The sequence below is a fragment of the Lycium ferocissimum genome, chromosome 11, assembly GCF_029784015.1.
Source record: "Lycium ferocissimum isolate CSIRO_LF1 chromosome 11, AGI_CSIRO_Lferr_CH_V1, whole genome shotgun sequence".
Classification (NCBI taxonomy): Eukaryota; Viridiplantae; Streptophyta; class Magnoliopsida; order Solanales; family Solanaceae; genus Lycium; species Lycium ferocissimum.
Window position 1 is genome coordinate 22,205,242 of NC_081352.1, and position 72,089 is coordinate 22,277,330.

Here is a 72,089-nt window from a genome sequence, read left to right on the forward strand (position 1 = left end):
AACAATCTATGTAAATCAACATAACGGGGTGGCTAGCCCCCAAACCATACAACAAGGCCTAACCTAAGACAATATCCAACCCAACTTCGCACACAAGGTTTACATGTTTTCTTCATTTCATCTACACTCGTATATGAAAGTCTAACCGGAGTTTATCAAGAGAAGGAAGTTGTAACCTAGCTCGAGGTCGAGCGGGTGCCATGAACATTTGTTGATCTTTAACCCCGTACTTCACGTCATACTCCGCAGCGAAGGGCCTTAGAACGTCAAGAGAAGGAGATAAGAATCACTATTTAAGGTTGGTCGTATAAGATTTTAGATTTAACAAGAATGAATTGTAAATAAGATTTCAACTAGATTTCCTAGACATTTAATGCTAAGTGATTCCTTTTCCTTAAAACCATAATTAATACTAAACACTAGTTGTTACTAGCTTATTCAAGTCACCATTTTTAGTCCATTTTTTAGAAATTCCAATTTCAAGATTAAAGGAGGAAACCCATTTACAATTGAGAAAATATATGAGAATCTAGGTTATTAGTCCTTCTAGACTCATAAGCATGAGAGCTATCATCAATGATATAGATATTATAGTATAGGCTATCTATTTATTCACCTAAGTTCATGTATTGGCATCCTTCATTTTTATTAGCTTCTAGATAGGGACTTAAAACAAATCAACAATGTGAAGAGAAATGAATAGGGGAGTTAGGAGGGTTACCTTTCCCAAGAACATACAGGTTTATGCTCCAAATAGACTACGAGGCAGCTGAACTTTAGGGTTTAGAGAAAAATAGGGTCAAATCCCGTAATGAGCTTGTAAATAGTAAAATAATTGCTCGTCGCCGTATTTGCGGTCTGGGAGCCTCTTCAGTGGTACCGCTCCAGCGGTAACAGCACCGCTGGGGCGGTCCTTCAGTAACTTCATGCCTCCGTCATTCCGGAGCATCAAAACGCTGGAGCGTAAGCGTCAAAGCGGCGATATGGTCATTATAATGGTGCGACTGCTCCCAGTGGTCCAAGTCCGATATTTATGGACGACCCGCATGACTGGTCCGAATTAGTTAGCGATTTTTAAAAGCGTAAAGGGTAAGAAGGTGTTTTAAGGGGCCAAGCTCGCGGATTTTTGAGAAATCACATTAACGACAAAATGGGTCGTTACACATATCATATAACAGCAAGGTGATGTTTACTGCCTAACATCTTTGTGTTTCCTTATTTTGAAATTTACATTAGTTACTTTACAGACTGTTAGCTCCTTCGTAAAACTAATTAATAGTTTGGTTTTCTCTTTACGTGGAGTGAGCTTGAAAAGAATATTGTTGTGAGTTAAATTCTTCCTTTGAATGTTTCATTATTAAATTTTAGGGAATAATGACCCCTCGATTGACATATAAATGTAGATCATGCATTAATTATTTCACCTATGCAAATTCAAGATTTGATGTTCAAGTAGTTAGATTCTGTTGCTAAAAAAATTGTGTGGCCTTTTGTACAATTTGATAGAGAGTTGGTCATTTTTTCTTCTGAGTAGATTTTTTAGAGATTGAGCTCCTTAAACATGAGTTCCTATGAGGCGATCTTTAGAGCTAACAATAGGGTTTAAAATCAATCTTAGCTTTTACTTTGATATAGGAGCTTGATACAGCTTAATGAGTCAGAGAGATACGTGCTTAATTAGAGCTAAATATTGATTCCAAATGCTGTGACATATAAGTTTGCCAATATGATGGAATCATAGAAGAGTCTATTAATGTCTAGAGCTCTGTATTGCATTGTTAAAACTATTGAGGGACTTTATTCATGTAAACTAGATACATTACTTCATTCGTGAAATAAGTCAATAGATGTTTGTAGTGGAAACTAAGTAAAGATGGACATGACAAAAAATTACAGAGGATAAATAGGAGGTAGTTTTTCACTTTTAACCACTCAGAGAAAGAAAAGTGAATTAGGAAAAGAAAAGTGAATTAGGAAGTTCATTTAACATTTATGTGATTTCTGGCACATTAAACTTTTTAACATCGTTTTTCCCATTTTAGAGTGCTATGTTTAATTTCATTTTACCGGTGCAAGTGGACTCCTACATCTTCTAGAAGGAACAGAGAGTTTGTGTAGAGTGTGGAAAACTTGACAAGCCTATGGAACTCAACATGAAATGTGACAGGTTGTTAGACTACTCTGTTCATTGTTTTACTATATAAGAAAAGAGTCATTATGTGTTGACACTATATTTCAAAGAACAAAATCTCAGATGCTTGTCCCTTTGGACTATTGCAGATGTTTTAATGGCTGAACAGCTCAAATTTAGTTATTTAGGGTGAGCAAGGAGTGCTCACTTGGCTTCCAAATGCAACATATCGATCCTGTGTATGTTAGCACAAGCACCAAGTCTCAATGTGGCAATAGGGCAATAAAGTTCACTGTTGGTGGCTTTGGCGAATAGTTCACTGGTGGAACCATTGTTAAAGGGTTCACGGAGAGTTCTTCTACTAAGGGTTTGGCTTGGGTATTGATTCACATGGAACACAAAGAGAGTGCCAGTTAAACGTAAGATATTAAAATTTATGCAACGCATGAATTAGATGCTTATGCTTTATCTACATATATGTATTGGCTAGCTCCTTTACGGGAATTTCATCAACAAAAGGAAGAATGACGCATGTAACGGTTGAAATGATTCAGAAACTCAAGATTGAGTTCTGTACTTTACACTCAAGAAGTAGAAGATGAGAAAGAAAGAAGGAAGAAGAAGAAGAAGAAGAAGAAGCATAGTTATCATAGAAGGAGAAAAGAGCATTATTCAATGTGTTGAATTATAATCATCAAGATTACAATGTTGTGACACACACATATAAATACACGGATAAATCTAAGCTCAAATCACTAACCAACTGACTAACTCAATCAGTGAAATGGTTAGTTCATAACTAACTATCTAACTAACTCCTAATCTCATTTGACTAATAAATGGAAACTGTACAATTACAAAATTACCCTTTAGTACTTAAACTCATTTTCTTCAACACTCCCTCTCAAGTTAGGTGCTCTAAATATGTTTAACACACCTAACTTGGAATTAAGAAGTTGATGCTGAACTTTGCAAGTCCCTTAGTTAGAATATTTGTAGGTTGTTGTCTAGTTGAGATGCATTGAGGTAAAACCTTTCCTTGTTGAATTTTTTCCCTAATGAAGTGGCATCCTATCTCAATATGTTTAGTTCTCTCATGATAGACTGGGTTTGCAGCAATTTGTATTGCTGATTTGCTATCACTATGTATATTAACAGGTAGTTGAATATCTACTTCCAGTTCCTTGAGTAATCTAAATGGCCATGTAAGTTCTCAAATTGTTGATGTCATGCTCCTATACTCAGCTTCTGCTGAACTTCTGGAACTTTTGGAGATAGTTATTTATTTCTTGGACTTCCATGACATCAATGAATCCCTCAATTTGATCAAAAAAACTGACATTAATCTTCTAGTATCAGGGCAGGCTGCCCAGTCAGCATCACAAAATGCTGTAACTATCTTAATAGGCTTGTTTGCTATCAAAATGCCTTGGCCTGGCTGAGTTTTAATATACCTGACCACTCTTATAGCTGCTTCCATGTGAGACTTCTTGGGTTGCTGAAGGTATTAGCTTAGTGTTTGTAGGTAATATCAGGCCTTGTGACTATTAAGTATAACAGTTTACCTATTAGTCTTTGGTATGAGCTTTTGTCTGATAACAAAGGATCTTCTGCAATGTTATTTTTCAAATGACTGTCATCACTGTTTTTCTTCAAATGATCATCATATTCTCTTGTAGTCAACTTCACATATATGTCTATTGGTGTACACATTGGTTTAGTAGCTGCCAGTCCTAATTCTGGTATAAGTTCCAGAGAATACTCTCTCTGATGCATCAGTTTAATACTTTCTCTAATGCATCAGTTTACCTTCTTTGGAACTAGCAAACTCTATTCCTAGGAAATATTTTAGTTCCTCTAAGTGCTTCATCTTGAATATCTGCTAAAGTGCCTTCTTTGTTGTTTCAATTAACTCTAAATCATCACCAGTTACTAACATATCATCTACATGTACTAAGATTATCACTGTTGCTTTGTCTGCGTTTCTTACAAAGAGAGAATGATCATGTTGACTCTGCATGGACTTCAATCTTAACAAAACATCTTTCAATTTTGCATTTCATTCTCTATGAGCCTGTTTCAGTCCATAAAGTGATTTGATGAGTCTGCATACTTTGTACTCCGCCTGACTCGTAAATCCTTGAGGCAGTTTCATATAGACCTCATCATGCAAGTCTTCTTGGAGAAATGCATTGTATACATCCATTTGATGGATATGACATTGTCTAGAAGCTGCAATTTCCAACACTGTTCTGACAGTAACCATCTAAACAACTGGTGAGAAGGTTTCTTGGTAGTCAATCCCTTCTTGTTGGCTATATCCTTTAACAACTAGTCTTATTTTAAATCTTTCTATTTCTCCTGATGCTTTGTATTTGATCTTGTAGATCCACTTGCATCCAATATGTTGTTTTCCTTCTGGTAAGCTTTACAATTTCCTAGGTGTTGTTGCTTTTTAATGCATCAATATCTTCTTGCATTGCTTTCACCCATTTAGGATCCTTTGTAGCTTTCTTATAGTTTTTTTTTTTTTATTCTGAAATAGTAGAGAAAGCAGTTAAGTAATTTTAATAGTTAGTTAACACTCTGTCATATGAAACATAGTTTGAGATGGCTTATGGTGTATCCTGTTTGACTGAAGTCAAGGATTACAAAATCCTTCATCCATATAAGAGGTCGTTTGCCTCTTGTTAATGTTCGTGTCTGCACTCTAGGTTTTGTCTGAGTTTGTCTTTGGACATGTTGACTAGGTATGACTGCATTTGGCACTGCATCTTAGTAGCTTCTGTAGTTACTCCAGTGTCTACAGTTTGTTCTAATGAACGATGCTCAACAAGATCATGCTCAACAGGATTGTTAATTGTGATTATACGATCAATCTAATCAGGGCAAATATCTGATAGTGTGAATATTGGTGGATTGATAGTATTAAGTTTGAAAGGAAACTCAAATTCCTTAAACACCACATCTCTGTTAACAAAAAAGGATTTAGTATTGAGGTCATACAGAATATATCCCTTTTGCACTTCTGAGTATCCCATAAACACAACAATTCTTATTCTTGGCTGTAATTTATCAGTTAGTTGAATGATTTTATCATAGCATAGGCATCCAAATACTTTTAAATGATTTGATGATGGTTTTCGATTGTGCAGTTTTCCATATGGTGACATACCAATCACATAAGACGGTAGCCTATTGATAATGTAAACTGCAGTAAGCACACAATGACTCCAGAATTGAATAGGAGCATTAGCCTGAAATCTAATTGCCCTAGTGATTTCTAAAATATGCGTATGCTTCCTCTCAGCTACACCATTGTGCTGAGGGGAATAGGCACAAGTTCTTTGGTGAATAATACCGGCAGTTTTAAACAAATGCAAATGTCATTTACAAATTCAGCACCATTTTCAGTTCTACAAACTTTTACCATTTTTCCAAACTAGGTTTTGACATAGGTCAGAAAATACTATAAAGTAATGCACACACCAGATTTGAGTCTTAACAAGTAAATCCAAGTCATTCTACTGTAACCATCCACTATTGTCCTTAAGTATTTGTAACCAACAATAGTAGGAATTTTATAAGGACCCCAAACATCCATGTGTACAATATCAAAGCAATCAATTATAACAACCTATATCTTAAAATAAAGGTTAGACTCGTATCATTAGAGTTTCAGAGGAAATTTGAAGGTTTGAACGTTTTACGAAAGTGGCTGAGGGGCCTACTTAGGGCAACCATAACACCTTGATTCGTTGGGAATTTGGAAAATATTCCTTAATGAAAGTTTTAATACATAGAAATGCCTTTCCAGGCATATATGGATCAAGCCAATCAGAGTCCGGATCAAGGAGATATGATCGTCTCAAAATGGCTAATACAGGGGTGCCCAGATTCGATAGCATCGGCTAAGTTGTCGGTAGGTCTGCCTTCCATCCCTATGTATTGAAACTCTGTTAAGAGTTTGACCAAACACAAACATAAAAGTTGTAGCCTTTTGAAATACCTTTTCAACGATATATTATGGAGGTCAACCAGACATCTCTACAAAAATGGTCGTTTTACTGAGAGCAATCCGGGCTCGCCAAAATCGTCGCAAGGCGAGTAAGGCAGACGAGGCAAGAAAGTTAGGCTCGCTAAATCCTCGCCTTTGGCCTCACTTTACTGGTTTGTGCCCTCCCCCCCCCCCCCCAGATGGCCTAGCGCATCTAAATTCTCATGAAGTAAGGCCTGGGGACGAGCCAGGAATTGTATAAATACAACACTTAGCTTCTAAAATAAGTTTTTCACATTCTTCAAGCCCTAGTACGAAGTTTTCTCTCCCTACCATTAGAATACACCAAGGTAAGTTTCTTCTAATCATTCTAAGTGAATTCCAATATATATTCATGAATATTAAATGAGAAATAATTGTTCTTAACCTAAGGTTTTCAAGAAAACCCATATTTATGGTTTGAGACACAAGCTTTTGGGATTCTTCTTAAAGTTCCAGACTTTTATTGTGGATTGTGAAGCAGTTAACGTATGTGAGGCTAACTATCTACGCTAGGGAACGTTTATGATTCTCAGTACGCCTTATTCTACATGCTTATCAGTAATTTGACTCAGAATACAGTTTAGCCCTAGTTTCTTGAATAGTTGTAGGATTGTTATCTTCTAGGGTTATAGTTTCATAATTCGTTCATGGTGATCATTTTGAATATCATGATCCCAGTAAGTAATCATTATAGACTTTTATATTGACATCACATGAGTCTCAGTCAGTGTACAATCAGTTATTTACTTAAGTTCCATAATCGAAAGCTTGATTACCATGCTATCGAGCATAGCCAGATCTCGGTTTGTAAATTGTTTAATGTTGAACACTTGTATCTGTATTTTTTGGCCCTAGACCACAGTTTATGCATACGTATTGCTTGGGCCTGAGGCCACACTTTTTGTGCACATTATTTGGGCCCTACGCCACAGTTTATATTTACATCATATAAGTGATTCTTCATTCAGAACAGGGAGTAGTTCAGATCCTTGCCTTCCTGTTTAGTTCAGTTTCAGTACTTATATTTCTTCTTTCACTTGCTTTACATACCAATACAATTCAAATGTGTTGATGTCCCTTTTTATTGCTTGATGCAGGTAATGATATACAGGTTGACGATCCAGCTAGCTAGGACCACTCGTATCAGCTGATTGGTGAGCCCCAGTTCCTCCGAGGCGTTATCCTGCTTTCAGTCTGTCTAGTTTTAAACAGTTATCTTTTTTCAGTATTGGTAGAGGCTTCAAAGACACAGTTCAATTAGTCAGATATTAGCAGTCTTTTATGCATTAGCCTTGTTGGCTATTTATTCAAATGTTTAAGCTTTAACTAGTATTTCCGCATTTAATATATTTTCAGTCAGGCTTTTAGTAGATCAGTATGTGTTGGTCTTATTTCCTTATTATTGCATGTTTTGATATCACATGTTGCTTCAGTCAGCCTATCGGTTCGCGCGGCCATATGTAGTTAGGCACCGAGTGTCGTATTACGCCTAGGCCATAATTCGAGGCGTGACAAAGGTTGGTATCAGAGTGCTAAGTTCAAGTGTCTTAGGGAGTCTATGAAGCCGTGTCCAGTGGGGTCTCTTTTATATGTGTGAAGGCCCTACACATATAAACAGTTGACCACCAAGACATTCAGGATTGTCTCATTTCTTACTACTCTAGATTATTCCATGAAGCCTAGAGTAATAAGTAACCTTCTCTTCCTATCGAATTACGTACGTTTCGAATGCGCAGGCAACGAACAGGTAATTCAAGGCCCAATTGAGTTTGATTACCCATAGGGGAACAATTGTGAAGTACTTACTAGTAACGAATGAGACTTGAGGTGCTATTGAAAGTGGAATAAAGTGTAAGTTGCCCGAGAAAGGGTGTTGTATAATGAATGGGATGTTGAGTGATAATGATGTTCTTGAGAAAGGAGAATGGGAGATAACAGGGAGAGAATATCAGAGAAATTAGAAAAGGAGCTAAGTCCGCAGGAAACGTAAATCACGGAGGATCTCAAGGAGGGGGGGGGGGGGGGGCGGACGGTTTTCTACGGAGATTATCGGGACCCGGGACCATCTGTGGCTAGTGCACTAGTCTCAAGGTCTAGATATGATCAAAAAGGTCAGTTCAGCTAGAAACAGAGTTTAAGAGCACCAGCCTCTCAGTGACATACCAGTGTGAGCCACAGAAGTTTTCAGAATCTTATGTGCAACAAGTGTGATAAGAGACACCAAGGGGTGTATTGTTTGGGCCTTGATGTGTGTTTTGGTGGCTCCTCTTAATTCTCAAGCCCAGTCAGATTGTAATACAGCTAAGCCTGGTATTTCAGTTCTCAGTGAAGACTACTTGGATGCTTCAGCAGGTCGTCAGGCCAAAGAGGCATCCCCAGTTATCACCATAGATGAAATTTTCATACGGACTATACCCGTTAATAAAAGAGATATGTATGAAATAAGAACCAAGAGCAGACGATATTAAATTTTTGGGAATGATTTGAATTTGTTTAAGTTTAGTTAGATCAGAGTTAGAGAGTACGACGGTAGTAAGTTACTATAAGAAGTAATTATTATTAAGAGATAAGGAGATGTGATGTGTGGTTGTTCAAAAATTTATCATCTTACAGATTTAAAACAATGATTTTAATGGCCAATACATGAACTTGAACAACCACACATTAAGTAAATAGTAAAAAATCTTTTTTCAAGTTCATGTATTGGCCATTAAAATCATTGTTTTAAATCTGATTTAATGTTGGTATAATATGCAAAAACATTTTTAGACTTTATTCCATTGTAATTGCTATTTATTATATCAGTTACATGCTTTAAAGTTGGTGTTTATATTCATTATTAATGAACCCATTGATTGAAACCATTTCAGATTCAAAATACATTCCCTTTAGTTAATTTTTTGTAATAAATGGGTTTAAAGTGTATTTTAATGATTTGACTTGACCAATATTAATAAAATTGAAAGAACTTGAATTTGGGTTTGAATGGGTCAAAGAAAAATCATTTTTTTGGTTTTGACCCTGGTGGGGTAGAAGAAGGGTTCATCCCCATTCTTCTTAGAAAATCCCACTCTCGCCCACAGGAGAGTGAGATACACACTACATTTTCCCGAGGTCATTTTAGGCTGAATTTTTGTGCACAGAATCGTCCAAATTTTTTGGATTTTCCCATAATTTTTCATAATTTTTTGAGCTCTGGAAGTATTTATTTCGAATTTATTACTTCTGAAACTTTGGAAAATCACATAAACTAGTTTATATCAGCCATTCTAAATATATGGGAGGTTTTACATGCCTAAAACGGACTCTGAATAATTATTCTCTAATTTTAGAGTATATTAAGGTTCGTTTACGTTGAAATTAGAGGGAAAAAAAACTATTTCATAATTAAATTGTTGTTCAAATTGCGACTTGTGTGGTACATTTGAGATGTGTACATGAAAGGTAATAATTTTTTAAATAATATTATTTAATTAATTTATGAAGTTATCTACCCAAAGGGGGTAATTTTGTGAGTTAATTAATTCATCATGGAGTAATTTTGGCTGAGATTTGATTGGAAAAAAAAAATCTACCCAAAGGGGATTATTTTGTTTATATCATTATGTCTCGTGGGAGGTGTGTGACTTAGAAAAGTTTATTTACCCAAAGGAGATAAATTTTTCAAAGGCTACTATATCTCAATTTTCTTATATAAATCTCCATGAAAGGGTGTGTGATCAGTTGTGTCTTTGTTTTCTCTACCCAAAGGGGAGTTAATAATTATACAACTACTTGCACATATTTTGGTGAAAATATATTGCCTAAATTAATCAAGTTGCATTTATTTCAGTCTCCTTTACAAAGAACAACAATGTTGCTGAAATTGAAATCCTGACTGGATCCAATTACAAAAAGTGGAAACATGATGTGGACTTTGCTTTTGAATTGGTTGAGATGGATATGATTATTATAAAAGATGCACCGACAGAACCAACAGAGGAAAGTAATGACGAAGAGAAAAATGAATATGCTAAATGGGAAAGATTGAACAGGTTGTGCTTAAAGGCCTTAAAGAGGTCCATTGCTGAGCATTTACTGGGGTCTCTACTAGAAACAGATGGCGCCAAGGAATTTTTTGAGACTGTGGGTGAGGATTTTCAAGTTTCTGATAATGCTGAAGCCTCAAGATTGATGGGTGAGCTAAGGAATTTAAAGTATGATGAAACAGTAGGAGTCCGTCAGTTTATTTTGAGAATGGTCTGCATGCAGAATAAGTTGAAGAACTTAGATGTGACTCTTCCTGAGAGTTTCATTGTTCATGAAGCTCTTTTACAGCTTCCGTCACAATTTAGTCAGATGAGGACAGCTTATAATACAAGTAGCCAGCCATGGACTATTAATGAGCTTATTACTAAATGTGATGCCGAGGAAGCAAAAGTGAAAAGAGAAAAAGTGGCATCTACGAATGAAAAGGTAGAATCTGCTAAAATGGTTTCTCAGGAAAAATCTTCTGGTAACAAGTTCAAAGGAAAGAAAAAGTGGCAAGGTCATAAAAGGACTCAGGCTTTCAAAGGAAATAGTAAAAGTGGAACCTAGCAACAATGGCAATCAAAAAGGCTGATCAAGGTGAGTTTGCTTATGTTTGTTTGGAAGCTAATTTAGCTGATGCACCAAAAGATTCTTGGTGGTTAGATAGTGGTGGTACTATTCATATAAAAACCACTTTGTTTTGCGAGGGGGCTAAGAGAACGAGAGGCTCCAACTCTAAAGGAAGCAAAAGGAAACATAGTTGCTATTCAGTTGTTGGAGAAGGCTGGTTATGTTATGACTTTTGGTAATAATAAAGCTGAAATATTCTATGACTACAAATGTGTTGGTATTTGTCCTTTAGTTGATGATTTATATAAATTGCCTTTGACTCTTAACTCCTCGTTTCATGTTGAGACCGGAAATTTTAAGCGGTCTTTAATTAAAGAGAAGTCTCAAATACTTTGGCATAAACGGTTGGGTCATATTTCTAAGGAACGTATTGATAGATTGGTGAAAACCGATATTCTTCCACCTATAAGTCATGATGATGCTGGGTTATGTGTTGATTGTGTTCGTGGTAAGTTGATTAAGACCAGGACAAAGGGTGCAACTCGAAGTCAAGGTCTTTTAGAGATTGTTCATACAGATATCAGCGGGCCTTATTCTACTACTCTGTGTGGCAACAGATACTTCATCACCTTCATTGATTACTATTCTCGCTATTTTTATATTTATTTGATTAAGGAGAAGTCTGATTCTCTTGATGTTTTCAAGAGTTTTCGGGCTAAAGTTGAGAAGCAATTGGGAAAAGTTATCAAAATTGTGAGATCTGACCGTGGAGGTGAATATTATGGGAGACATACTGAAACTGGTCAACACTTGGGGCTTTTTGCTAAATATCTTCAAGAAAATGGAATCATTGGTCAAGTTGCTATGCACGATCCTGAGTAGAATGGTGTGGCGGAAAGACCTAATCACACTTTGATGGACATGAAAAGAAGTATGATGAGTCAGACCAATATGCCCTATTTTCTTTGGGGTGAAGCCATAAAAAATGCTGCTTATATTCTAAATCGGGTTCCTAGTAAGGCTGTTCCTAAAACACCATTTGAATTATGGACTGACAGGGAACCAAGTCTGAATCATTTTCGAGTTTGGGGTTGTCCTGCAGAAGTTAAAATCTTTGATCCACGCGCAGAAGAAGATTTGATCCAGAATGTTTTCGTTGTCATTTCATGGGATATCCAGACCATTCAAAAGGCTATAGGTTCTATTTCCCCTCTCGGGGAACTATAATTGTTAAATCTCGCACGGCTAAGTTTCTGGAGTTAGACTTTGCTGAAGGAAGTAATTCTCGGTCTAATGAGCCAGGGGGAGCTGTAGCAGTGCACATGATATTGCTTCCATGGCGGTAGAAAATGAGAATGTTCAAGAAAATGAGAATGTTCCAGCCGATGAACCACTTTCTGAAGTTTCAGAGATTTCACTCCGAAGATCACAAAGAAATAGGAGGTCCGCTATTTCTAATGATTATCAAGTATATCTTGGTGATGTTGATTATGATATTGGTCAAGTTGAGGATCCCGTGACTTTTAAACAAGTTGTTAACAGTCATGAATCAGATAAAGGGCTAGATGCCATGAATGATGAAATGAAATCCATGCATGATAATGGTGCTTGGGAAATTGTTGAGTTGCCTCAAGGTAACAAACCCATCTGTTGTAAATGGGTTTATAAAACAAAGAAAGACAGTCACGGAAATATTGAAAGATTTAAGGCCCGTTTGGTAGCAAAGGGCTTTACTCAGAAAGAAGGCATTGATTACAATGAGACTTTTTCCCTCGTGTCTACTAAAGATGCTTTCAGAATTATCATGGGATTGGTGGCTCATTTTGACCTCGAGCTCCACCAGATGGATGTCAAGACAACTTTTCTCAATGGAAACTTGTCTGAGGAGATTTACATGAAACAGCCTAAAGGTTTCGTTAAAAGTGGAAAGGAGTATCTAGCGTGCAATTTGAAGAAGTCTATTTATGGATCGAAGAAAGCTTCTCGTCAGTGGTATCTCAAGTTTGATAGTGTTGTGTCTTCGTTTGGTTTCGTGGAAAATAAATTTGATGAATGCATCTATCTGAAAATCAGTGGGAGCAGATTCATTTTTCTTGTACTCTACGTGGATGACATTCTGCTCGCTAGTAGTGATCATGGATTGCTATATGAAACCAAACAATTTTTATCAAGAAACTTTGAGATGAAAGATCTTCGGAAGCTTCTTTTGTACTCGGCATAGTGATTCATCGTGATAGATCTCGCAACATTCTTGGGTTGTCTCAGAAGTCCTATATTGATCGGATTCTTTCTAGATTTAATATGCAATATTACAAGGTTGGAGATGTACCAGTAGCCAAAGGAGACAAATTAAGCAAGGCGCAATGTCCCAAGAATGATTTGGAGAGAAAAACTAAGGCAAACATTCCTTATGCTAGTGCAGTAGGCAGTTTGATGTATGCATAAGTGTGTAGGAGACCTGACATAGCTTTTGCTGTGAATGTCCTTGGCAGATACTTATCTGATCATGGTCATGACCACTAGGTTGCATCCAAGAAGGTCATGAGATATCTTCAGAAGACTAAACACCATATGCTGATATATCGAAAGGTTGACAGGCTTGAAGTTGTTGGTTATTCAGACGCTGATTTTGGCGGGTGCACAGATGACTATAAATCCACTTCTGGTTACATTTTTGCACTTGCTGGTGGTGCTATATCTTGGAAAAGCATTAAGCAGACGTTGGTCACATCTTCTACTATGTATGCTGAGTTCGTAGCTTGTTATAGTGTGTCTACGGAAGTTATTTGGCTTTGAAATTTTATTGGAGAACTCAGAGTTGTTGACTCGATTCACAGACCTATTGTGATGTATTGTGACAACAATGCAGTACGTATTCTTTTCCAAAAATAATAAGCTGAGTAGTGGCACCAAACACATGCAGATTAAGTTCTTAACGATCGGGGAGTTTGGTAAGACAAGGAGACATTGTTATACGGAATATTAGGACAAACGCATGCTGATCCGCTAACTAAGGGTCTCGAACCCATTGACTTTAAATGTCATGTAACTAATATGGGTGTTTTAGAGTCTTTTGATTCTTTGAGTTAGTGGAGTACAATATCATTTATCATGAACTTTTATTATATGAAATAAAATGTGCATTACTTTCATATATTGTGTTATGATTAGCATCATTATTGTTCACATTATTAGTTAGTCACATCATGGTATCTTGAGGTGGAATTTGGTTCACCTAAGAGGTAATTCAGATGTGCAATGATTTGCAACGTTAGTTGCTCTATATTTTGGATGTATTTCGGTAATAGGGTATCTTGAGATGAAATTTGGTTCGTCCCGAAGGCATCCATTTACGGTATATGATGCATTCGGTAATACGGTATCTTGAGGTGGCGGGTTCGCCAAAAGATTAAATCATTCGTATGCTTTTATGACATATGGAGGACCGATAAGGTAATAGTGCTTGAGTAGATATTCTTGTATGTATATATATATATATATATATATCACACGTGACACTATTCCTTACTACACTGCTAGACCATGATCTTGTTGGCTTAATTGAAAGTATTGAGATTACGCAAGGTCTCGTGTTCCAAAGAATACAAAGACCGCCATAGTCCAGTATTTAAGATTGAGACTACAAAGGTCAATTAATGTTTATGGACTGTTTTCTAAAATGTGGCCACAAATATTTTCTTTCATCAACCCGGAAAAATCTCTTTTCAAGAGAGTCATTTTTTTTTTCCTTTTCTAAAATAAAGTCTTTTTGCTAATGTAGCCTAAGTGGGAGAATGTTAGAAAAATGGGCTTACATTATTTAAAATATTTTCTTTATATTTTAACTATTCCGGGTTGTATGGTAGTCCATAAACGTGTGCCCAATTATAGTGTGATAATTGGTATTGGTAAAAGATGCACTTTATGTCCGGTGGGTCTAGTATAGCCGATGAGTGTGAGGCTTAATCCAATGAGGCCCATAAGGGTGGGCTACTTTAATTTCAATATGCAGTGGGTCCCTCATACAACCCTATATAAGGCACCTCTTGGCTCTTACAATGTCATCACTTTGAATACAATAAAATAGGTGTGAGGTTCTTTGTCCATTGACGCCGCTTTAACGAGAAGGTAATAGGGAGGAAGACCTAGTCCATTCCGTTGTCAATTATGGGCAAACCGGGTGCCGGTTTCTATCTACTAATCTCTTATAATTTTGTGTCCCATTATCATGTTTGATCTTGGAATTGTCAGGTTAAATATCTTACATTAGTAACTTTCCAGTAGATCAATAAGTGGTATGATGGAGACAAGGGAATAATTTAGTGTTCTCCCTGTCCCAATTTATGTGATACACTTTTCTTTTTAGTATATCTAAAAAAGAATGGTATATTTTCTTATTTGTCAATAATTTAACTTTAAACTTTACTTTTTACGCTTAACGAGATGATTTATAATCACATAAACAAATATCTTTGATTTATTTTAGATCACAAAATTCAAAACTCTTCATTTATTTCTTAAACTCAAAATTCAAACATTTTCAGGGGAAAACCTCTTTTCCCTAATGGTCATTGATCAATACAGGGATGGACACTCCTTGTAGGACCAAACTGTTTATGCTGAAACCGTGAAAATCAATTTTTAATATATAATAAAATCAAACACATCCGAAGATCAAAAAGGGAAATAATCGAAATTCCATATGAATTTTGTGTTATCAATAAATTTTGGATCTACTACCTACACCTATTACATACAAGGGCCAATAAATACACAACTCAGGGTCAAGCATTGTTTGTGTTACTGTTCTTCTCTTTGAGATGAGCATTACGAATGGCTTTGGTATTGTGGGCCCCAACCATAAGCTATTCCACATGTCAAGTTAATGGGAAGAAAAAAACAATAATTCAAACACACAGCTCAAGCAGTCATGTTGACCCTGAGCTGTGTGCTTATTATCCCTGGGGCAATAAGCACTACAAATGGCTTTGGTATTGTGGGCCCGACCATAAGCTATTCCACATGTCAAGTTAATGGGCAACCTTGGTATTTTCAACTATAGCATTAGATAGAGTTAGAAAAAAAAAGGCTCAATACGAAGTACTTAAACTTGTCATGATTTTCCCCGTTGGCTCCTAAGCTAATCTTTTTTTTCATTGAACACCTATATTACTAAAGAAGTGTATCTATTTAACACTTTTTTATGACATAATCTCCCATAAGAGAGTGAAAAGTCTTGACTTTTTTTCATTTTAATTTTTTACTTCTATCTTCTTTATCTCTAATGTGCCGCCAGAACCGCCACCGTCTCCACCATCATAACATGACAAATGATAAAAACACATCAACACTAATAAAATTGAACACGCTAATTGCCAAAAAACAAACAAAATGAATACGCTGGAAAAAGAGCCTAATTACACAGACTCAATCAACAGCAGAATCAAATTCAAAGAAATGAACGAGTGTTCATGTCGTTAAAGTTCTTGTGTTCAGAGACTTTATTTTCGGTATTTTACTATATTTCTTACCCGTTTGGTTATTATTAGCAATGCCAACAGCTTGTGAAGGTCCAGGGAATTGAAGAATTGACTAATAACAATTATATAGGGAATATATCAGGTGGTATTTAGCCGGAAAACCCCATCGTCTGGGGGAGTTTAATATCTGTTTTTTTTTTTTCCACTTCTGTCCGTTTTTCTCCTTCTTGATTTTTCTGGGTTGAAGTACTATTCCGATGAAATTTTCTCGAGAGACAAGAGTTTTACCGGCAAGACGATATTTGACAGAGAAAGAAAAAATATAAGAAGAGATCTAAGAAGAATCGTACACGTGCAAACGGAACTTTCGACCCATTTATTTTTTAAATTCGATTCGCCGGAAAACTAAGCTCGCCGACGTTAATATGGTGGCTGTCCGTTCCTTGTTTTGAGGGTGAAGTGGAACGAAGATGACGGAGACTGGTTATTATTTCTTATGTGTTTGTTTTTTGAAATTTCCACAGATTTTGCTGATATGGATTCTTTCTATTGGTTTCATTTGCCACGTTGGAAGAGAGTGCAATTCACCCAATTGTGATGGATTGAGATTCTGAAATTTGTGGCTAATTGGTACACATTCAAGTAGTACAAGTGGTCAATTAGACCACCTCTGACGGCTCTGAGTCTAGGTGTTTATATGGAATTTTATGCCAAGTTCAGGTACCTCTCTATGTATTTGGCCAAAAAAAAAAAAAAAAAAAAAATTCAAGCACACATTCCAAATGATCGTGTTAGCACTTTTTTTGTGTGTCTTTAGATGTGAAAGTCTATAAATTTTACTTTTTCTATTTTAATTTATGTGAATCTATTTAACTGAATATAATATTTAAAAAATAATGAAATTTTTTAAAATTTGTGATTCAAAATAAGTGTTGAATATTTGTGTGGCTGTAAATTATTTCATAAAGTGAATTTATTTTCAAATTAAGAAAGAGGTCATTTATTTTGACACGAATTAAAAAAAAAAAAATTACATAAATTGAAACAGAAGGAATAGTAATTATCAGTGCCCTTCCGGTTTTCCTTTTCTTTCATCGCTATTTATTACTAGTTGGCTCCTATCTCAAGAAAATAAATAAATAACTTAAATTCTCAATAAGTAATTTTAAGTATAATTCCTTTGATCCTTCTTCAAATTAATAAAAGAAGAAATCAAACTCTATTAAGCACCTAGATCACCAGTATAATTTTAAAAACTTTTAGGATAATCCAATAAGTTTTCTCATAAACTGCCATGTTACGTTAACTGCATAGAAATACAAATTTTTGAACGTTTAATCATTGCAATGGTCCAGTGACTCGCGTGCAAATTGAGTGGATACTTGTGCTATTATTAGGGGTATACAACCAAAACCGACAAACCGCACTAAATCGATAATTCGATCCAAAATAATATAAAACATGACTAGTGATATAGTTTGTTATTGGAAAAAAAAATCCGGCTATGATTAGTTTGGTTTGGTTTTAACTGAAAAAAGTCAAACCGAATCCAACCGATTTTTAAAAATATTTTGAACATAAAATATTATTTAGTAATATAATTTACAGATATTTCTTACACCTTTCCATTGCTTCAGTCTTTTAACTTATTATTTCAAGCTCGAAATTAGAATTTTAAATGATCTAATAAGTTTAATAGCCTAGAGATGTACTTAGTAACTCAAATAAAATTTAAATCAAAACCAAGTTAATACTAATGCTAACACAAGATCCACCTTTTGTCGTTTGACTAAACTTCTCATTCATAATCACACAAAAATCCATTCAATCTTTCAATCTATTTTGAGACTTTCTTTACAATCATATTTTTCTAATGACATGTCGAAAAGGGAAAAATCTAAACCTCATTGGCCATATGCAGACTACATCAGGCCTTGACCTTTCAAAATAAAAAAGATATCAAAGTGTAAACTGGAACAATTACATTAGTTACTCCAAATTTTGCATTTAGCCTTTCAAAATAAAAATATTGAACTAATGCGAGCACCCCAGGGTCACCTAACTCACCTCTTATGCAACTTCATTATTTTTGTTGTTGAATATTTTAGTATAATATCATCACTCATATCACATTTTAGGTTATTTTCTTAAAAAACACCTTAATTAGATAGTTGTATCTTACTAGGACTAAAGAAATATTTGAAGCATAAATTAGATGTTTTGTATGAAGACAGTACCAAAAAAAACCCTGAAAAAACCTAGAAAACCAAAAATCCCGATGTTGAAAAACTCGACTTTTATTGATTTGGTTTGGTTTATAAATATAAAAACCCGAGCCAATTGGTTTGATTTGGTATTTGAAAAATTCGAACCAACCCAGCCCATGTACACCCTTACTATTTACATTTTCTCCAGTATTTTCCTTAATTTATTGCCTCTATTTGTCATGTAATTTTAACCAAAAAAGATAGTTGGAACTTAATATTTAAATCTCTAAATATGGTGTATATAGGTGACACATTTGTTATCTATAAGTGTTCAAACCAGTATTTTAGTAAAACTAATTTTTGTTTTAAACAACAAAAAAGCTAGAAACAGCATTAAGAACAGAAAGTAGATGAAACAGAAATTTCCGAGCTCATAAGTTTCTTGTGTGCCCTTAAGAAATCTAATCCCCTCACAGTTGCCAAGGTTAATGGATTAATTCCTCCCAGGTAGAATGAAAAACTATTCTGCATTAGCGACAATGCAAATTGTAGAACTTCAGCGAACTCAAATGGTGAACGTAAATCACACTAGACACTTACGTTTTGCTTTTGAAAAATGATGCAGAATGCGAGAGAGAGAGAGAGAGAAGATATAAAAATTCGTAATTTTTCAGTGGTTGAAAACTAAGGCAAATCCTAGGAAACGGTCCGTGAATTTCATTTAAAATCCTGTGTGGAAATATTAAAAATTGGAAAATAAATAATGGATCATTTGACTAAATTCAAATCCAAAGCCAAGCGGAACGACGACTACGGCGCGAGGAGACACTCTCTTCTCAACTCTTTAAGAGCTAGAAGAAGTGATGCTATATATAAGCACATAAGAGGTGCTTTCCCTCACCAATGTGATACAAAGTACCTTTGCACATATAAAATCTATTTGAATTTCATTTCCCTCTATTTTCAATTCACACTGCACTCAACTTTAAAGCTCACGTCATTAAAACTCAACATATATTCTTAAAAAATGACTTAGGACAAAATTGTCATTGAAGGCAAAAGCAGAACATTTAATCAAACTCAACTAGTTTATTATTCAAGGATGATCCTTTTATTCTTATTGGATATGCTATCTTATCCTATAGGTTCTTGATTCAATATTTCAATTTGAATATTTCTGAGAATGTGTTGACGTGGATCCACATTGTCATAAGTTGGCCAACTTATATCCAAGCCATGCCAATAACAGATCACATTGTCATGTAGCATGCATTTTGCTTTTTGGTAATATTTTATTTCTAGAAAAACGTATAGAAGAAAAAAGAATATGAAATCTAGCAAGAGGACTTTAAACGGGTGTTTGTCTGCTTGCACTAAAATAAAGAAATAATTCAGATTGTTACCGTCCCGGAAAAGACAAGACTTTTCCAAAAGTGTGCATATTCATGACTTCGAGTAAAAGGAAATCTGGGTCATTATATTTAAATATGACTACTTCGAATATTAAATTTAATGTTTATAATGTTTTAAATTTAGCCGAGGGTCTATCGGATATAACTTCTCTACCTCACAAAAATAAGGATAAGACCTGCGTATATCTTACCCTCCTCAGGCCCCATTTGTGGAATTACACTGGATATGTTATAGTTGTTGAGACTTTTCTTGCAAATAAAATAGATATAATATTTAGGATAAACAATTAGATCATGAGCAAGTATTTGAAACATTGACAAATATGACTCCCTTCGGACATCAAATTTAATATAATGTATTATATCAATTTTCTTCTTGCGAACAAGGGCGGAGGGAGGAAGGGTCAATTTTCTTTAGTGGAAAATTACACTTTTTATACATAATTAAAATTATTTTTTTATGTATATATAGTAGACGTTGAACCCTCTTTGGCTTCTTCATGTGTTTACTTATTTAAAATTTGAACCCCCTTAGTGAAAATTCTAGCTCCGTCACTGCTTGCGAACAAAAAGTAATGTAACAAAATAATTAGAACAAACAATTAAATCAGAAGCAAGTCTCCGAACAATTTTAATTACATATGAAACAACAAGATTCATCATATTCCCAACAAAGAAAAATTGTTCCATAATGGAGCCTATAGAAATAAACTAAGATTAGCATTAAAAAAAAAAAGGTGTTGGAACTTTGGAAGGCAAATTTTATTAGACTGCATTATCCATTGCGCAACTTTTAACCCATTGCAACGACTTTTAGATTCCTTTCCCTTGTGACATGAACCACACCCGTTGCAACGGACTTTAGATTCCTTGCCGTTGTGACATGCAACACACCAGTTGCAACTGTTAACTTGACCGGTTGACCTATTTTGGAGCACGTGGCAAGAGAAGATATAACTATGCAAGTCGTCTCATTTAATTCGGACAAAGAGCTTCAGTGGTGTCAGAAGCTAATCCGCCAAAAGCAGTGACACCAGGTCATAATGGAAGAATAACGTTAAATGACCAGCCATAAACGGTGCAGACGTTACGATGCATCATTAAAACAATATTTATTTTCCATTATTGTTATTTATTAAAATGTAATCATAGCCTAAGAGGAGGGTTACTTGTATTATAAAAAGAAGCTGAAGGGCCCTTAGGGCGATCATCAAATACTACAAACTACACTTTATTCTTACAAGCTTTTGCTATTTAAATTCAGTCTCTTAAGTTGATCTCTTGCTCCGGATTATTACTATAGTTTGAGTAATGTCCCACTGGATAAAGCTCATGAAAGGATTTGCTCCAAGGATTAATTAAGCCCAGTGTTTCATTCTTATTTATCTTAATCATTTTATTTGTCTATTATCACGATAATCTCCGTTAATCATTTTATATCTTTACTTATAACGAAATAAATCACGTATCTTTTAAACCCCTAAATAAATTTAACTGTTCCCTCATTTTTTAGGTTAAACAGTTTGGCGTCTACCATAGGGATAAGGATAATAGTGATATTGTTTTGTTGCTCTAACCTTTAAACTTACAATTCTTATTTTTCTGTCACCAGATAAGTCTTGAAAGATGACGAATGCTTGAAACCAAGCAGATGGAGTGTTGAACAATGCAAAGACTCAGGAAAGGACCCAAACCATAGAAGACGACCTGACAAGAAACGAACAGATGCAGGAATCACCTCGTGGATCCAAGCACACTGGTGATGATTTCATTCCAAATGATGATCATGAAGAAGAGGTGATTGCAACAGCAAATCCGTCCATAGCTAAGATATTGGAGTTACTGAAAAAGCAACAGAAAGTCATTACGGACTTGCAAGCAGGAAGAAACAATGCTGGAGGTGATCTACCCAATACGGAGGTGCGGCAAGAAGAAGGTAATGGTGTAGCCCGCGACAATAGGGGAGCACTCGAAGTAATGTAGTACCTGGAAGCTCTTTCCAACCGGTTACAGCAAAATGAGAAAAAATTGAATAACCGGTTGGATAAAAGAGAAAAGGAATTCAAAGCGTTCAACTCCCAAATAGATCAGATTCCGAGAGCCCCACCAGTATTAAAGGGACCAGACTCAAAAAGATACATGCAGCTGCCATACTCACCGAGTGCGGTACCTAAACTTATTTCAAAAAGATTTATGATGCCGGATTTGCCCAAATACGATGGGACTATAGATCCTCAGGAGCACGTTACTTCATACACGTGTGCTGTTAAGGGAAATGATATGCAACCGGATGAAATTGAATTTGTGCTGCTCAAGAAATTTGGTGAGACTTTATCCAAATGAGCAATGACCTAGTACTCATTGCTTCCGGATCATTCCATTCATTCTTTCGAAATGCTTGCGGATGCCTTCATCAAGGCACATGCCGAAGTGAAAAAGGTGTCAGCAAGGAAGGTGGATATATTTAACATCGCCCAGGGAGATGACGAGTTGCTCAGAGAATTCATTATCCTGTTTCAAAAGGAGCAATTGCTGCTTTCAGCTATTCTGGACGAATGGGCATTTGCAAAAGGATTAAACCCAAGGAGTTCAAGTGCTTCGCTGAAGTTGAAGGAAAACCTATTGGAATTTCCTACCACCACATTGGCAAACATTCAATAATAGGTATGATTCAAAAAGTCGAGTGGAGGATGATCAGTTTGGTTTATTAGCTGGTGCAACTAGTCGAAGTCGAAACTACGATAGACCAAAAAGAGACATTGATTCTGATTCCAGAGTTGGAAAGGACAGATATCAGCCGTATGGTCAACAAGAAAGGTCTCGAACCCAGAACGAAGCCGGGTCAGTCATTATGAGAGACCGTTCTGGATAGAAAGGGTAAGTCTGGTTAGAGCAAGCGTGGACTATAGCCTAAGGTAGCAACGATTGACTTGGTCACGAACAAAATTGAGAACCCGAGGCTATCGGAGTATAATTTTAACATTGATCTAGCAGAGCTGATTGCGACGATAGATAAAATGGATGGTGCAAAGCAACCCAGACCGATGAGAACGGATCCAAGTCAGAGAAATATGAATTTATTTTGTGATTATCATGGAACTCATGGTCATCGTACAGTCGATTACCGACACCTCAAGGATGAGGTCGCTCGACAATTGAAAGATGGGTATTTAAGGGAATTCCTAAGTAATAGGGCTAAAGATAACTACGGAAAACACAGGGACTCAGTTAAGCAAGAACCACAGGTTGAGCCTCTTCATGTTATTAACATGATAATTGATGAGCCTGGACAATCTAAAGCAATACCAGAAAGGAAACAATTGCCCCTTCGGATCGAAAATCGGAAAGAAAGGTATACCTGGGCACTGGACTACCCCCGGAGCTCAGGCTTAGAGTTTGTAGTTTTTTGTTAAAGAACATTGATTGTTTTGATTGATCAATTTCAGATGAAGAATGATCTTCACTAGAAAGGGTGCTTTCAATAATAAGGATGCAGGTACTCAAGCAGGAGACTACGAAATTGGAAAGGAAAGTTGTGTTGTCAGCAAGGGATAAAAACATACAGAACATTTTGCTTCGCCTAAATGATTTGGTGATTTTGGCTTTAGTCAATGGTATTATGGTCTCTAGAATGACGGTAATGCCGAGGAGTATAAGGAATCTTATCCAGTGGGATGTTATTGAATAGCTGATTGAAATGGGGGAAATGGAATTGTCCCAAAAAGGAGTCGTTAGCCTATTTCAATCCGGAATTATGGAGCTCATGGTAGCCACTGGAGGTGGAGAAGGAAATGTGGAGTTTCGAGTAATCGATGATGATAAGGGTTTCAAGGCCGTATTAGGGAAGCCATAGATTCAAGATACAAATGTCGTAATATCGACTCCACTCAAACGGTTGGAATTTCCAAACTTGAAGTGAGTGTTGCATGTTCCAGCAAGAAGTTTTTTTGAATGGAATGGCCGGTAGCGGAAACTTTAAAGTTGCAAAAAAAAAAAAAAATTTAAAAGTTTGAAGGTCTGATTAAAAACCGGGGGGGGGGGGGGATTGTTCAGGCCAAAATCGTATGGAGGTAAGTTTAAAGTATGAACGAAATTCTATAATAAGGTTTTTAATATTGCAGGAACAAAAAAGACTGATCCAGGGACGCTACCTAGCAAGGATGAAGCCCAGAGGAAAAAAGAAGGATCAAAGGGTCAGTTCTGAAACACTTCTCAGTAAAGATGGAGCCCGAAGGCAAAGGATTAATCCCGAAATGATTCCCTATAGGGATGAAACCCATATGCAAAGTAGGAAGGTAGCAATAATTCAGAGGACTTAACAAAATACGTGTGCACTCTTTTTTCCTTCGACCGGTTTTTATCCCTAAAAAATTGAAGAAGGGTCTTTTCGGCAAGATTTTTGACGAGGCAGTAACAAGTGTGACTCCGAATGATGATCAAAGGATTCAATTTGATGATAATCTTAAGAAAGCTTCCAAGGAGAATGGCTACAAGAATCTTTGTTTGACTTGAGAGTCATATCAACAAAATGATTCTTTAAGATAAATGTTGTAAGAACTGGGTACTGTGTACCAAATGCAAAATTAAAGTATGACTGATTGCAATAAATTTGTTGTTCAAATTGCTAGACTCATAGCAGGAATAGAACTGTGTTGATTGAATAAACTTTTTTCAACCAGAAATATTGACTGAATGGTTAATCATTTCCAAGTAATATACGAAATGATAAGTTTGCATTCAAAGCAAATAATGCCTAAATGAATCGGAGACGTCTGATTCATTAGCATAGTTATAAGGCCTTATTCAAAGAAAATTGAACCGGATGATTTATTCCCGGTCAATAAATGGAGGTAAAATACCTCACAAAAGACAAAGTCGATTTTTTTTTTTTTTTTTTTTTTTTTGCATAAAAACGCGATTAAGTCAAGTTCATGAACAAGCTCTTGGGTATTTAATCTTGAAAAATCAGGCTCGTAATCAATTGAGTCCAAGATTATCGAGTTAAAATAATTCATCCCCAACAAACAATAGAATTATTTGAAGTCCAATAAAGTAAGAATTTGTTATTTCACCTGAGGAATTATTGCGCAACTTATAAAAGTAGCAAAGGGAGACTCTTGGGTATTTAATCTTGAAAAATCAGGCTCGTAATCAATTGAGTCCAAGATTATCGAGATAAAATAATTCATCCCCGACAAAACAATAGAATTATTTGTAGTCCAATAAAGTAAGAATTTGTTATTTCACCTGAGGAACTGTTGCGCAACTTATAAAAGTAGTAAAGGGAACGCTTTTGGGAAACAACATATCCGGGTAAGTGATGAGTATTTACGTAAGTTTTAATTTATTTTGCACTAGAATAGTAAAGTCTCGGAATTATAGACAAAAGTACAACAATAAGATATGCATAAAAGTCATTCTACTTTAGTCAGAAATAAAAGACATCCATTAAGTTCGACTAGAAAATCAGAGATAAGTACAAAGGCATTGCAGTGTGCTGCTATTTCAAAACATCTTTTATCCTTAAAATTGGAGTGAGAAATTCTGCCGACATAACTACGGTAAAACAATGCCTAAATGATACTATTACTTCAAAGAACTCTTTTTTTGTCAAGACTAAGTCTATGAGTCGTCTCCTTTTCAAACCTCTCTGGAACCTTCTGCGAGGACGAGAAGGGAAAAGCTTAACAAGCTCATCGGTAGACACATCGGGAAGAATATCGAGATTTATTCATGTGTAGCTGAACTTCTTAAATGTTCTTTTCTTTGGTTACTGCCCGACAGTTCAGTTTCAGTATTCCGCTTGAGAGGCCTAAGAAGCAAAATAGCTAAGGGATTATTAGGTAGTCAAAAAGGAAAAAGAAATAAAATTGCTGGTATTAAAGAAGTTTAGAGCAAGTGCATGGACTAATTGTCCGGGGCAATCCAGCAGCTGGTGGAGACCCAGAGTCATCACTTCCCGGTTCGTTTGCTTCAGGATCCTGGATGTCCTCAAAAGCCATTTTCGCAGCTTCCAAATCAATTATCGCTTCGAGAAATGCCGTTGGGAGATCAAAATCAGGAGCGCTTGCCTCTTCGAGCATATCCTTCCTAGTCTCAAGAATGGCTAAATCACGATGAAGTTGCAATTTTTGACATCGGGCCCTCAAGCGTTCACGGGAAACTTCAACACTAAGAAGCTGCCCCCAGACGTTGTTTAAATCATTCTCAAACCGAGCAGTTTTGTTCTGAAGTCCTATGTAAAAGGAAGTCAGAGTTTGTAAAGAGTTTTCCCGATCCCGTAACGAATTGGCCGCATCTTCCAAACACATTATCAGAGAAGCCTGGAGGGAATCAAAGTCCTGGATCTTGGCCTGCAATCTCTCTACTTCTGCTCAAAGGCGATCATTGTTTTCCTGGAGTTTTACCTCCCAACGGGAAGGAGCAAGTGAACGTACAAGTTCAGAAATGGAGTTAGCGGCAAGATGACCCTAAAAAAAAAAAACACAAATTGCAAATAGGTTATTCGAAGATACTGGGGACTAGCGGAAAAGATTAGAAGAAGTGAAGTAGCGGGAACCTGAAGGAACAGATTGTCAAGGTGAGCTAAGGAGGCTTCCAGGTTAGCAACCGGAGGCTTGGGACGAGGAGACTAGCCCGAGTTCCTGCTTCAATCGGAGGAACAAAGCTTCTTTGCTATGGCTCGCAAACTGAAGGAGTAGGACTCCTTGGATGCTGATTGATATGAGGGGTCTTGACCTCTCGAGACGCTTTACTGGAATCATCAGGCAATGGGCTTGGGGCACCCCCGGCTTGTGTTTGCTCATCATCATCATCAATAAGAACTACCTCGGGAGGACTGTTCTATTGAACCTTGCTCCAAGCTTTTATAGGCAAGCAACAACTACGCACGTTGGAACCAATGCCCACCAGAGAAATAGAGGCATCCTTTGGTTTGCGTTTCCTATTAGAAGAAGCAGCATTGATGATGTTCGACAGGGAAACCTTCTACGGGTGAACTCTCCGAGGAGTGGGTTTTCGAATCGGAAGATCTGTAATTTTCGAAAGTGTTAAAAGAGGGAGGGAGAGACTGAAACAAACATAGAGGAGTTATGAAAAGTTCATTTCACCGTGATTCTCCCCTCTCCACCAGTCAGATGTCATGATCCTCCAGGAGTGAATCAAATTAGGAGAAGCACTCAATAATACTACCAGCCATTTGAAGATCCCGACTAAAAGATCTGGCTCAACGGGAACCATTGAAGAAAAGAAGTGTGAAATATGGCAATATTAAGAAAAGGCAAACTGAATGCAATTCACGGTGTTAAAAGAAAAATGAAGGAAAGGAGAAGAGCAGAGCAAAGACTCACGAGTGGGATTCCAAGCCTCCGGAAGGGCTCGAGCTCAAACCGGTGGAGGTGACTAGTCCGGATGATGAACCTATGGAGCCAACCTCGGTCAAAATCATCTTCTGGATTAACTAGGCTGCGTCTTCCCCGGGGGTACAAGTAAATTAACCCTCCCCGAAAAACTCGAGGAGCATATAAGTGCATCAGATGGTCAAGGGAGAAAGGAAATCTGGCTTGATCTGCCAGAAATTGAATATAATACACAATACGCCAGATTTGCGGAGCAACCTAATCGACGCAGACTCTATACCGGGGATATAAATCCTCAATTATTTGTGGAATAGGAAGACTTAAGCCTATCGTAAAAGGATAAGTGTAAACCATAGAAAAACCATCCGAGGGAATCTTGGCTCCATCACTAACAACAGTGATTGCAATTTCGGGAGTAAAATTGCAATCTGCATAAACTTTGGGAATGGTGTCAGCAGTGATAAATGACTCAATTTCTTCGACACTTATATGATCGACAGCACTGAAGTCGTTGTGATATTTGAACCCAGTGGGAAGAATATCAGCAACAAGAGAGTTCAAATCAAACTGGAGCCTTTCCAGAACGATGTCTAGGAGAGGGATTGTCATTATGAGCAGACATTGTTGAAATTTGGTAAAGACGGAAAAGATGTGGGTGAAGAAGGAAGTGTTTTGCTTTAAGAATGGAGAGGATTTGATTGAGTTTGGTGATTGATTTCTTGCCTTATTTATAACCCAAGCAGGAAGATGAAATGATTGGCATTCAAGGGGACACAACTTCCAAGGAATGTCATTTTTATTTCAATCGTGTCGATTGAAGGGTTGCCGGCGTTTCGCAACAGATGAACTAACTTCAAATTTGGCAGTTGCTTTTTCGAATGAATCGAGGAGACGATTCGTTTTCCTTCCATTAAGTGACGGCTCTAGTGACGTTTTCAATTTCACTCTCCGATTTCACTTCATTATACCGGAAAGTGGGGGACTATATGTATACATGCCAAAATACAGCTTGAAACGTGGCAAAGCAGTATTGGAGCATGCGGCAAAAGAAGATATAACGATGCAAGTCATCTCATTTAATTCGGATAAAGAGCTCCGGTGGTATCAGAAGCTAATCCGCCAAAGCAGTGACACCGAGTCATTAATGGAAGAATAACGTTAAATGACCGGCCATATACGGTGCAGACGTTACGATTTAGCATTGAAACAATATTTATTGTCCATTATTGCTATTCATTAGAATGTAATCATAGGCTAAGAGGGGGGTTACTTGTACTATAAAAAGAAGCTGAAGAGCCCTTAGGGCGATCATCAAATACTACAGACTACCTTTTATTCTTACAAGCTTTTGCTATTTAAATTTAGTCTCTTAAGTTGATCTCTTGCTCCGGAATATTACTATAGTTTGAGTATTGTCCCACCGGATAAAGCTCATCAAAGGATTTGCTCCAAGGATTAATCAAGCCCAAGCTTAATCATTTCATTCTTATTTATCTTAATCATTTTATTTGTCTATTATCACGATAATCTCTGTTAATTATTTTATATCTTTACTCATAACGAAACAAATCATGTATCTTTTAAACTCCTAAATAAATTTAACTGTTCTCTCATTTTTAGGTTAAACAAAGTTATTTGAAAATGAAATGCAAAATTTCACAAATTTAGTTCACGACGCGCGATTGAATTTCGGTAGATGGAGAGGTATACTCTATTTAAGTTGGGTTCATGTGTTGACAAAGAGAAGTTTAATTATGTATTTTTTGATAGAAATTGTTGTGCCAAACTCTAATTTCTAATATCTAGTACTTGAAGTTTTATTATTATCACCATTTGACTTCAAAAATCATCTTTACTAATCAGAAACTTTTATTTGTTATCTTTTACATAGACTTTGGTCTTTTCACCTTTTTTTTTTTCTAATGCTTAAAGTATACAATTTGGCTGTGCATCACAAAATAAAAGTGAATTTTCTAATAATAGTATCACTAAAATTGCTCATAAAATAATTGTAATTAATAATACAAATATAATCATGAAAAATTCTCAAATATAACCACAAAAAATACAAATATGACCGAATTAAATTCCCTGATGTGCACTTATCCTAGTCACGCGCATGTATCAAATTTATAACGTGCCTTTAATCGACGTAATCATGCACTGTAAGCCTGTAACCAAATCAAAGTTACATGACAGGTCACTAATCAATACTCCCTCGAGATCAAAAAGAGTATTCACTTAGTTTTTTTTTTTTTTTTGGCAAAAAGAGCGTTCACTTATCAACTAAAGAAAGAATTAACTTTATTTTTTCAGATTAACCCCTATTAAGTGCTATGTAATGAAAAATCCCAATACCTATTTAATAAACGGTAGGTTAGTCATATTGCCTATTTCTTTCTAGGAGTTAGTATTTTCTTAAGGGGTGTGCAAATGAATAAGTGGACACTCTTTTTGATTCAGAGGGAGTACTTCCACCTGATTCTTTTCGATTATGGAGAATTAATACGACTACTAATTAAAATTTAATTGGATTAGATCAATTCAACATTTTAAAATTAAAATTTAGATATTAAAAAAATGTACAGTAGGTACAATAATTTACGGTGCTTCTCATGCCAATATAATTAAAAAATACACTTTAAAAATATGATCAAATTCATATAGTTTGAATTTTGAAAAGATAAGTGTCATATAAATTGAGATAAAGTGAGTAATTTAGGACTCGTTTGGCCATAAGAATTATTTATTTTTTCAAGGATTTTTTTTAAAAGTTATTTGAAAATCAGCGTTTGGCCATGAAAATTCAAATACAATTTGAACTTATATTTGAAATTTGGAAAACACCTAAAATCCCGTTTTCACCTTCAGTTTCAGACCATTGCATTTATTTTTTATTTTTTACCCTAATTTTTTTTATTTCTATAAAAATGACCCATCTATATCGGACACCAAACTGTTGCATGCTCTACTGCCCATTATTCAATATTATAAATTTCATAGAAAAGAAAATTGACAGTTTTTGGGAGTTGATCGGTTTTAAAAAAAATAATAAGCAATAGAGTTAACAAATGTGGTTTTTATATACTGCATAAAATAATACTAAGGATTAGACTTAAATGTGATTTGGATAGAGGAAGAAAATAATAAGATGACAAATTCGGGTAAATTAGTCAAGTTAGGTAATTTTGTTACTTTTTAAAAAAAATTAGGAGTATAAATTATTTCATTTTTTTTTAGAAAAAGTATACATTCAAATAACCAAATATTCTTTAAAAAAAAGTATGACTAAACACAACTCCATTTTTCAACTTCAGCTTCAAAAATTTCAAATAAGTGATTTTTTTTTTTTATTTCTATGGCAAACGCCTACTAATAATTTTATATTTCCTGTATTCAAATTTATGTGATACACTTTACTTTTTAATTTGTCAAAAAAAAATTGATACATTTCTATATTTAGAAATAATTAAATTTAAACTCCCTCTTTAACCCTTAATGAGATGATTTAAAGATACATAAATATTTATGGCTTGTTTTAGACCACAAGTTTTAAAAACTCTCTCTTCTTTCTTAAACTCTGTACCTAATCAAACTATATCACATAAATTGGGTCATACGAGTAAGATTTCTTTTCTCCCAAATAAACTCTTTTTTTCATTTACTAATCTAGCCGGCAGGATACTAAGCAATAGTTAGTATTCCCTCCGTTCTTTACTTGTTCAGTATTCTAAAACTATATTTTCACTTTTATTTGCATTTTTAGCATATCAAGAGAAGACAATTTTTTTATGTTTTACCCATAATATTAATTACTAACTTCAAATCATTTTTCAAATTCAAGAAAAATATGTCAATTAATATAAGTATATTGGTAAATTATGTACTCTATTTATTATTTCTTAAAAATAGACAAGTAAAAATGAGTCGGGAGGAGTAGTATATAATTTTATATAAGAATAATTTTTTTTTTTCAAATAAAAATCTTACATGCTGTCAGAGTTAAACTCTTTTTTCCATTAAATAAGTGACCCTCAACAGGGGGTCAACGCCAACTCAAACTTGGCACACCCCGCCGATTATATCTCATTTCCCTCTCCTAGTAGTCCAAATAATATCCTTCACCGGAAAAAAACTGCAAATATTCCTTCTCCGTTAGTAAAAATGAAGGATGATTTGTGTATAGACATTGATCCTTCTTTAACGGAAAATAATCTCGCTACTGCTGAAGATTGGCGTAAAGCACTTAGTAAAGTTGTTCCTGCCGTTGTTGTGCTTCGAACCACTGGTTGTCGAGCATTCGATACTGAATCTGCTGGTGTTAGTTCCGCTACGGGATTTGTTGTTGATAAACGTCGTGGAATTATACTCACCAATCGACATGTTGTTAAACCTGGTAAGCTAGCAGTTTGTGTTTTGACTAATTAATTTGAAAAGTACTGTTGCTAATATTAGAGCAGTACTTTATACTTGGCCGATATTTCAAAAGTGCTTCTAGAGAAAAAATCTTAAAAGTTTAGCCAAATTTGTAAAAGTTTCTAAAATAAGTACTTTTTGTTGTTGATAAACGTCGTGGAATTATACTCACCAATCGACATGTTGTCAAACCTGGTAAGTTATCAGTTTGTGTTTGACTAATCAATTTGAAAAGTACTGTCGCATACTTTATGCTTGGCGATATTTCAAAAGTGTTTCCGGAGAAAAGTTGTCTTTTTAAATCTTAAAAGTTTAGCCAAATATGTTAACTTTCTAAAATAAGCACTTTTTTTGAAATAAATAAGTACATTTGGCTTTCTCAGAAGCTTGGCCAACCAGGCTATTAGTATGCATTTGGACAAAATTCTCTCATTCTCTCTCCTAATCAGCTGAAGCTTGGTGACGTGGAAGTTGAAGCTTTGATAAAATTCACTTCAAATTACTATTCCAATATTCCACTTGAAGTTCAAATAATATTTACTTGAAACCCGAAACTTCGCAATCGATTGGACATAGATTTGGTTGAAACTTGAAAAAGGGAGTTTTTGAAGCTGTGTTGAACACAAGTTTTTGGAAATTGAAATCGTGTTTGAACATGCATTTTACTTGAAAAAATGTTGAAGTTTTGTGAGTGGAAGAAAGATTTTCACCCAAAAACTGGCCCAAACCAGTTTTTGGAATTGAAAAGTTTTTGTTCAAAAATTGATCAAATTCCATGAACAAACAATGTTTTCAATTTTTTTGGAAAAAAAGTATAAAAAATTTATGTCTAAACGGGAGTTTCTTGTTGGGCCTAGTATTTGCAGATACTAGTTCAGTATTTAGTTATTTACAGATACTGTCATGTTGTATTTTGATGGATGTATGATTGTTCATTTGCTTGTAGGACCTGTGATGGCAGAAGCTATGTTTGTGAACCGTGAAGAAATACCAGTTTACCCCATATACAGGGACCCTGTGAGTTCACTTGAGACATCCTCTGTTATGTGGCTGTTGCATCCTGTTTATATGCATATATTTTGTTTACTTCAGCTGCACAGTTATTTTTCCACTTGTATTATCTGCACATTAGATTTGACTCACTGGATACAGCTAGGAAGAGTTACTTAATGGAAAGGAAAAATTCTCGGATATCTAAGCCGTGGGTACACTACTGAGATGTCATAGACACATCTTCAGTCCGTCGTACCGAAAGTGAACCTTAATTGAACTAAGAGTATTAGGATATAATTTGTGTTGCTCGGACTCTTCACTTTCGGTGCCGCACCCGTGTCGACACAACATGGGTGTGGGTGTGGGACTTGTACCCAATCTGGTCAACCAATTTTGGGTACTTTAACCAAAATCGAGGGAGAAATTCCGGACAGATTCAATGATCTATTTAATTAAAACAAAAGCTATGGTGAATTTGAAGAAAATGGAATAACTTGTATATAGAAATTTCTATGTCATTCCTTTTATCTCCTTCCGAGATGCTTCTCTTGATCAATATTTTTTTCCTCAAGTTTTCCACAGAATATCTCATAATTGAGGTTTTATAACTCTACTTTTAGAATTTTGAATTACTTGTTGTCGAATCCCCGCACCCGTACCCGTACCCACGAATCTTAAAATTTAGATCATGACGAATCCGGCCTCTAGATCCGTACCCGTATCCAACACCCTCACCGAGTCCGAGCAACATAGGATATAATGTGGCATTTCATAGATATAAGATATCAATTATTAACTTTTTGCTTGTGATAGTTGTGGCTGTTCTCTGTAGCTGTGTGAATCTGCCAAATGGATTGCCTAATCATGAAACTAGAATCAGTATCAATGTTAGACATCTTTATTAATATTGTGAACACGTCGAATTACAAGTGTAGACTTTTTAGCTTGACAGAAGGGGTATAACCGTAAAGAAACCAGTGCTAGAAACCAGTGCTATACTTAGAAGCTCAATTGGCTTGAAGATGGTGGGTTTGCCTTGTTTAATGTGTTAGGAAAGTTACAGATGATGGTGTGGATCTATTGTATAGGATGCAACTTGGGAGTGGTTGTGTATCTTCTTTAGGGATGCGAGCATTGGAGGTTCTCAAGGTGGACTAAGATAAAGATCAGGGTAATCCCCTACAATTCCATCTTAGAGCTGATTCTGCCCGAGGCCCTGAAATTGGCTATTGTGGACTGTGAGTTTATGTCTGTTGGATCTTTTGTTACAGTGAATCAAGAAAGTGGCATTGTTATACCATTGCATGTTGGTTCAGCAGGCCCTATCTATGTGATTCATTATAGACTGTACCGAGAAGACGAGCACTAACATGCCCTTTTAATGCCCAGTTAGATAGAACTGTTTTCTCAATGAACAAAGTATACTTTTTGGTATTTCATGAATTCTCCAAAGAAGCAGTGTTGTCAAAGGATCGCTTAAGCCCTAAAGCTAGATGTAAAACAGGCGGAGGGATCCGTCTAGTCAGTGCTTCAGTGTAGTCATCAATGTGTACACCTCATCTCCAATGGACATTGTTATGAAGAGGCGACATTAAATAAAAAATATTGCCTTTAATTATACTTTTGAAATTCCTTTTTCCATATAATTGTTATTTAGGTTTATATGAATTGTCTTGACTATCTAGTAGTTTTTTTTCCACATTTGAGCCTTTCTTCGTTAATTCCCGCGCTTTACCTGGGGCTGTGTGCTTAAGGCCCCGACAGACATTAAGTTGTTTTTTTTTTTTTTTGGTGTGTGTGTGTGTGTGTTCTTCGCTTTTGATTTGTTCATCATTTTGGGTTTTGTGTGAATCGAGCAATTCATCATTTTATCACACCTCTAGTCCTCTGTCTATAGGTAATATCAACTAGTCATGTTTAAAGCTTATTTGTTGTTACATTTATATTAGATCCGAGTGTTTGCTAGGACTATGACTTTATAGAAAAAAAAAGAAGAAGAAAAGGTCTTTCTGAGGAGTATGATCAGAGACTTGTATGATAGTATAGGATATGTGGGCCTTATAAAAAAGATTTGAAGGAATTTGGAGCATGAGGGTCAAATCTTCCAATTGTTGGTCTCAGTTCGGAGATTAATTTCTTAATTTGAACTTTCTTTTTATGTAATTAGAAAACTAGATAAAAAAATACCACAAACTACACCTTTTTATAATTAAAATATTTAAAAGATATATGAAAAGTTGTGTAAAAAAAAAAAAAAAAAAGGCAGCTTTCGACTTCCCAAATAGTAATAGTTTCATAAAAAGTGGAACAAAGGGTGTAGTATTTTAATGGATAGAGCATAATGAATGTAGAGGATTCATATATATAGTCAATCCATCTTGCTTGTGATTGAGACATAGTTGATCGATTGGTTGACTATTCCTCTATCATGGATTCAATAGTCTTGAACTTTGAAGTTGTAGTTAGCTGAAAAAAGAAGAAGAGAAGCACATTATTGCGCGAGAATATCTCTCAGGTGTTGTCCAGTTTGATGACACTGGAAATTGTTTGGCTTTCACGGTGTCGTTGGTACCTTAATAAGGCTTCTGAATTTATGGCTCTTTTTGTGGAATGGTTTTCTAGTTCAATGTAAAACTTCTTTTTGATAAGGTAATTCAATGTAAAACTTAACTTGGTCTACTCCCACGGTCCTACCTCGAATATCTCTCTTTCCGAGGATGGTTGACACTCAGAGAAGCGTGCTAGGTGGAAGCCCATATCCATGATGCCCCTAAACCCTGTTCCAGTGAAGTTTCTGTGTGCAATTGGACAAACACAGATGCAATTTCCTGTGGGAAGTCAATACTGATGGGAGAAAGATACATGTGATTAAATTGTCACATGTGAGTACAGAGCTTAAGGATGTATAAGAAGAGTCTTATGTTCAAATGGTTATGGAGAATTGATACTAAAAATGAGGAATCGTGGAATGAAATAATCAAGTAAAAAATGGAGAGTAAATGGTGCACCAAGGTAACAACACCTTGTGGGGTGGTAGTCTGGACACGGATATGGAAATGATGGAATGAATTTGAAGTGATGGTAAGAATCTGGGTGGGGAAATGGAGGAGAACAAGGTTGTGGCCAAACAGATGGCCAGAAAACCAACCCCTTAAGGAGCTTTATCCGAATCTTGACAGTTTGTCCTACAAAAAGGATTACATTATAGCAGACTGCTTCAGTGGAAGTATCTGGAAACTCCATTTCATAAGGAACCTGCAGGTCCGGAAATGAAAGAATGCGAGATCACTTACTGTTAGACTAGAATGCGAGATCACTTACTGTTAGACTGGAAGGTATGGTGTTAGTGGATGGATGGTAAGACGGATGGAGCTTTTAAAGTAAAATCTAGCTATAAATGGAAATCGCACAAGAAGGATCAGTTGCTATGGAAAACCTTTGTGCCAACAAAAATGGCTGGATTAATTTGTATAACATTAAACAATGCCTGCCTCATGCGTGATAATCTTCGAAGAAGGGTATGCAACTATGCAGTATATGTTGTTTTTGTAATAAAACAAGGGAAAAGGTCCATATATGCCATTGAACTTTATGAAGTGGTCCAAATTTGCCATCTGTAAATAGTTGGGGTCAAATATACCCATGCTATTACAATATTGCTCCAAATATGTCCTTATTTACTAACGACAGAAGCTTTGCAACACGTGGACATTTTTCACAAGGGAAAAGGTCAAAGTTACCTTTGAAATATGGGGAATGATCCAGATTTGCCCTTGAACTTTGTGAAATTGAACAGATTTCAGTTTTCTCGGTCACTATGCGTCATCACTCTAAGTTAATCATCACCATAACAATTAATTTTTCCACTCAAAAATACCGCTTGAAGACTATCGTCACTCCACCACCACTTCCACCTATGACACTCACAGAAAAAACACTTTACCTCTATCCTAAGACCACCTCAACCACTGTAACCCCACCTTGACTGCAACAATATTGTTTCAATTGATTTAGAAGCTAAAGTTGTGTCGATGGATGTGGAAATTTAACTTGGTAGTGTACTTTTTCATTGCTTGAGTTCTATTTGAGATGATTCGAGGCTTGAGGGTGGTTGATTTAAGGTTTGGGAACAGAGACACTGTCGTTGGAGGTTCTGAGTGTTGAAGAAGGCGATGTTGCAGTCGCTAGAACAATGACCCCCTTCTTCAAAGTTCAGGGCAAATCTGGCCAATGTCCATAGTTCAGGGACAAATTTGACCCTTTTGCCTTGTGCAAAATGACCACATGTTGGAAAGCTTCTGCCGTTAGTTAATAAGGGCATATTTGAATATCGTTACGATGGGGGTATATTTGACTCCATCTATTGACGGATGACAAATTTGACCATTTCACAAAGTTGAATGCCATATTTGGACCTTTTCCCATAAAAGAGTGAGTATGTCGGACATCTACTACAACGATGCAGATTCCAATGGCAAATCTGGTGTATGTTTGTCAGTCTATTTGAGATAGCATCAAGTACGATGACAATGTTTTTTAAGTGAAAAGTGCAAAAAGGCAACAATGGTTCATGGGGCTTGAAGAGAAAAACTAGAAGTGAAGCGCCCACTTTTCAAAGTGAAAGACATTAAAAATACCAAACATATATGAATTTCATACAATAATGACGAATTAATCCATCTTCTCAAAGTTGAGATTCAAGAATCGACCACTTCTCTCTGGGATCACTTTGTGTGTCATTGTTTAAAGTGCACACTTCTATGAAGCGCTTGGCTTTACTTATGAATCATGAACCTCTTGCTTCAATTCTAACTTGAATGATGTAATGGTGAGCTGAAGTGAGCAGAAGGTGAAAAAGAGTCAAAGACTGGGAAACATTCACTATTTATATTTGGACAGTTCGAAAATTGTAAGGAAATGGACCTTAGGCCTAACTCAACACCAAAACCTAGCTCATGGAGGCAGGATTGCCCAAGACCATATAAGAAGGCCTTCCCATCATTAAATGAACGATGTGGGACTCAACACTCCCTCGCACGCCCAGGACTGGACATTTGGAGCGTGGACAACATAAGATGGGGACCCAACATCGGTGAATAAATAGGATGGGCCTGGCTCTGATATCCTGTAAAGAAATGGATCCTGGGCCTAAATCAACCTCAAAAGCTAGGTCATTGAGGGAGGATTGCCCAAGACCATATAAGAAGGCCTTCCTATCCCTAAATGGATGATGTGGGACTCAATAGAAATAAAAGAACCATAGATGTCTGAGTGTAAGTGTCTATCCTTATCTTTAAAAAGTTCAAATGTTTAAAAAGTTTATATTTTATGTGTAACAGAAATGCCGTAAATGTTTTGGATCATTTACAGGAATTCATGGTATGAAGGACTGAACTCCAAACTCATTTATTGTAATATGAGCAGTACACGCATCAACGCATATTATTGTTCCTTTCCAGAAAAGAAAAAAAGGGTAAACTTTGTGTAGTGTAGTAGAAGACAAAAATTATGTCTTTGAAGAACTTAAAGTAAAGATTAAATGCAAAGCGTAAAATACATGTTGCAACATAACCTACTAACAAGTAACATCAAAATCGTTTTTAGAACCCCCTTCCACACCAACCATAAGCAGCAACATGTATTTTACTCTTCAGTTTCAAAAAAGAGTAAACTACATGTTGCTGCTTATGGTTGGTGTGGGAAGGGGTTCTAAAAACGATTTTGATGTTACTTGTTAGTAGGTTATGTATATATAAAAAATTATGGCTCATAATTTATGCTTCTTAGGTTAGAATGATTCTTGTAAATGAGGTGAGAGTTGTGGAGATGTATTAGATTGATGTGTCAAGTGGCTTCTCTAAGCTGATGGGTTATCTGTGTCAAATAAATGAAGGAGACATGTTTTGGGGAGGAATTTATATCATAAACCTTACGCATTTCATCTTCAAGTCTCTCTTTCTCTCTCACTCTATTTTTATAATGTCTTTTCTTTTATGTTATCTTTTTAGTAAGTTTATGAATTAACTTTTTGGAACTGATAAATATCAAGTGAATAATGACTTTTCTTTTACCTTATTGTTGTCTGCTCATTCTAGATGAGTACATAGATTATATACGACATTACGCCTTGTTATGTTTCAAACTAGGTATGGTGAGAGTCCATGTACCGCAAGGTTTTGCCCTGGCTTGTAATGACTAAAATGATGATCCTACAACTGATGAAAGTTTCCAGCAACATGGAAAAATGAAAAGGAACAGTTTGGCGACTTCCTATGATGCATCTGCCCCAGAAATCCATGTTTGCTTGAAATGAGATCTTTCTTTGCACTTCAGCATGTTGCTCTGTGCAGATTTATATAAGGATGACGATAGTTTCCTACGAATGCATGAACTTCATATTCTTCATTTAATTGTTTGATCATGAATAACTATTGATGTCCATTTTTTTATAAGTATTATTGATGTCCATTTTTCTAGGTTCATGATTTTGGCTTCTTTCGCTATGACCCTGGTGCAATACAATTTTTGAGCTATGAAGAGATTCCTCTTGCTCCTGATGCTGCCTCTGTAGGTGTCGAAATCAGGGTTGTTGGTAATGATAGCGGAGAGAAGGTATGGCCTTGTATTTGACATCTTTATTAATTTATCGTATTGTTTAGTCATCTTCTGTCCATTTATGTTAGTTGTTTCCTTAATTCAAAATGGAAGCAAATGAAATCTTTATAGCATCTTCAAGAGTCAATATATGCTTCTTCCGTTGCATCTTCTTCAAATTTGCTAGTGGTATTATGCGTCAGAATTTCTAGATTCTTATTCTTTTTGCCTTTTTTTTTTTTCTGAATTATTCAGGTGTCTATTTTGGCGGGTACCCTTGCTCGATTAGATAGAGATGCTCCGCAATATAAGAAGTACGTAACTTGTCACTGAAAATATTCTTTCTTGAGTAAGTCCTGATGCTAGAATGTGATGGATTTTGTTTATTTTTTTGGGATAAGTAGAATGTGATGGATTACTGTTTCATTGATCTTAGTTGTTGACTGTACTTGACTAAATGATAGTAGAGCCTGCAAGAATATTATCAGTGTTCAACATTAATTTGAAATGTCGTTTGTTTTGTGATCTTGGAACCAAAAAAAGTATTTTCTTTTCTAAAATCTGCTTTGATGTGTGTCTCAATAGCAATGTAGGATCTCCTTCATTTTTTTGAGAAGGTAACATATTTTTATATTTATATAAAGGCTACACAAAAACTGTGTAGGCCCGTTAGTTACAGATTACAAAAGTTTAAAGCATCTGATCCTGTGTCGTCTCACAAGGATTCTAATACATCAAAGATCGATTCATGATCTTCTAAACATATTCCTTTACACCAAAATAGAACAGCCCTAAACACTGCATTTTAATCTTCAGGAAATGGTTGGCTTAATCTTCAAAACATCTTTGGTTTCTCTCTTCCTGAACCGTCCACCAAATGCAAGTTGGAATAATCTTCCATCTCATTTTCTGAATTGCATTACTGCCTTCTCTGTTCCAGCATGCTAGCACATGAACTATCTTACTTGGCATAGTTCAAAGAATCCCCCTGAAGTTGAGGAACATCCTCCATAGTTGTTCAGTCAATTTACGGTGCAAGAACAGATGATTAATTGTCTCAGCTTTCTCACCACATAAAAAACATCTGGAACATAGATGATGACCTCTCTTACAAAGATGGTCCTGTGTGAGTACTTTTCCTCTTGCTAGCAGCCAAGTAAAACAAGATACTTTATCTGGAATTTTGACTTTCCATATCATCTACCAAGCCAATGCCCAATCTGATTTTTGGAAAGGCGGATCTCCTTCATTTTTGCAAAAAAGTAAAAATAAAAAGGTATAGGATCCCGTTCATCCAAGTGGACTCTGCCATGTACTACCCCTCTGAAAGATTTGCTCATGGCTGACTTGTGGGATATCAAACAGTTCAGTTTAAATGAATTGACGCTGATTATGGATCTCAATATCTTGTATGGGTAAGAATTAAGCATCAGCTATAGACTTCTGTTAAATTTTGTCTTCCATCCCTGAAAGATTTTGGGTTCTATGTCTGTTGCATGGATTTAATGCTGCATCATATCAATTTGGTAAGTTCTTTAAAGTGGGAGCAGCAGCGCAAGGTAATGGAGTATTTTCGGTCAAGTGAGCTTACCACTCACTCTTCTGGTGCTACCAGCCAGATCCTTGGCAATTGAAGTCCATTTGGAAGAGTAAAGCTACTGTAAGTAGCTTGTTGTAGGATTGTATCTCATGATGGCCGTCTTACCCCGTCAAATTTACATGAAATGGGCTTCAGCATATGCAGCAGATGCTTTATGTGCCAGAGAGAAACAGGAGGTGAATCATCTTTTGCTACACTACCGGATGGCTAGATAGATCTGGGTGATATTCTTGAACACAGTAAGATAGATCTGGGTGATGCCAAGATCATTGAAGGAGCTGCTGTGGTGTTGGAATGGATGGAAACTGGACAAAGATATCAGGAAATTATGGTCTACCCATCCCACTCTGTGTATTTTGGGTGATTTCGTTGTAGAGGAACCAAAGAAGTTTCAAACAGAAAGCAGAACCTGTCATAAACTTAAGTATAAACATTTGCATTCTTTGGCTTTTTGACTTAAATTGCTTACTTATGACACACCGTTTTTTAAGTTTTCTGTGCTCCATGAGTTTATTAAGGGACTGAGTTTGTGTTGTTCATATATGCATCTACTTGGTGCTATTTCTCATTAATAATTTTATCTTGTCAAAAAAAAAAAAAAAATCAATCTGTTAAAGATTGTTGTAATGTTATTTGTGTTAGTGCATGTCAAGGACTTCAAAGTTTTCCTGTGTACTGAGTACGCTGAGGGGTTTGGAGAGATGTGTTCCGTTTAATCAACTAAACTACTACCTTGTCCTTGCACATAGTAGATCTACCTGGCTTCCCAGTAATTATGAAGAATCTGTTTTTTTCTATATGAAGCTCTACAGTTATTTTCTACTGATGAACAGTGTTGCAAATCTTGTTCGCCATTATGTATGCATTTGATAACAATTCCAATTTTTGGTGCAGAGACGGCTACAATGACTTCAATACATTCTACATGCAAGTAAGCATAATGACGTTACTCTCCCGTTATTAGGCAGTAGCACTTGAGATTTTCGCTAGTCGGACTGGATATGAATTTAGTATAATGGTTAATGTTGTCTGCCTTTAGTATCTTCGATTAGCAACTTGTTAGAGGACGTTTAAGCTTTATGCTTGTAATGATAATAACCATTGATAGAATGATAATACTGTTGAAGAATGAAAAAAGTCCCAAGACAGGTGGTTAATGAGATAGGTGGTCTCCTTATATGGACATCGACAATTCTCCCCTCATGAGCTAGCTTTTGGGGTTGAGTTAGGCTCATGATCCATCTCTTTATACCATGTAAAGAAATGGATCTTGGGCCTAACTCAACTTCAAAAGCTAGCCCAAAGGGAGGAGGTAGGCCCAAAATTCATCTCTTTACATGGTATCATAGCAGAACCCATCTCACCTGATGTTGGGCCCCCAAATTAAATTACCCATGTTCAGATGTCCAACCCTGGGTGTGAGGTGGGGTGTTGAAGAATACATAGGTGGTTAATGAGATGATGGTCTTCTTCCCTGTTCAATAAATTTTACATTCTCAAAAAAAAAAAAAAAAAAAAAAAAAAAAAAATTGAGATGGTGGTCTCCGTATATCGACTTGGGCAATCCCCCCTCATGAGCTAGATTTTGGGGTTGAATTAGGCGCAAGGGCCAAGATTCATCTCTTTACAAATACAATTGTTTTTATTGCTATTAAATAGCTTTCTTAATGACTAATGAGTGAACTGAGACCTTAAACGGCATTCAAAATGGACCGAAGGGAGTATGTGTTTAGAAGCATAAAAGGAAGATGCTCACATTTTCTTCATTTTCCAAAAAGGAACACTACCTGAGAAAAGTTTAACTCTTTGAGCATGTATGCATCTGTTGGTAAAAACCGGAGAAGATAATTACATGCAAATGGGAGTTATTACAGCTTCTGCTGCTCCCTCAATTGGCTTATGACTTCCAAGTGTGTCTCTCTGCTCTTAGTTTAATAGATAAGATTTTGGGGAGAATTCTTTATCAATTTCATTTTGCCAAGTGATAATGTCATATTTGTGTCAAAGCAGTTATTGTTTCAACCTGATACTCCTTTGTGTTCTCCAATTTCTGGTTTTTGTACTTTACTTATAGTAGTATCTTGGTGTGTTTTTCTCCTCCACTTCCAATGACTAACTTTATTATTCATTTTCTGTGTTCTTCTCCCCCAGGCTGCTTCTGGGACTAAAGGTGGTTCAAGTGGCTCGCCTGTAATAGATTGGCAAGGAAGAGCTCTTGCCTTGAATGCTGGGAGCAAGTTATCAAGTGCCTCTGCTTTTTTCTTGCCTTTAGAACGAGTTAGTACATGTTCTCTGTTGTCCTCCTACATGTTAAAGGCTTTTGTTATGTTATTCTATTTCGCAGATGTTGCTGACTTTCATTTGAAGCTCTAAGGATCTTAAATTTTACTGAAGCACAAAGTTGACCTCTGAGAAGTTTTTGTTAACTGAGTGATGAAGTGTCAGCCCAAATCATGCTTCCTAACAAAACTGTTATTCTGTGATATATTATAGCCATGAATGGGCAAAGAAAAAAGAACTTTATTCTTCTCTGCAATTGGCTTCTTGCACGATGTTTTTTATGCTGATTGCTGTTTGGAGTTTTCTTGTTCTGCTTATTTTTATCATTATTGAGGCAACTGGGAAGTGATCTGTGTCTTTGTTTCATTTCTGAGTTTGACCGACTCCTTTCAGATTGGTCGTGGGTCAGTATACCCGTCACTTGACTCGGGGTTTCTTCTTCTGTATTATGAAGGGTCCAACTTCTTTTACTCCTTAAATACCTCTGTAGACAAAAATTCTTGTATGTTTCTGTCCCTCCCCCGTATTTATTCATGCATTATCCTTAAAAATAGCTTGGTAGATCAGGGATGTTTGAAGCTTTCTTCATGCAACTTCTTGTTTCACTTCTCTTTTTCCTTATTATTTTAGGTCTATGCCATTCCCATATTCCAACTGCTACCAGATAATGGTGTTTGGTTGTCTTTGAGTAATTTCTTCTGCTGAGAATCAAGGATTGTTTTTTTCTTAGCAAACCAGGACTATAGATTGGTTAGGAGTCCACACTGAGTTTTTATGTTGCATTCCCAACTCTCAAGCTATAGTTGTGATTCTTATTGGTGCCATTTTAGTAGGGTTACATTTTTCTGTTTCTTGCTTCTTTCCAACTCTTTTTAGTTTTTACCGCATTTGTGTTAAGGCTCATCTTCTCTATTATTTCGTAAATCAAGGAAAAATTTGATCCCTCTTCTTTTGGATACTAGGTTGTCAGGTCACTCAAGTTCTTACAGGAAGCAGGAAATTTTTCTACAAATACATGGGCAGCGGTCACTATTCCTCGTGGTACACTTCAGGTTGGTTAGTTCTTTTCTTGCTGGTTCCTCCTATGAATGCCTCAAAAGGACTTTCATATCTTTTAGGGGATCTTTTGCTTGGATACTGTAATTATTTAGTTTATTCTGTGGGAAGACATAGAGAAAAAGACTACCGATCAAAGAAAAGATATAGAGAAAGAGATTTGGTTCTCGATGAATGACATCAAATCATCTACACTAATAGGAACTTTTTTTTTTTTTTTAAGAAGGTAACATATTGTATATATTTATATAAACAGCACCTGAGGTTGTGCTGAACCATATTTACAAGTGAAAGAAGAAAAACTGCTTCAGAAACCTAACAAAAAACAAGGGTGTCTATCATTGAAGCAATATCTCCTATATATCTTTGATTGGACCAAAAGCAAAAGAGTCTAAAGCAATCCAAACTTAATCTTCTGAACTGAATTGCTAATATCATCAAAACATCTGGAATTCCTCTCTTTCCAGATTGTCCGCCAAATACAAGCTGGGACAATCCTCCATCTATCTCTGTATATCAATCCTGCTGCTGCTTCTTCCCAGCTAAACTAGACTTCAATAATCTTCTTTGGCATTGTCCAAACAATGTCTCTAAGGCTAATGAGGATCTTCCATAACATGTCTGTGACCCTGCAGTTTAGGAATAGATCGCTGACTGTCTCGGCTTCTTCACCACACAAGTAACACTTTGAACAAAGATCGATTTTCCTCTTGCTAAGGTTGTCAATAGGAACTTTTGGGTGTATAAATATTTCACAAAAGCAAAAGACAAGCATCAGCCTTACAAATTCATTGTCTATCCTTTTGAAATGTTCTTCTATTCCTCTCTCCAAAGTACACCCACATAAGGAAAAAAGAAGCTACGGTCCCATTCCCAGCATCTTCTCCTCCTAAACTCTCTGTGCGTCCTTAAGTGTAATCGATATCGACCTCTCTACTCCAAACAAGTTTAGCAGCATTCACCAAAACCGGTTTGCTATCTAATAATGTAGCAGTAAGTAGTTCTTGTATATGTGTCCCTGGAGTTTTGATACAACGATAAAGGTAATACAGCGCGGTATGTGTGGTAGGTGTATGTTACGAATTCAAAACCTAGCTCTTGAACCAAGTCTGGTATCTAAGTGTAGAAGGATAGAGGAGCAGACCCAGAATCCCCAAGTTTTGATGATGAAACAATGTTTTAGTCATAAAAAAAATGTGCTTCATGCACCCAAGGTTGTCTGCTTCGTTTCCCCAAGGTATGCAACCTTTCAAATCATCATTTCATAATTCACAAAGTTCTCAAAATGTCTGAACAATGTTGACAAGACGTCGAATATTGTTCACAAGCATTTTCATATGCACACACACCATACAAACTTAATCACTTGGATTGTCTGCTCCATATGCCCCATGAACATTTTCTTTTTGAGTATTTTACTGTAATTTATATAATGTGTTGCTTTATAGTTAAGGGGTTATCAAATTTGGTAGTTAGCCTTTTTTATCTGTTAATCTGCTATCGTGCATATGGACACAGGGTTTTCTCCTGGCAAAATTTGATTTTACTTAGATGTTTTTGATATAGGCTACTTTTCTCCATAAAGGATATGATGAGACACGCAGGCTTGGTCTTCAACGTGAGACGGAACAGGCAAGGATTTAAGATTTTGTATCCAGACAGTAGTTCACCAAAATAATGATTCGTTTATGTTTAAACTTGACTGGAATAGTTGGTGCGCAATTCAACTCCATCCACCGAAACTGGAATGCTTGTTGTTGATGCTGTGGTTAGTACACCATCCCAAGTGATAATGCCATAAATGTATATGCCTCTGCTTATCAAGATTTATTCTTTCTCTGGGATTATGGCAGGTTCCTGGTGGCCCGGCTCATAATCATTTAGAGCCCGGTGATGTGCTTGTTCGCATGAATGGAGAGGTAAGTCTTTCTTTGATCTCGTGGGACATCTAAAATTTGATGGTTTTGTTATGCTCATTCCAACATGCTTTCTAGATCATTTATAACTATACTATTTTCAGAAGCCTAATTAGAGATTTATCTTCTTACATCTCGGAACTGTATTCCCTCTCATTTTCCCATATGGCTGCATCCCACCAAATTCTACAGACCCACATGAATTGTCCCATCCCTATTGAACTAGGTTGAATCAGAGACTTAATTGACTGAGTCATACACTAGATCTATCTGTCCCCTCTGCTGTGTGTTGTGTTGTGACGGACACGTCCATTATCCTATTTGATTGCTTAGATCTTACTTGGATACAAGAACAGTACATTGTGGGGAATTGCTTTTGTCAGATGATTAGGAAAATTAATCATTTCACTGTTCATAGCTTCAAATTGAATCCTGGAAGCCTCATGCAGGTTGTTACCCAGTTCCTGAAGATGGAGACTTTACTTGATGACAGTGTTGAGCAGAAAATTGAGCTTCAAATTGAAAGGGGTGGCACTCCTATGACAGTGGACTTGTTGGTAAATAGTTTCCTTGCACGTGATAGAATATCTCTACTCTTTATTTCTTTTCAAAGTTTTCTTTCACTTGAGATGGAGAAAAAATATGTCAATTCTCTTCATCAGGTTAACCCTTCGGTTTGGACCCTGGCTTGATTTTTGAACCCACGAAAGTGCAAGCATTTTTAGGCAACGGTGGTCTTAAGGTTGATATCAGTCAATTATTTCCTAACTTAAAAGACTTCTATGAAATCACCACATTTTTTGGTTGCTCTCTGGACGCATTCAATTTTTGCTACCAAGCAAAATTTGGTTGACAATTGACATTACTCTGCTAAATCCTGGAAATTTATTTTAGGTTGTGTTAGGTGCAAATAATTGAATGTAAAAACAAAAAGGGCAACACCATAACCAAGCTATTATCAGTGAATAACTTGTCTTCCTTTGGTTCTCTTGGTTGCTTCGAAGCATTTTTTTCTATTATCAAAATGAAATAGGAACAAATTACTGGAGATTGTGGATTACACTTATTTTCAGAATTTTAACTTGTTTTAATTAAGCAATCTGACCAATTTGTGGAGTGAAATCTTCTTGCGAGAACAAAAAAAACCGCATAATTTCATTCAGCAGTCGGAGGGAGAAGTACCATCATGTGAATACGTTTACATCAGCTTAAAAGCAGTTCAGATGGACCCCAGGAAATAGAATTAGGAAGGGGAAATGGATAAGGAGATACATAATGTGACTAAATGTTCTGACTTGTAATTAACATTACAAGTTTAAAAAAAAAGTGGTGATTTGTAATTTAGGCATGCCACTCAAAAGGTGGATTAATTTTATATAGGTGAATTGTTAACATATGATTGTGATATGAGGTAGGTGTCTTTATTTCCTAAACTCTCGATTAATGTTATACATTTCTTATGGGCAATTGTTCCATCAGTTTTAAAGATGGAAATCTATACCATTTGGTTCTTTGCAACAGATATCTTTTTTACCCGTTCAATGTCATAAAGTTGGATGAGTTTTTCATGCATAGATGCAGCTTCATTGTTCCATGGATTTGTAAGGGGTACTTATTTACCTGATAGATGATTGTAATGGCACTCAGCTTAATTTCCAACTCAACCTATTTATCCAAAGAAAAAGAAGATTTTCTAACTTAATTCTTTAAAATTTTTAGTAAAGGAATTGGTTCAAGAAAAGGGCTCTGAACTACACTGATTGGTTTATAATGATTTCTTCTTTAGCTTGCGTTTTATCATCTGCAATTGTGGCTTTTTTTCTTGCTGCAACTTCAGGTTCAGGATTTGCACACAATTACTCCAGACTACTTCTTGGAAGTTAGCGGTGCAGTGATCCACCCCCTTTCTTATCAACAGGTTTGTGATATTCTGCACTATTGCCTCCTTTGTCCTATGCATGCAATAAGAAACATTCTTTACTAGTAGACTCCCGTTAGATGAGTTTAACTGCATTCTACTCATTAGTCATTCCAATGTCGGATGAATTCTATCAAATGTGAGTCAGGGAATTGTTTTTGACTTGCTCACATGCTTCTTCCCTGGAAGAAATCAGCAGTCTGTTCTGATTAATGCAAGATATCCTGTAATCCTTATCAAATGTAACCTTCAACTATTTCAATTTGCTTGTTGAAATAAATTCATACCTATTAATTTGAATGACAATAAGAACTTAAGTTGAGCACTTGAAAGCTACGCTGTACAGACTCCCCAAAAATGCTGCCGCACTCGTGTACCCGCACCCGTCGAAATTTTGGTCCATCTTGGACTATCTTTGCTCTCTCAATGGTTTAGTAGGCTTTCGTTTTCCAGAACTAGGATAGTTTATCAGTCAAGGATTTCTTTTGTATCTCTCTTTGGAAGTGCTGAGACTTCAGGAGTGGATTTCTGGCTTCTATGTTGAAGTAAACAAATAATCATCCCTTGTAGCAGTTCTAATCATGTTGACATTGTATTTGAAGTGCAGGGTAGTTCTTTAACTTTGATATGAAGATCCACCGTTTCTTTGGCACATTTAATGGCTTGTTGATGTTCATATTGATGTAGTTTTCTCACCTTCTGTTCGCGAATTGAGTTCCCCATTTTGCTCACTTGCTTTGTCTTCCTTCTTTGCAGGCTAGAAATTTTCGTTTTAACTGTGGTCTTGTCTATGTGGCCGAACCAGGGTTTGTGCATTTCTCCTTTTCCATATGTTTAGATGATTGGTCTGATGTAGTTTTTGGTTTATGTTCTCGCAATGCATGATCTTTAAGTATAAATGTGTCGGTGCAATATTTAGATACTGGCTTGTATAACAAATTGTATTGACTGTGACTACTATTTTTAATTGTAGATACATGCTATTTAGAGCAGGAGTTCCTCGCCACTCCATCATTAAAAAATTTGCAGGGGAAGGTATATCAAGGCTTGAAGACTTAATTTCTGTTTTATCTAAGTTGTCTAGGGGTGCAAGAGTACCGTTGGAGTATATAAACTACAAGGCACGTCATCAAAGAAAGGTATTAGCAACATTACTATCAAACTGTCTGTCAGAAAAGTTGTTTCCGTCATTTATTGTTCCTGCTTTCTATTATCGTTCTCTTCTCTTTGTTGATAAGCAGAAATGCTGATACTTTTTTGCTTTGTCAATTTGATCTTGGTGATTTGCGTAAACAATGCCTCGTTGCGGTTCAGTAGTTGGGTATTACAACTGATTTGTTAGTAAGACGGGAGCAGTCCTCTTGAAAAGGGTAAAGGGAAGAAAAAGAAAAGTATTGACAGGTCCCACCTGTTTTCATTTTTATGTGCTTGTCAACGATGATATTAATGATCATATTCTTTTATTGCATATAAACATAACAGTTGGTTAAAAAATTGAATTTGATCATCGAATCTGGAAAAGGGATAAATTACTTCTGCTATGAAGATGTAGTTGCTAAATATGTAATGATCGGGAATGGGTGAATTACAGTATTGTGCAGGACACTGAGGCTACCGGGGCTCTGCACAAAACAGAGCACGGGTGGGAGATTAACTAGGAGAAACTCTAATGATTGTGAAGTGGGTGGTATGTCACTATTGCTACAGACGCTGTAAGTAGTACCTTAGTGGATATTCCAGATTCATTAGCTTGGGAGCCACAGAAAGGTGAGGTGTTTACTGTCAACTCCTGCTATAAGTGCCTGATCTCCTCTGGTGGTGAGTCGTCACTTTGTCCTTCAAGAAAATTTGGAGAAGCACAGTTCAAACTAAAGTAGCATGTTTTTTCTGAACTTTGACTCATGAAGCTCCTCTCTCTCAAGATAATCTTCAGAAGAGGAGACACTATTATGCAATAGGCGTCAATATCTGTGGCTGGAGCTGACAATGTCAACCACAAATTTGTACAATGCGCCATGGAAACACATCTGCAGCGATTCTTTCTCAGTTTTAAACAGTGTCAAGTGGTCTATGCAAAGATCGTTAAAGGAGTTAATGTTGCGCTGGTCTAACAGAGAACTGTGTGGGTAGAAAAAGAAGAGTTAGGACGCAATATCAGCATGTATTGGTGGGTTATGTGGAAGGAAAGAAATCAGAGACTGTTTAAAAGCAAAAGTGAATCTTTTAGACTGAAATCCAGATATATATATTTTTTGGCAGTTTGGTTTAAATGAGAAATGTCAAGATAATGTGGGAAGCATAGTGGGGATCCTCAGTCTCCTTGAGTGAAGGGACTGGAGTTATTGAACCTTGATGCACATTGCACTAGCTTTAGTGCTTTCTGATTCAATAAAGCTAGTCAGAAAGTCCTTTTGGTTTTCCCATGTCTTCTTGCATGGAAGTATGACCTTCTAATAAACCTTATTTTTGCTGCAGTCTGTCTTGGTCACAATTGACCGCCATGAGTGGTATGCACCCCCACAGATCTATAAGCGCGATGACAGTTCTGGCTTATGGACAGCGAAACTGGCTTTGCAGCAGGAGTCCCCACTCTTGGTATCTGGCATTTATCCAGTCGAACAAGATTTATCAAATCATGCCGGGTCTTGTACTGGTGAGGTTAGTCCAAAGGACTATAGACCTGAACAAGTCAGCCAAGAACCCACTGATGGAGTTACTAGTGTGGAAATTAGTGGTGAACTTGCTGCTGAGGGACCAAATGCTCAGGATGATTCTGATAATGAAACAAAGAAACGGAGGGTGGAAGAGCACTCATCTGAAGACGGCAATGTAATAGCCGATTGTTCTTTAAATGAGCGTGCAGGAGAAAGGTTGAAGGAGTCTGGATCCCCGGAAGATTCAGTTCTGAGAGATTATCAAGTTGCAGCACCTGTAGAAGCTACATCAGTTGCTGAGCGTGTGGTTGAGCCAACTCTTGTGATGTTTGAGGTAACATTAAGGTCTCAAGTGACTTTTATACTTTTGTTTAAAAACATTTGTATTTGTATATCATGAATGTTGATTATTCAAGTTTCTCCGTCACTGTCTCTCTTTTGGGTTCGTGGGAGGTGGGTTTCATTTCTTAAGCAGTATCTAATAAATGACCTTTGATCTTCAAAAATTTTCTTTCTCCTTCGCTTCTTGGTTCCTGGGAGGTTGTCTTTTTGTGTACTCAGACTAAGAAATGTGTTAGCCCCCCCCCAAAAAAAAAAAAGAAAAAAAAAAAGGGATGACTGAAACCCCAGTGATGGAGAGGAAAGCTTCTCTCTTGGGTCCCTGGGAGGTGGGTTTCATTACCTATCTCTTTCTCCTCGCTGCTTGATTCCTGGGAGGTGGTTTTTGAATGGTAATCAGATTAATCAGACTAAGAAATATGTTAAATGCAATGATGTTTCGGGTGGGGGTTCTTTTGGTGGACTTCAGCTTTGAATGTTAAACTTTGCAATAGCTGCATATGCATTGCAATAGAAAAAGTGTTAAAAGTATTCTCTTGACACATCTAACATTCCTTCATTTTTAATATGAACCATAAGGTTTTATAAATGTGATAATGATGGTCATATGGACTTTTGTAGTAATGCTTTAGGCATTACATTAAGGCAAAATTATGCTATTGCAACTGCTAGTTATACTTCATTCACCATTCAATTTAATATTCTAGATAGAACATGCTGAAATAACATCATAAACTCTTGATTTCTTTTCCCCACTGTTGGTCTAAACTTGAGATATCTTTTAGCTATAACCAGTGTTGATCTCATAATTAATCTGCAATACAAATGATTAATATCAAAATGACAATTGCAATTAGGAGGTATCTCTGGATATTTTTGTATCCTGGTAATTCCTGTTCCCATCTGCTCAGTTAAGTACCCCTAATGGAACTGCAGGTTCATGTCCCTTCATCATGTATGCTTGACGGTGTTCACTCACAACATTTTTTTGGAACTGGGGTAATTGTATATCATTCCCAAACCATGGGCTTGGTTGCTGTTGACAAAAATACAGTTGCAGTACCAGTTTCTGATGTGATGCTATCGTTTGCTGCTTTTCCTATTGAAATTCCTGCCGAGGTGAGGTTTTAGGGGGAAATTCTTTTTACCTCCTGGCACTTCTCCTCCGTCATTGTTAAGAAGCTCAGTGACCTTTCAGGTAGTCTTCCTCCACCCTTTCCATAATTTTGCTCTGGTTGCATATGACCCCTCTGCTTTGGGAGCTGCTGCCGCCTCTGTGGTTCGTGCTGCTGAACTTCTTCCTGGTAAATGTTAAACTCTTTGGATAATTCTTATCCTTAATCTGCTTCCCTTTCATGTTGTTGCTAGCGTGTGGCAAAGTGATTTGTCTTTATTTCAGTTGCTTAACGTGTGTTGTTTATGCATTATACGCTACCAAGTGGAAAGATGTGGTTCAGAAAAAAATTAGAGGTTTGAAGATCAAATTCAACTGTCCGCTTTTATTTTCTTTCTGGTGTAAAATAGATTATATAAAGTACGCTGATACCATACTGGAGGCTTTAGAACTCCTATGTGTATAGATGAGGCTCTAATAGTCAGTCAAATTTAGTATTGCTTCTGTTTTCATGCTCTCTGATCTCCTTTCTTTTTCTCTATTGAAGATGTTGTAAATATCCGAGTTCTTACCAAGTTCTGTTTTAATCAATGAGATGCCATTTACCCTTTCAGAAAAAAAAAAAGGAAGAAAAATCCTCATTCTAGAGGGGAGTTTTCATCCAGCTACTGATCCGGACGTTATCCTCTTTGACACCATCTCTATTTAAAAAAAATTCCCCTTACTTTGATCAACGGTCTGTTACCCAAGTTGAACGTAAATTCTGTAGTCTCCGACTACAGTGATGTGTTCTTGCAGAAAATGGGGATGTTTCACATTCTGGTTTTATGAATTAAAATATTGTAAGACAACATTTTCTTCTTCCCCCGTCCCAAAGTAAGAATATCTTTGGACAAGTAAGATGCTGTCCTTGAAAAGTTTCAACATAAGGTTGTGACTTCTGGAAATCCTCTTTAACCTGCTTACCTTGTTATTATAGTTCCCCTAAATTGATCTCCTACGCAGAACACCTTATTTTTGTTTGTTAATTTTTTGTTGCCAACAGAACCGGCTCTTCGTCGTGGAGATTCAGTGTTTCTAGTGGGATTGAGTAGAAGCCTGCAGGCAACCTCTAGGAAATCAATCGTGACTAACCCTTCTGCTGCTGTGAATATTGGATCCTCTGATGTTCCGCGATACAGAGCAACAAACATGGAAGTCATTGAGCTTGATACTGGTATGTCGGAACCTAAAGGGTCCTGCTCATATTTTGTGGTACTGATCCTATAATCCTTGCATTTTAGCACTCATTTTGTGACCTTTTCATGGTGCCATTGTGTTTGATATTTTAGATTTTGGAAGCACCTTTTCTGGTGTGCTGACTGATGAACGTGGAAGGGTTCAAGCTTTATGGGGAAGCTTTTCAACGCAGGTATGTAATTTGAACTGCTTTTCTGAGTTACTGACTATCAAAACTTGTTTTAAGTACTTCCACACTCTTTCCAGCTCAAGTTTAGCTCGAGTTCATCAGAAGAGCACCAATTTGTCCGAGGTATCCCCATATATAAAATAAGCCAACTCGTTGACAGGATCACTTCTGGCACTGAGGGACCGCCTCGTCTTATAAATGGTTCGCGAAGACCTATGCCGTGTATAAGAATGTTAGAAGTTGAACTTTACCCTACTTTGCTTTCTAAAGCTCGAAGTTTTGGACTAAGTGATTTATGGATCCAGGTAATCTGCTACTTCTGGTGGTTTCTGTTTTCTGTGGGTTTATGTACTTCTGTTTTCCTCTTATCTTCTCTTGGGTGGAATGAGTTTTTTTCTAATTCTAATAAAAGGATCTACTTCGACTCAGACACAGAAATTCAATCTACTTCGTTTAAAGGTCTTTTAGCATCTGGGTCCACAGGAGATGGTCGCTAGGTATTTGACCAAATAGTATCGTCCAGTTCCTATAGAAACCTATCACTAAAATACCCGATAAGGCTAGCGGAGTGAAAAGGGTTTTCAATGTGCTTGTTAGATGTGTCCTCACTCCTTAAGGGTTAATCACAACTCCCAAGTAGAATACAACTCAAGCTGTAAATGGATCAACGATTCTATGGTTACTATACTTAACTGGTCCTCATCATGAGTGTATCTATCCGTGTATGTGACTTGTGTTTCATGTTACAAGTGTATGAGTAAAATACGTTTGGAATTAGCTAGATGTGATGTTTATGGATCTGGATATGATCATGGACATCTCTGGTTGCCACCTCGTTAGTCTGCCAGGCAATATTTACTTGATAGACATGTCGCGATCACCCTAAGGATTAATTCCTTCTCACATTTAGAATTTAGGTGAAGCTTGAAGCTGGTAAATGAAATCATCAATTGTATAATTGTTTATTGAGCATGTGTCGTGGAGTTCATACATGGGCATATGTATCTATCTGCTTACTGAGGCATGTTGCAAGTGTACGGTAAATTTTGTTTTGGCTTGTTGGATCCAATGTGTATGGATTCAAACATGATCATGGACATGTCTTAATTGCTCAAATGATTTGCCTGTTAATTTTATGTTTCCTGAAATATAGAGGGTCACTATTGATGTTTATGCATGTTGTTTTTGTCTTGTGGAATCCAGTGTGTGGGGATTCAGGCATGATCATGGACATGTCTAATTGCTCAAATGATTTGCCTGTTAATTTTATGTTTCCTGAAATATAGAGGCTCACTATTGATGTTTATGCATGTTATTAACTTAGGTCCCACTCAACTGTTTCTAGAGGATATCTTTTGAATAATCTTAGGAATTTTCATGTGACCATAAAGAAAATCAGATAGTCTTCCTAAGATGGTTATAAGGGGTGAGCATAGTATGTGAGTTGGGGATTTTCTTAATAGTTGACATATCTCATTTAGGCCCTCGTGAAGAAGGATCCTCTGAGACGCCAAGTATTGCGAGTCAAAGGTTGCTTCGCTGGCTCAAAAGCTGAAAACTTGTTGGAACAAGGGGACATGGTCTTAGCAATCAATAAGCAGCCAGTTACATGCTTTCGTGACATTGAAGATGCATGCGAATCGTTAGGCTATTCCAGTCACGACGATGGAAATCTAGACTTGACAATTTTCCGTCAGGTTAGCAAGAAACTATATGACATTAGCTTAACTTTTTTCATTCTCTCCACATATTTGATCAATAGATATTTATTACCGTCATTATTTGTTTATATCAAATCAGACATTTGCTTTGGTTCTACTTAAGTTGTCTCATGGTTTCCCAGGGAACTGAAATTGAACTAGTTGTGGGAACGGATGTGAGGGATGGAAATGGAGCCAAACGAGCAATAAATTGGTGTGGTGGTGTTCTCCAAGAACCTTATCCAGCCGTACGTGCACTTGGGTTTCTGCCTGAAGAAGGCCATGGAGTGTATGTGGCAAGGTGAGGAGATGCTAGAATGTTATAGCAAATGAAAGATGATAGGAGAGCTTCTTATCCATTTGCTTCTCAATTATCTCCTTAAATTTTCCTTATTTTTGCCACGTAGTAGTGATATTACGTGGTTTTTAAAATTCTGCTATACTTTAGCTAGTGCAATCTCTAGTCAGCAAGTAGTAACTAGACCAGTTTGCTTTGGCTGACCTGATTGTGCACTTGTTATAGGTCTCTTTTCCAACTATTTTGTCACAAGGTCTAATGTCTATTTCTCAGGTGGTGTCATGGGAGTCCCGCACATCGTCATGGTCTCTTTGCTCTTCAATGGATAGTTGAAGTCAACGGGAAACCAACACCTAACTTGGATGCTTTTGTCGATGTGACTAAGGTATGGGTTTTCTTTATTGAGAAACTTCGCAAGATATTTTGTATGAAGATGTATCAGTTGGGACTTTAGAAATGAACTACAGATACATTCCTTTTCGTACGTGGTTCTAGCAAGCTTTGTTAATGATTCTCTTTTCAGTAACAAATTATTTCTATGTTGAAATTTGTTGTGATCCTAGTTTTACGCATCTACTTAAGTGAGTTCCTTACAGGCAATCGAGCATGGAGCGTTTGTTCGTATACGAACAGTCCACCTGAATGGGAAGCCTCGAGTGCTTACATTGAAACAAGATTTACACTACTGGCCAACATGGGAACTCAGGTTTGATCCTGAAACTGCAGTGTGGCGACGCAAAGTAATCAAATCATTGGATTCTGGTGTTCTGTGAACTGTCTCAGCTGATTGTCCAAAGCATTTACCCCACTCGGTAATTAGAGTACTGTTGGTATTTGAAGTTGTCATGTATCACTGTACGAGAATCTTAATGAAACTTTGAGTTGATGCCTATATGTTAAATAACAAATCATCTGATCATTTTATAAAATAATATAAAAAATCTTTTGTATGAGTACTTGATGTTGAACAATAACTCCGACAATATGATCATTGCATGGTTCATTAACCAAGAAAGAGGAAGCAGAGGCCATATAAAAGAGAACCAGCCGATGATACTGGTTCCTCCTCGTGGTTGTAGCCTTGTGGTGGTATTTGTTAACCCAAAAAAATAATGAAAAAATAGACGAATGGAGGTGTTTACCTCTAAAAAAAGTATCAATTGAATTTATACGACACCTCCAAAAAAAGTATCAATTGAATTTATACGTGGTTTAAAGAATATGCGGCTTGATTTGTTTGTAAAGCAAATGGATAACAATGACGAAAAATAAAGATTGCGAATAGAGATGTAAGAAATAGCCTGAGTGTCAATTGCAACAAATGGCCCGGACTGAGGCCTAAATAACTCGAACCAATCTGTAAGAAATTTGTCACTTTGATGCTTTACAGAACTTTGAGAACAAGTTGTTTTTGTATGATCGTATAAAAGATAGTAAAAAAAAGATGCCCCTATGAGGATTTACTCCCCCCAATTTATAGTACAAGAATTTGCATTTTATATGGTAAGTAAATCAATCAAGGATAGAGATCCCCGAAATCTCGGGCTTGACAGCTGCTCGACGCGCCGTGTGGAGTGAAATCCGCAACGGACCGGATTTCTCGCACTATCACCAATTGGAAACGCACCCTTCGGGAATTGCTGGGTCTGAGTGTATGAGTCTGAAATGCCCCTGTCCGGTTTGTCGAGCTCTATTATCCACTGCCCCTCGCTTTTCGTTCGGGAAATTGGTCGTTGGGTCTGGAACGCAGACCTCGATTTTTACCGTATACAGATAGTCCCTCCATTTTTTGGAGGAAAGTATTAACTCCGGGAAATGGATCCGAATAAAGCCAAGCAGTTCGTACCTAGCCGCCTTTGAAAAGACATTCCACCGCCCGTTCTCCGCCTAATTGCCATTATTATTACCGCTGCCTAATCAATCTCGAGAATCCACCCCTTGTCAGAACCTTTAAACCCTTCAACTTCTCACCTGTTACTATATAAAGCCGATGCCACATATTTTCGTCATGCACTTGACCAAAAACCTTGAGCTTCAACCCTTTCAAAACCCTTGCTTGCAACTGCTTAGTTCTAAACTTCTTTTTAAGTTTCAAACCCTTTCAAAACCTTTGTTTGCAACCGCTTGATTTTAGACTTCCTTCTTAGCAATGACTTCCATACCGTTGCTAACACAAAGTGCGGATCACTCTTCATCACCACCACGTTCTCCACCATTATCAGCGATGGGAGCAGCCAGCCCCGAGGAGGAGTTAGAGTTCCTTGCTGCAGACATCCTCCCTGCCGGCTTCAAATATGCGAACGACTACAAAGCTTCTTCCCACCTTGAATCTATGGAAAAATTTGAATCCTCTATTGATGCCGCCACTATTCCCACAGTTCGGTATGATTGTAACTTAGGCGCGGACGTCGACATTCACCCTGTTGAACGAGGGGTAAGAATCAACTACCATATTACCGGTTATTCATTGGCTTACACTTACTCTTTTGCTATTGGGTTTTCTCTTCTCATCCCCCAAAGGATAGAGGACTTTTACTGCCGATACCGCGTCTGTATCGGCCAAATTACTCCGTAGATTTGGAGGCTTGTATACTGCCTCGATACATTGGCCAAAGATAGCTGGGGTTTCTTTTACCCTCGACCACCTAATCCATATTTACGTTCCCCGAGTGATCCAAGGAGGCATAATTTATCTGTACCCTCGGGGGGCTCGAGGCCTTACAGACCCCTGAGGATGATTTTGATAGGGGATAGCTGCATCGGTTCGTTATGATTCGCACGGACCAACTCCATCGCTCTCTGTCTGTAAACTTTCCCGAGGAGCGGAACCCTACCCCGATTCCGGCCAAACCCGAGCTCGTAGTAACTATTTTTGAGTGGGTTGTTGCCCTGTTAGGCTCCTCTCTGGTGCCCGAAGGATAGAGAGGAAAAAATCATGGTAAGTTTTAAGCTGCTCGTGAAATTACTTGTTCGTTTTTCCAATTCTGTAATCTAAGCCCGAACCCTTGGTTTTCAGGGTTCACCATGAAGAGATCTTCTTTAAAGGGGAAAAGCATTAGTGAGGAGGATATCGGAGATGCCGTTGAAGGAAAAGAGGTAGCAACTACTTCGGTGAAGGCATCAAGTCGGAGAGTCCCTGCGAGCTCCCCAGCTATTCCCTTAGGGACAGGTTCGCGAGTCAGATCATCCCGTATCTTGTGGACTCGGGGGGAGGTTTCTCGTGGCGGACCACCCCCAGTGATTGTTCTAGACGAAGATGATCCATCGGAGCAAAACAGCCCGATTTCTGTTATTCCGAAGGACAATCTTGAAGCCACTTAGCCGATGCTTGATTATGTAGAAGTATCAGAAGTTCTCAACCTTCGGTTCATCATACCGGACTGGATTTTCTTTCCGTTTCTAGTCTAGGACCATATGTTAGGCCATTTTGTTTTGTGAGATTTATGTAACCGAGATAGTCGGGTACCCGTCACAAATGTAGTAGAAACTTTCTTGGATTAAATCGAACCTATTCGGATTATGAATGTTTTCATTGGTTTTTAATTTTCACCCGAACGCAGTTGGTCTTTTCTTTACGCATGGATTCTTCTCTTCGTTTGAGTCTCCGTTACGTCGAGCTTATGGATATCTTATCCTGTAAGTTTCGAAATAAGCGGGAAAATCAAACGTCTTATCAACTGTCACGTCCGTCTGACTTCGGCCACGTGTGGCTTTACTATTGGTTGTCCCTTCGGTTACCTGATCAATGCACTTCCGTCATAATGACCCTTCTTTAATAAATAATTCATCCTTCCTCATTTTTACTATTTAAAGCCTTCAAAAATTGCTCTTCGATCTTAACTTTTGTTTTCTTCACCTGAGAAGCAAAAAACCTTCGTCGGAATCTTCAAGTTTCTCGCCGGAATCATCAAACTATTCACCGGAATCTTCATCCTTCTTCGTCGGAATCTTTATCCCACTTGTCGAAACTTCATTTTGTTCTTCAGATTTCCCCAGATCTTCAAACCTTTATGAGACTTTCTTTCATCTTTTCTTCCTTCACCACATCTTTATCAAAAATGGTTCTGAGCCCAGGGTCCTCCTCTCATGAGGCCTCTCCGGTGGGATCTCCCCAGTCGATCGAGACCGAGGTTAAAGTTCCATTCGAACCCCGGGGTAAAGACGTCATCCCCTCGATATACCACTAGGACTCCGAATTTACAGTTGAAAAGCCCCCAAGGGGTAACAATGCCGACTGGGGTTACGATGTTAGGCGTTACCCCTCCGTGATTGATGCGACTATTATTCCCAATGTTCATTCTGATTGCGGTTGGAGAGACCGTCTTTCCAAGATCATAATCCCGGGCCCTGATGACGATATCACCACCTATGTCGAAGGGTACTCATCCGTCTATACTTACCTTTTCACCCTCAATCTAGACCTTCCCATCGATGAGGTTATTCTCGATATGTGCAAGATATATAAATTGTGCCTTGCACAAATTGGGCCGAACGTTTAGCAGATCGTCACATGCATCCTCTTTTTGGCAAACAACGTTAGGCCCCGTTTACTCTGCACCACCTAATTCGTCTTTATTCTCCCTGGATTTTTCGTTGGGGAATCGTGAAGCTTGCAAAATGTGGAAAGTACCCGATCCTTTACAGCGTGGACGAATACAAAGATCGTGGTTGGCTTGAACGTTTCGTTCGAGTCAAGACTGAGGAGATCATTCCTCGAAAGTACCTCCCCTACCCCGAGAAGTGGAACAAAGCCAGTAAGTACCCCCGGCGTCTCTTATTTCCTCCGTTTCTTATAAGCTTCTTATTTTTTCTAAGTTTTTTCCCTTTGACCCTTTTCTTCTTTCAGCCAAAGGGTGGCTACCGGATACCATATCAAGTTTTGAGAAGTGGGTGGATGCCATAATGGCACAACACCCCCACGGAATATGTTCTTGGAGAGACCTCTCCAGTAAGCGAGTAGCAAAAACAACGGTGAGCCCCCCCCCCTCCCTCTTCCCCCCCGTTTATTTTTTTTGCATTCTTTGCTTTACTTCATAATCTTTATCGATGATTAACAATGTGCTATACAGGTCTGAAGAGAGGCAAAGCTAATTTGAGGCCTCAGCCTTTGGATGGTCCCCCGGCGACAGAAGAAATGTTTGATCCGACAAGTAGGGATCAAGTCGTTGCTGAGGCTTCAAGGAGCAACAAGCGGAGTAGATCCTCCAAGCCCTCGTCCTCAACGGGTCAGAAAGGAGGAGAACCACTCAGACTAGGACGTTGAGAGACGCTCCCGAGGATGATATTCTCATGAGGTCCGTTGGTGTTGATACAGCCGCCACCACCGGTGTAAGGGCTAGTGTCACTCTGGTCGATATGACGAAGAGAAATATGACCAAGGTGGCCGGTCAGACCGCTGAGGGCAATGATGCACAGCCCTCCGATTTGCCAGATCTCGACCCGTTGGGAACCACGGTCCCAGAAGGTCCCATTTTGGTCGAGGACGACCCCTTTTCGGCCGAAGCAGCAGGTATCACTTCCTCCCCCTCCCTCCCTAGGAGGAATTCAAAGGTATGTTTGATGCTACTGCCTCTACTCCTACTACCATCGCAGATCCTACGGGATTTAATCTGCCTATTCCTCAAGGGCAAAAAAAAACCTTTGAGGGCCACCGAATCAGGTTCTCGACCTCATCTCGTGGATACTTTTCCAGCCCCGAGCGCTAAGCCGAATAAAACCTGGTCTATCGTTGTTACTGTCCCTACGGACACGCATTTCATGTGTCGGCCAGTCGGAATAGCCAGCTATCTTCGGCCCTTTGTGTCCGTTGAGGACCGAGAAAAAATGAACCGGGTCTCGTGGCAATGTTTCTTCAACGAGAGCATGCATTCTGCCAATCGGATATGTTCAACATCCTCGGTTTTAATTATATCTTGTAACTTGTATTTATGCCTAATTTGAGTTTTTCTTCTTTTCTGCAGTCTGTCGTTTTGTAGCACGAGGGCTTCCTTTGATGTATGAAGGAGAACGTCGAGCTGCATAATCAGCTTGAAGACGTTCGGGGCCAGCTGGACGCATAAGGTCGAGAGACCAAAAAATTCAAGATCCTGTTGCAGCAGAAGGAAGATCAACTGCTTTCAGTGGGTGACCCCTCGGTACTCAAGGCCGAGCTTATGGCCGCCAAGAAGGGCAAGCTCAAGGTTTCGAATGACCTGGCGGACCTTCTTGAAAAATATACTGTTCTTTCGGTGGACAAGCGGAGGCTTGAATTGAAAACCGAGGCGATTGAGGAGGAGGCGGCTGCCGATGCTAATTTATGGCAAGAGCGTGATGCTGCCAAAGCTGAGATTGCCCACCTTATTGCTGAGAATGATTCTGAAAAGGAGCGCTCGAGGGTAGCCCAAGAGAAGGCCGATACCCAGGCCAAGTCTGTCAAGGGTCTCAACGAACAGCTCGAAGCGGCCAACCGAGATCTGAGTGTGCTATCTCAGCAGAATGCCGGGCTGATGACCCAGATACAGCAAGCCTTGTCCGAGCGGGACCGGATTCAGGCCCAAGCTGATGCCAACGTTAAGGCTCCCAATGACCGTTTTACTTTTCGAGCTGAGCATATGAAATGGAAAACCCGGGTGCTTATCCTCAAAGAAGTATAGCACGGCATTGAGGACATAGGCGCAAAGATTGCTCAGGCCGAGGAAGCAGAGACTCGAACCCGTAAAAGCTCTCTCGGGCGACGAGTCAAGAGCCCTGCCGTTTCGAGTAGGAGTAAGATTCCTCCTAGGAGGAATAGATAGGCCCCTAGGCTTAGAAAAATGTATCTTTTTTTTTGTTTGTAAATTTTTGTTGAGGTCGGTATTTGGCCTGATGTAAATATATTTTGGAAGTGCTTGTTTCACCGATGTCTTTAAAAGCCAGTCTTCTCATTCTTCGACATTTTAAACATTATTTATTTAATGTCTATATGAACGAAATATATTCATGCTGATAACTCATTTAAATATAGACTCGGGCTCGACTTTGAGTGATATTTGCACAAGTTCGTTTATTTAAGGTGAATTACCTTTTGAAAACAAATGAGTTTTGCACCGAGGGTTGGCGACTTATGTATATTTTATGAGAAGAGAAACACTATCGTTGATACCGAGTAGTCCCGATCCCAACACTTGGCTAGTCTTTTCTACTAAAGTAACACGTTGTACATCGTTGCCTCGTTAAAAACCATGCCGGAAACCCCACTTCGGGACAAAATCGAGCTAAGGGAAAAAGAGTGCAACACGTGTTTTCATGCCTAACTCTAATCTTCTTGACTTCATTCGGGCTTGCTCCTACAGGGATCAAAACAGGTAAGTTAAAAAATTCACGAAGAGGGTACGGATCGTAACTTAGCAATAGTATCTTTTCAAGTGTGCTACACTCCAATTGTTTGGTAGCTGCTGGCTATCCTCCGACTCAAGTTTGTACGAACCTTTGCCGATTACACCGGTTACTTTGTACGACCCTCCCCAATTCGGACGAAGCTTCCCCTCATTAGGGTTCTTTGTGTGTAATGTGACTTTTCAGAGGACCAAGTCCCTGATCTGGAAGTACCGAAGGTTGGGTCTTTGGTTCTAATACCTGACCATTCGTTGTTTTTGTGCTGCCAGGCAGACTAACGCGGTTTCGCGTAGTTCCTCCGTTAAGTCAAATTTTACTACCATGGCCTCGTTATTTGACTCCTCTGTGGCGTATTGGAATCTTAGGCTCGGCTCCCCGACTTCAATTGGGATCAGCGCCTCCTCTCCATATATCAAGGAAAATGGTGTCTCACCTGTGCTCGACTTTGAGGTTGTCCTGTAAGCCCAGAGTACTTCCGACAAGATTTGTTTCCACCTGCCTTTGGATTTATCCAACCGTTTCCTCAAGTTTTTAATGATAGTCTTGTTCGTTGATTTTGCCTGCCCGTTCGCACTCGGATGATACGGAGCGGACATTACCTTCTTAATCTTCAAGCCCTCAAGGAAATTATTGACTTTGTTACCTATGAATTGTCGGCCATTGTCACATGAGATCTCAGTCGGGATGCCGAACCAGCAAATGATGTGATCCCATATGAAGTTGATAACCTCTTTTTCCTTTACCTTTTCGAAGGCCTGCGCTTCGACCCATTTAGAAAAATAGTCAGTCATAAACAAAATGAAACGAGCCTTAGTTGGTGCCCAAGGCAAAGGGCCGACGATGTCCATTCCCCATTTCATGAATGAGCATGGAGACAATACCAGATGAAGAAATTCCCTCGGCTGATGAATTATTGGGGAGTGCCTTTGACATCGATCACATTTCCGAACAAAATTCTTTGTCTTCTTCCATATGATCCCAGTAGTAACCGGCTCGAATCAACTTTCGAACTAATAACTCAGCTCCGGAATGATTACCACAGGTTCCTTCGTGGACCTCCTGCATTGCGTAGTTCGTCTCTCCGGGCCCCAAACACCTGGCTAAAGGACCATAAAATGATCGTCGTTATAATTTTCCATCAATTAAGCTATATCTTGCCGCTTCGGTCCTAAGAGCTCGTGACTCTTTAGGACCCGCTGGTAATTTTCCCTCCGCCAAGTAGTCTACGTATTTATTTCGCCAGTCCCAAGTTAAACTTGCCATGTTGACTTCGGCGTGATTGCTTTTAACGCCAGAGTTCATTAATTAGACCACCGTACCCGAGTTGAATTCTTCCGTTCCTAATGAAGAGCCTAGATTTGCCAATGCATCTGCCTCGGTGATTTGCCAATGCATCTGCCTCGATATTTTGTTCTCTCGGCACATGCTGCATAGTCCATTCTTTAAATCGGTGTAAAACCACCTTTATCTTCTCCAAGTATTTTTGCATCCTATCATCTTTCACATCGAAACCCCCATTTACTTGATTGACGACCAAGAGCGAGTCACATTTGCTACGATGATTTCTGCCCCCAAGCTCTTGGCCAGTTCCAAACCTGCAATCATAGCCTCATACTCAGCTTCATTGTTAGTCAATTTTAAAGTTCTTATAGACTGCCGGATGATATCCTCCACAGGGGCTTTAAGTACAATCCCAAGCCCAGTCTCTTTCACATTGGAAGCTCCGTCCGTGTAGAGGGTCCAGATCCCCAAGGTTTTATCGAGCTTAAAAGAAGTTCTTTCTCTACCTCGGGCACCATTACGGGGTAAAATCCGCTACGAATTCTGCCAAAATCTGAGACTTTATAGCTATTCGGGGCTTATATTCGATATTATATCCGCTGACTTCGACTGCCCATTTTGCCAACCTAGCGGATAACTCTGGTTTGTGCATAACATTTTTTAACGGATATGTCGATACTACGCATATAGGATGACATTGAAAATAAGGCTTTAGCTTTCTAGATGCACTCAATAAAGCTAAGGACAATTTTTCTAGGTGGGGGTAGAATTTCTCCGCATCCCCCAAAGTTCTACTAACACAATAAATCAAAAATTACGTACCTTCTTCTTCTCGGACCAGCACTCCTCTTACCGCGACTTCGGACTCTGCCAAATACAAGTACGACTGCTCGTCTGCCTTCGGGGTATGCAATAGAGGCGGCTTCGATAAATACCTTTTCAATTCTTCTAGGGCCAGCTGGCGCTCCAGTGTCCATACGAAGTCATTTTTTTTTAAGCAAAGAGAAAAATCGATGGCTTTTATCCGAAGACTGAGAAATGAATCTGCTCAAGGCCGCAATCCTTTCGGTCAACCTCTGCACACCTTTTACATTCTCGACTACCCAAATATCCTCAATGACCTTGATCTTATCAGGGTTAATTTCGATTCCTCGATTTGACACCATGAAACCCAGGAGCTTACCCGAACCTACTCCGAAGGAGCACTTTTTCGGGTTCTACTTCATGTTGTATTTGCGTAGTATGTCGAAGGTCTCCTGCAAATGCTTCAAATGGTCCTCTGTTTCCTGGGCCTTAACTAGCATATCGTCAATATAAACTTCCATTGTTTTACCTACTTGTTTTTTGAGCATTTTGTTTACTAGGCGTTGATAGGTAGCACCTGCATTTTTTAACCCGAACGGCATTATGTTATAACAAAGAAGTTCTGTACTTGGTTATGAAAGAAGTCTTTTCCTGATCTTCCGGGTTCATCTGAATTTGATTGTACCCGTAATAAGCGTCAAGAAAGCTTAATATTACGTGGCCAGCCATCGCATCAATCATGCGATCGATGTTAGGCAAAGGAAAGAAATCCTTCGGGCATGCTTTATTCAAATCTTTGTAGTCCATACACATTCTAAATTTGTTACCCTTTTTGGGTACAACTACTACGTTCGCTAACCAATCCGGGAATTTAACCTCCCGGATGGATCCTATTTTTAATAACTTTGTCACCTCTTCCTTGATGAATTTATGTTTGACCTCGGCCAAATGTCTTCGTTTTTGCTTTACCGGGGTGAATTTTCGCTCAAGGCTCAGCCGATGAGTGGTGACCTCGAGCGGAATACCTGTCATATCTAAGTAGGACCATGCAAAACAATCGGCATTAGCTTGAAGAAATTTGATTAATTTACTCCTGAGCTCCAAGGTTAATCCCGTGCCCAGGTATACCTTTCTGTCCGGTAGATGGACAAACATAATGACTTGTTACCATTGATTTTGTTGCGTCCGAGTCATTGGGTAATACAAACGACCTAGGAACCGAAGTCGTCCTTTTCAATGTCTATTTTTCCTTCTCCTTCGAATCTGGCCGGATCCGTGTCTTGTGCTATTTAGCGTCTTCCATTTCATTCGCGTCCTCCGCATCATCGTGCATGGATTTCTTTGGTGTTTGAATAGCTTCTTCAACCGCAAACATTTCCTTTGCCGCAGGTTGCTCCCCATGAATGATTTTTACTTTTTCTGAGGTTGGGAATTTCAGCATTTGATGCAAGGTCGAAGGTACCGCCCTTATGATGTGAAGCCACGGCCTTCCAAGCAAGGCGTTATATCTTATATATCTGTCAATAACATAAAACTTCGTGTGCCGAACTATACCGGCCGCATTCACTGGCAGTGTGATCTCGCCTATCTCGCCTTTTGTAGTTTCACAAGCCATATTAAACCCGTTCAGAACCTGGGCTACCAGTCCAATTTGATCCAACAGTCCTAACTGCTCCACTACCTTCCATCGAAAAATGTTGGTCGAGCTACCTGGATCAATCAAAATACGTTTCACATAAGTTTTATTTATAAGGACAGAAATTACCAAAGCATAATTGTGGGGTTGAATGATGCCCTCCGCGTCTTCGTCGTTGAAGGAGATAAATCCATCCAGCAAGTAGTCCCTGGTCCTCTTTTCTCGAGTGATTGAGAATTTTGTCTTCTTCATCGTCAGACCCCGGGGTATTTCTACTCCACCAATGATCATGTTGATCACATGTTGAGGTAGCTCTGGTTCGGTCTTCTTGCTGGGTTCCCGATTCTTGAAATGGTTCTTTGCTGGCTCACTCATGAATTCTTGGAGATGACCGTTCGTTAGCAGTCGTGTCACTTCATCCCTTAGCCTTTTACTATCATCGGTTGGGTGTCCGTGAGTACCGTGGTACTCGCATATCAGATTTGGATCCCATTATAAGGGGTCGGTTAGCAGCGGCCTCGGCCATCTCACACCCTCGATGCGACCAATCGCGGCCACAATGGCTGCCGAGTCAACATTGAATTTATATTCAGATAACCTCAGACTTTCACTGGTGTCGGACCCCCCAACGGAGCTGTTTCTAAACTATAAACCCCTGCTCCCCAAATCGTGATCGCTTCGTCTGTCACTTCTTGCTGTATTGGGGCCAGGACCATTTCTTCCCTTATCTGATCTGAAAGTGGACCTCTCAGGTTGAGGGTATGGATGATATCTATCCCTTGATGGTTGAAATTTCGTTTCCACTATCCTCTTTGGTCTGTCCGAATTTTTTATCCGATTAATAAGACCTAGTGGGAGCCCGAGCTAATCGTCCTCTACCCGTATCTTGGACTCATACCTGTTATGGACATTTTCCTAAGTAATAGCTCCGAACTCCAATAGGTTTTCTTTAAGCTTGAGGGAAGCGTTGGAACTTCGGGGGTTAAGTCCATTCGTGAAAGCCTGAGTCGCCCACTCATCGAGAACAGGGGGAAGCAACATCCTTTCCTTCAAGAATCTTGTCACGAACTCTCTGAGCCATTCGTCGTCCTTTTGGAAGATCTTGAATATGTCGGCCTTTCTCGCTTGCACCTTCCGGGCCCGGCGTGAGCCTTCATGAAGGCATCTGCGAGCAACTTGAAGGATGGAATAGAGTGCTGGGGCAGCGTGCAATACCATTGCATGGCTCCCTTAGTCAATGTCCCACCAAATTTTTTTAGCATTACCGACTCAATTTCATCATCTTCCAGATCATTGCCACTATGGCGCAGGTGTAGGCGGTTATATGTTCCTGTGGATCCGTTGTCCCGTCATATTTCAGGATATCGAGCATCTTAAACCTTTTTGGGATCAGTTTCGGAGCTGCACTCGGTACGAAAGGCCTTCGAACAATATATTTAGTTTTCGATCCGGTCAGAATCGGTGGTGCACCCGGAATCTGATCCATCTGGGAATTATAGTCTTCCAGCTTTTTTTCATTAGAATTGATCCGTTTAGACAGTGCCTCCAACATCTTTATCACCTCGGATGATCCATCAGGCACCAACCGTTCTCGATCGCTGCTTACCTTAATTTCCCTACGGGCTGGAGCGGGCCTTCCGTTCGGTTCTGCTACCCTGACCTCGTTGTTGTTCCTTTGGAGTTGGGATATAGACGCTTGGTGCTGCATCATGGTTACCTGTTGTTCCTGCAATAAATCATAAATCACGCGTAAGTTAATTTCCTGTCCCGCCTCTCCACTTTCCCTACGAGCAGTTCCCCTATCAACAGGTGTATCTCCGCTGTCGTGAACGGCTATATTTGAGTTGGCAACACTTGCATCAGCGAGAGGATCTTCGATCGGATCACCCAGTGACATGATGTTCAATGGTACCCCATTGTTGGGGTTATCATCGTGGTTGTCATTATTCGCGTTGTTTGCGTTTGACATGTCGAAGTTAACCTGAAATCAAGAAAAAAAGAGGCAAAAGAACAAGTGAAAGCCGAATTGCAAACAAATCGCAGCTGTTATCCTTAGCCCCACAAAAGAGGCGCCAAACTATTTACCCCTAAAACGGGTAACAATTGAATTTATATGTGATTCAAAGAATATGCGGTTTGATTTGTTTGTACAACAAATGGATAACAATGGCGAAAAATAAAGATTGCGAATAGAGATGTAAGAAATAGCCTGAGTGTCAATTGCAACAAATGGCCCAGACTGAGGCCTAAATAACTCGAACCAATCTGTAAGAAATTTGTCACTTTGATGCTTTACAAAACTTTGAGAACAAGTTATTTTTGTATGATCGTATAGAAGATAGTAAAAAAAAAGATGCCCCTATGAGGATTTACTCCTCCCTCCCCCCCCCCCCCACCTTATTTATATTACAAGAATTTACATTTAACATGGTAACTAAATCAATCAAGGATAGAGATCCCCGAAATTTCGGGCTTGAAAGCTGCATGACGCGCTGTGTGGAGTGAAATCCGCAATGGACCGGATTTCTCGCACTATCACCAACTGGAAACGCGCCGCCGGGAATTGCTGGATCCGAGTGTATGAGTCTGAAATGTTCCTGTTTGGTTTGTCGAGCTCTATTATCCACTTCCCCTGGCTTTTCGTTCGGGCAACTGGTCGTTGGGTCGGGAACGCAGACCCCGATTCTTACCGTATACAGGAGGATTTTTTTTTAAATGAAGTCATTTCTTGAGGCAATTTTGATACATATTACATTTCATTTATATGACGGTGTTTGACCGGAGACAAAAGTTTTAAAAAAAAGATTATTAACATGTATCAGAGCGCTTAGTTTGAACTTATATGATGGTAAGTGTCACGATCCAAACCGATGAGCCGCGACGAGCACCCGACCACTACTGATCGAGCACCCCTAAACTCACTCCCACTCTGTACTAAACAACTTGGTGGCCCACTTTGACTGATATTCCACTAGTACTGTTCGCGGTAGCATTTATACGCTAGATCTTATCTCAAAATTCCACGAAACACGCATATGGATATGTCTATGTAAGCATACTGGCAGAGGATGACAACGCAGACCAACTTGGTCACCGTATATACCGTTCACAAAATTAAGAGACAACTGAAAGCACATGATGACCCCCACTATATATATATACATTGTCTACAGACCTTTATGGAATATAGACTACAAAAAGGATAGGACAAGGCCCTGCCATACCCATATATGTACATGTCAAAAGGCATACCAAAGGGCTAGAGCTCCGGTCCAAATGGAGCTTGCTGGCTGGAACTGGAAAGAGGTCCTACTGGTCTAGCTCACTCAGCTGGCTATCTGAACCTGCGGGCATGAACGCAGCGTCCACAAGAAAGGACGTCAGTACGAACAGAGTACTGAGTATGTAAGGCATATATGATAACATAATAAAGAAGTATAGAAGACATAAGAAAGGAGTATAACTGTAACTGCTTGCCTCTTAAGGCGGAATCATGCATGCTCACCTTTACCTTTTAAACATATTACACACACATACATAAACTGTCTGAATCAAATAACATCATTAGCCCGCGTCCGGGGTAATTATCTCACGCCGCCCACTAGTGGTGCTGCTCGTGCCATATAGACACGGTGTTACTATCATTATCCATAGCCGCCCACTACGCCCATCGTAGTGGTGCTGCCCGGCCGTCTAGGCACAGTGTTATTATCCTTATCCATAGCCGCCCACTACGCCCACCGTAGTGGTGCTGCCTGGCCGTATAGGCACGGTATAATCATACATATACATATACATAAAGCATGCATGAGAGTCCAATCAAAAGCTATAACTCTATCGGAGTGACGTAAGGTCGGTAACCTCCGATTGTATTATGGAATATCATGATCATCATGTCTCACCTTGAAGGAACTAGCATTATGAGGTGAGACTATCAATGAAGAATAACGTCAAGGGAAAACATAGAATAAGATCATAAATCTCATAAAGAGTCAATTCATACACTTTGGAGCCGTTAGAAATAGGGTCATCATCAATGAATAAAATGGAGAAAATCAAGAAGTAGCTTAACATTCTCATATTCACATTGAACTTATAAGCTTGGGATTCTTAAACATGAAATCATTGTCATCATGATCATCATAGAAATATTCTCATCTTTGACATCATCGTTATCATTGTAAAAACATGTCCATCGTTGTTGTCATAAGAGCTTACAGAATCATAAATCTCTGGTTTGGAAAATATGGACATTTTGGAAAGCATTTATGGATTATCAAAAAAGGAGTCATGCCCTTGAATCATGAACTTCTAAATTTTAGAAACAAGGAGGTTATGGAGACATTTATGGAATCATAAAATAGGAATCATGCCTGTGAAAGAAAGGGACGAGCCTTAACATACCTGTTCAGCCTCCAATTATCTACACTTATTCGTCCGAGCTTGCAAGTCTATATTTAAGAGGATTCACACTATCGTTAGACTCATCGTGGTATACTTGTGCTAAGCTTTCAAGTTAAACTATTCTATATCCTGCCGAAAATCGGGCAGCACCTCCCCTATTTATATGCCTAGCCCGAAATCTCAATTCAGCAATCAACAACAACAATATCAACATTAATACCATCATTTCCAACACCAATATGTGCCATAAAACATCCCAAACGCTATTTTCCAACTTCCATAACTAACCAACTTACCATACAATTATTTAACGACTTTATCTTCGTAAATAAGCCTTAAATAATACCAAAAGAGAAAGATTCATATCATTTTCTTGTCCAAACGATAATATCTTCAAGATTCCACCTTGAATCCAAGCTAAAATCCACCGCAAAACAATTCTAGAATCACAACCATGCGTTATCCGGGCTTGATTAAAGCTTTGCCACTTGAAAATCACTCAAACCCTCACTTTTTTTATGACGAAATTTCCCTTTATGGTGCTGAGCTCCCAATCTGATTTTTTGATGAAAAAAAATGAGGCTTAGCCCCTTTTATAAGGTCCAAATTCGGGTCGGGTCACTGTAGCAGTTTACTGTAGCACGCGTTTCTGCTTTGTCAGCCGAACTTGTAACGTCCATAATTCTCTACTCCGATGTCCTATTGACGAGCGGTTTGTTGCGTTGGAAACTAGACTCGACGAACTTCATTTAGGCTTGCAAAAGCAAGAGTGAAACTACGAGCTAAAAGCAGGCGTGCCTCTCTTATAAGAGAATACCTTAAAACACTTCATATGCTACGAGATATTCTTCCCTCAAGTTGGACCAAAATTTTCACACGAAACTTTACCCATCCTTTCTCCAAAGTCGTACTACTCGATTTTTTCCACTCATTTCCTTATAAAACCTTCCGGTATACCTTATATACATCCTTCACTCATTAAATATACTTAATAATGCTTGCTTATATTCCAAAGTGATCTTACTTAACCATAATCCAACGTACTTATGTTTCAAATTTGATAAGTGCTTCTTTGAAGGTATGGGGTGTAACAGTAAGCATGGTATAATATTTTAAT

The 72,089-nt window shown here is 38.1% G+C and overlaps 3 protein-coding genes across 3 annotated transcripts; all 3 read left to right on the forward strand.

Moving 5' to 3' along the window:
• Positions 1-8,416: 8,416 nt before the first annotated feature.
• LOC132038123 (uncharacterized) lies at positions 8,417-10,748 on the forward strand. The gene is made up of 2 exons (XM_059428845.1): positions 8,417-8,522; positions 10,003-10,748. The coding sequence occupies exons 1-2, from the start codon at positions 8,417-8,419 to the stop codon at positions 10,746-10,748; spliced, it is 852 nt and encodes a 283-aa protein (XP_059284828.1).
• A 12,119-nt stretch (positions 10,749-22,867) lies between these two features.
• Positions 22,868-23,300, forward strand: LOC132038124 (uncharacterized). The gene is made up of 2 exons (XM_059428847.1): positions 22,868-23,202; positions 23,297-23,300. Exons 1-2 carry the CDS (start codon positions 22,868-22,870, stop codon positions 23,298-23,300), a joined length of 339 nt encoding a protein of 112 aa, XP_059284830.1.
• Positions 23,301-31,247: 7,947 nt separating this feature from the next.
• LOC132036190 (protease Do-like 7) lies at positions 31,248-56,447 on the forward strand. Its single transcript, XM_059426455.1, has 24 exons — positions 31,248-31,604; positions 32,571-32,641; positions 39,095-39,229; positions 39,467-39,525; positions 41,706-41,742; positions 42,963-43,088; positions 44,054-44,143; positions 45,714-45,779; positions 45,859-45,915; positions 46,001-46,066; positions 46,513-46,620; positions 47,901-47,981; positions 48,738-48,787; positions 48,955-49,120; positions 50,457-50,969; positions 51,911-52,093; positions 52,173-52,278; positions 53,134-53,304; positions 53,420-53,499; positions 53,574-53,801; positions 54,978-55,193; positions 55,340-55,497; positions 55,768-55,879; positions 56,091-56,447. Exons 1-24 carry the CDS (start codon positions 31,373-31,375, stop codon positions 56,265-56,267), a joined length of 3,288 nt encoding a protein of 1,095 aa, XP_059282438.1. The 5' UTR covers positions 31,248-31,372; the 3' UTR covers positions 56,268-56,447.
• Positions 56,448-72,089: the final 15,642 nt, after the last annotated feature.

Bases quoted from the DNA above. Each gene is read 5' to 3' on its own strand.
- LOC132038124 (XM_059428847.1), top strand. From the start codon at position 22,868: ATGGATGGTGCAAAGCAACCCAGACCGATGAGAACGGATCCAAGTCAG.
- LOC132036190 (XM_059426455.1), top strand. From the start codon at position 31,373: ATGAAGGATGATTTGTGTATAGACATTGATCCTTCTTTAACGGAAAAT. The intron at 39,526-41,705 runs GTACGTAACTTG...TTTTTGGTGCAG, and splicing joins GATGCTCCGCAATATAAGAA to AGACGGCTACAATGACTTCA. The intron at 47,982-48,737 runs GTTTGTGATATT...CCTTCTTTGCAG, and splicing joins ACCCCCTTTCTTATCAACAG to GCTAGAAATTTTCGTTTTAA.
- LOC132038123 (XM_059428845.1), top strand. From the start codon at position 8,417: ATGTGTGTTTTGGTGGCTCCTCTTAATTCTCAAGCCCAGTCAGATTGT. The intron at 8,523-10,002 runs GTCGTCAGGCCA...CATTTATTTCAG, and splicing joins CTACTTGGATGCTTCAGCAG to TCTCCTTTACAAAGAACAAC.